Consider the following 60,948-nt stretch of genomic DNA (forward strand, 5'->3'; position numbering starts at 1 on the left):
TTCAATATATAAGAACAGCACTCAACTGATTACGTTATCTAACCTCACTGCGTATTAATCTCCATGGTTTCTGATACTCGCTTTCGGTCTGCGGACAAAGTTTTCGAAGACACTGTCACAATAAATAAACACAACCATTATAAATCTGTTGCGTTACATAAAACATGGCATATATATCTTTATGAAGGAGTGTAATAAGTTTGGAATAGCAGCAATACATGCCTTGTGCCAAATTGTGTTCATGTTTTCGACGGGGGCTGTCACCCATTGTCATGTTATATAAGTGAAATCCTCTAGAATTCAAGCTGAATACTTTAATTGTGAGCATTGGAATGAATCTATCATGTGAAGAAACCTGTGAAGAACAATCTATCATGAATAACCATTAGCCAGAGGAAAAGCATTGCGGCATAAAAGCATTCTGTTAAAACATTGTGATATTGTATTATGCCCAGCACTCGTGCAATCATCAACACTAAGGGGGTTGCTGCAGGTGTATGTAAACAGAAAATGAAAGATGCAAAATAAAAACTTTTATGAGAATACTACTCTATGTGTATGCAAACATTGTGATTTTTTTGTATTATGCCCATCACTCCTGCAATCATCAACACTAAGTGACTAAGGGGGTTGCTGCAGGTGTATGCAGGCTTTGTTTTGACGCGATGATAATTAGAAAAACATTTTCAAGACATCAAACTAACTAATCCAATTAGATATTAAGACTATACACAACACACACAAAGCTATCATCAAAATTGAAAAGTTCCGAAACGAAAAGCAAAGGGGAAAAAAAAATTACCTGAAACCTGCACATGTGGTAATCATCAGCAAAAGCAGCACGCAAAGACTGCAAAGGCCTCCTAGTGAGATTCCTGGCGAGAACAGAACACTCAAACTAAACAAAGCCTTAAACCTATCAGGCTGAATCCGACAAAACCACCAAGCTATGAAAGACCCCAATCATGACCCACTGAAAACAGCTTGCCAATCTTTAAATGATCCAACAGAGCGACCAAATCACCGACTACGTGATGCAGTGTGTAGCTGGAGGGCGAAGGCGGCGCGTAAGGAAAAGGTATGAGAATGGCGAGGATGATCGGAGGAGGAGGATGGCCAGAAATTAAAGCATTGAGGTGTTATGATTTCGAAATTTGAAAGACATAGCGACTAACCATATTTACAGCACTGCAGGAGAATAATCAAATGATCGGATTTTGCACTGATTGCGCGCGAGGAAGGCAACTCCGGAGTATCTGTCATAAATACTGAGGTCCCATATGAGCTATCAAATCCGGTTATGTTAATGTAAACGGGTCATGCCCGTGAGCTGATTAACACTGAAAATGGGTAAAATATGGGTAACTCGTGGGTAAAGAGCTAAATGGGCATTGCGCTCATTAAGAAGATATAGATTTTCCATTCCATATCTCGCCATATATACTTCAAATAATATTTAGTACTGATTTTAATCCTACAGAAATTGCCTCGAAGCATGACATCAAAAATCAAAGCCACAGATAATATAATCACGAAATATATAGCAAGTCGAATCCAAATAAGAAAACAAAATAGCATACCACCAACAGAAATTACCCTACCCCTACTCTGCGAAATTAGGTAACAAATTCAAAGAACCTAACAAAGATACACATAAAAAGTTCAAAATGCACATATCAAAACTAGGGTTTAGAAGGTCCAGAAGCATATTGAACATAATTAGTAACCGCCTTCGCCCCCTCCGCCACCGCATGCTTCCCCAGCTCCCCCGGCAGCACCAGCTTCACGGCGCCTTGAATCTCCCTCGACGACAACGTCATCTTCTTCGTGTACTTCGTAAGCCTCGCCGCCTCATCAGCCAATCTCTCGAACATATCCGTCATCAAATTGTTGACTATTGTCATAGCTTTCGAAGATATACCTATATCTGGATGCACTTGCTTCAGAACCTTGTAAACATACCTCTTATACCCTTCTACGCTCCTCTTCCGCTTCTTGGTGGCCCCTTGCGCGCTGTCCTTTTTGGTCTTTTTGGCCGTGTCTTGAGTAGGGATGGTCTTGGTGGCTTTCTTTGGTGTTGGGGTGGGAGTTGTGACATCTTGGATTTCTATGTCTTTGGGACCATTTTTGTTGTTTTCAGTTTGGGGGGTTTCTTGTTGTGGCTTGGGCTTGGTTTGGATGACTGAGACTTGAACTGTTTCTTGGATGACTTTGGTGGTGGTCTTGACGACGGCTCCCACGGCTTTTTTCTTGGGAGATTTCTTTGGAGCCATTTTTGAGTGTTGGTTTTTGAAACTAAATTTGTGGGAAATGGATGGAGGTTGGGGGGGTGTATATAAGGGAGGTGAAGAAGGGCGTTTTTACCGATGTGCAGGGTAAGTGTTGATGAGTCTCGGTGAGCAGCAGCCACGTAGAGGGGACAGGTGGCGATTTATGTGCTACGTGGGGTAAAACTGCATGGGGCAGGGGTGCTAAAGCACAAGGTACCTGTAGTTATTTCTTGATAAATTTATCCATTCGAATTTGAAGTCCATTATCAGTTTTTATTTTTGGAGGCCCAATTTCAGCATTTGGCAATCAGATATAGAGGCCTGCTTTGAACTATTTTCGGGCGTACCCTGAAAAATGTTGTTTTATAATAAAACTGATCGACGACAGATGATTAACGATTATAATAAAAAAACTAAAAAAAATGAGATAATAATATTATTTTTGTGATGTGGCATGAATTAATCCGATCAAAGAATATATTTTTTCTGAGATGTCACAAGTAAATTCGGCTCCCATCCAATAACATGTTTTTTCTGAGGTGTCACAAGTGTAAGGAAGGAACCGGTCGGTTCTTTCTTTTAACAGAAAATCTTGAGTTTGAGTTCTTTTAGAATATTCTCCCTCCGTCCGATTATAGTAGTCACATTTCTATTTTTGTTGGTCAAATTGACTTATTTTTTATCAAAGATTATAAGTCACTCTTTCATCATTTTAAAAAACTAAAAATTACATCTTAAAGTAGATTGAAAATTATTTCCGTTAATATATTTTTCTTATTTTTTCAATTGATAAAATATTAGTAAATTTCAGTCAAATTTTGATCAATTTGACCAGCACAATACCAAATGTGACAACTAAAATGGGACGGAGAGAGTACTTCAGCCAGGAAGAAGGACAGGGAGTTCTGTTAAGGGGTAGAATTTTAGACAAGTTTGTGAGAAAATCGGTCGCAACATAAACTTAACAAAAAATTTGAAGCCCCTTCCTCTCACCTGTTCTCTACCATTTTTTTTAGAGAAACTGGAAAAAGAATAAGTTGTTGTGTAGTTTTCACTTTTCAACATCACTACAAAGGTAAATAATTCGTGAAATACCTACAAAGGACCCAATAAAATGGGGGGAAAAAATATGTAGTGGGGTATTTTATTACGACAAAACAATGAAACATCCGGAACTGTTTGGCCTGACTCATCAGTGATTTGGCCGATGAACTCACTCGTGTGATCTGAAATGTGTATAAATCTTTTTAAACGGGTTGCGTATACAAGTGTTGTTACGTGTAAATATTTAATCATGTGATGGTGGGGAGTACTCTGTTCTTCATTCTTCTCCTACTGCTTGAGCATGTTACCCACCATGTTGAGCGCAATACAGGGCTGATCTACGGGTACCTGCCCACCACCACACACACATATGTCAGCTTACATTATACAAATTCTTCATGCATCTATTTATTGCACACGTTTCTTTTCCCACACGCCAATTTTTCTGTTCAACTCCTCACATTTTTTACCACACACTCTTCTGTTCAATTCCCCTCCCATATTCTCGGGCATCAAATTCATCAAGTCATCACTCATCACCAATGTCATATTTTTACGCTGGTCCGAGGCGAAAACTGATTTTGACTAAGATCATGTATATCTTTTGAGTTGAGAAACACGCTTCCGCATTCTTAATTGAGTAAAAAAAAAACATTTTGGCCTGACTTTAAAATTTTACGCATGTTAAAAAATTCGGATAATGGTTCTTTATATTTTCTAAGTGGTCAAATAGTATAGGACAGAGAGTTCGGTGTATATTTTAAGACTCTTATAAAATATAGTTTTAAATTTATTTTTTCTGATTTAGAAACAAATTTTTTATAAAAATAATTTATAGGCTACGTTTTATAAAAGTCTTAGAATACGTGTCAGGTTATGTAAAAAAACGATATACAAGGGGGAAAATATACATTTAATAATTCAGAATAATTGTTTATGGTAAACATATAAACATATGGAGTTTTGGAGTTTGACTTACAAAGTGGCCAGCCTTGAGAATCCAGTAGAAGTGTAAATTTTTGTAAGACTTGGTGAATCCCTTGGTAATTTGCTCATTGTCACAGTACATTGGAGTTCTTTTCATGCTCAAGAAAGTTTTTATGCCTTCCCACCTGCAAGTCCAGGGCAATCAAGGATAAATGATTTTGTGTGTATGCATGACTTCACTTGTGTCTTTGTTAGATATGTTGTGGTGCAGAATGTGAATATTAGAGAGATGGGTGCATCTTACTTTAGCTTTTCAACCCATGCTTCAGTTCCTTTTGTTGAACAAATTACATCAACCTACAATATCCAACCAAACTATATCATTACCACAAGTCCACAACTTGTGGGCAAAGACAAAGACCTCACTTTTTACATAACTCTCTAGTCAACTCTATTTTCATTTTGCACCACATGCTCTTCACAATTGAGGACAAAATTTAAACTTCTTTTTCAAAGGTAGGGAATGGTAGGAGAAATGGAGAATGGTATTCTTACTTGTCCATTGTAAACTGTCACATTCACTCCTTTGGCCAAAAGCTCATCAACCTGTATGCAATTTTTAGAAAAACTGATTGCCTTTCTGGGATGTTTTCTTGATGAATAGGAAAAACTCAGGGAGTTAGAATTTTTGACATCTGGGTACCTCATTGATCCTTGGTCTCATAAAGTCCCCTGCAAGAGCATCGAAAACGGAATTTGACTGCCCTCCCCATCTGCAAAACAGAGGGGGTGATTTCTTTTGGTAAGCAGGAATCCCTTTGTATACTTGCAGAAAGAATATATACAGTTTTGCAGTAGGAGAAAAAACTTACTGCACATCTTTCGGAATTATCTTGAGTTTTTTCCTAAGAACAACATTCATTAAAGTGTTTAGATCACCATCACCCCCTGGCACAGCTCTTAAAGGACCGAGATATCTTGAGTATCGCTTCAACGTGATTTTCTGAGCTAGCTCAGAGGCTGTTGCAGACACGGGATCCATTCCAGAATCCAAGAGGAAATTATAGAAATCCTAGATATGCAACCAAGTCAATGAATTCCATAGAACAGCTAATGTATAGTGTACTAGACGAGCTTAGTATTATGAATTGAAGAGGAAATTAGTTGTACCACAGAATTACTGTAAGTTTCAATAACAGTCTCAAGTTCACTCCATGTATTAGTTGCAGCTTCAAATTGTCCTTTCTCGATCTGCTGTTTGATTTTCTGAGTAAGACTGTTTCATCACATAACACATAGTTTACTCTGTTATCATGGACACAAATGCACATACTAAGCCGAAATCAATTAAGTTCAACAAGGTAATGATTTTCACCTGTTTGACTTAACTACACCTTCACTGTCAAGCCTTGAAACATCTTTAAGAAGAGGAGCCCATGAAAACTGCATTATAAATCGACAGTGAGATATCAATGGAATAAAATTAACCACCGACAATTCAAGAAAATGCACTAACCACAAAGTCTTCTGGTGATATCCAACTATCTCCCAAAGCAACTCCTACAAATTAAATCTGAATTACGCACATATTTTTTAACACAAAATGTTGTAAATATCCTTACATTTGGATTCAAATTACCTCCAAGTTTGGCTTTCAGCTTTCCGGCTTCAATAGCCTTCAGAGCTGATAATCCAAGGGTAACTGCATATTTTCCTCCATAAGACTCCGCTACTATATACAAAGGGCTCTTCTGAAGCACTTTGTCTTGATTGAAAACTGAAATCAACAATGTAGTCAAATCCGTGGCAGCCTCTACATCGGTTTTCACAAACAAACCATCATCCTCCACAAAACTGTATCCAGTCCCAACTGGATTATCCTACATTTTTTCAAATTGAATAAAACAAAATTTAAGCATATGACTCACACCAATATCATGAAACTCATGTAAAATCAATAGCATCACACACCACAAACAAGAGGTCAGCCTTTTGCAACCATGTCGAATTTCTCGGCTTGAGAAAAGTATCCAACGGCCCAACCTCCTCAAAATTCCCAATCCCAACTCCTGAGGCTCCCTATTCACACACACACATGCACAAAAACTTCAAATTTGCATATAAAACAATTGCAAACATGATTCTACACAAGAAATCAATTTCACTATCAAAAAACCTTAATACTCTAAAACATGATCAAAATCCAAACAGAATTCATCATCAGAGAAAACTCGAAAAATTCGAAAACATAGTCTCTTGACATGAACATTCTTGGGTCTAACCAAATTATGAAAGATAATTACTTACAGGTCCACCCTGCAACCACAGAATCACTGGCCATGGGTTGTTTGGATCTTGAGTCCTCAGTGGACTTTTGTAATACCACCAGAACATGTGAGCTTCTGTTTTTCACACATTGATCATCACAGTATCAATACACAAAAACCAACAATTGCATCAAAATTCTCAAAACCACATTAATGAAAAATAATAAATCACATAAATACACATAAAAAAAAAAAAATTGTGTGCATGTGCATTCTTACTAGGTCTGACTTCAACATATCCCCACTGTTCTGATCCATCTGGGGTTTTTCTGGCAGCCAAGGCTCCATTATTGATAAATGAAACAAGAAACAGAGCAGAATAAAACAGAACAATATGGGATTTTCCCATTTTCCACTGTCAAAATTAAATTTTCAGACAAAAATATAGTTACAAACGTATGTATAGAAGTTATGGGACTTGCTTAGTCCATACTTTAACCTTTTTCTGTTCGAGTGTTTAACAGAATAACAGATGTATGGCGGTGCACACAAAGGAGTGTGTATATAAATATTTGATTTGTTGATGATTTTTCGTTTAATATCTCGATTTGCACGTCATTAGAAAGTTGTAACTCATCGAAAGAACACTAATTTTGGAAACTTGCATATTCGATTCTGATGGGAACAGATCACCCACATAAAGGCCAGCCCATTATATAATGGCTTGATTTTTGGAAGAATCCGCAATAATGCGGCAAGATAGCAAAAGATCCAAAATGGGTAGAAAATGTGATGTGTAAATAATTATCTTACAATATTATTGCCAACTATGCTAATATTGTCATGTAATCATTTTTTTTTTTTTTTGCCAACAGAGGAATGAACATTCATTAAATCAAATCATTTTTGAGTACAAGAATAATTTCTGGGTAGGCTTCATTTGCCTTCCAGACGCGGTCAGCCACAGAATAACTACAGCTAGCTAGAGCGTGAGCTAAGTTATTCGCAGATCGCTTAACAAACCTAAGGATTACACCTTTGTCTTTCGCATACCTCAACAACTCTCTGCATTCCTGAACTAAAGAACCAAAGTATGAGATCATTGCGGCTTCACTTCGAATTGCTTGGACTGCAACTAAACAGTCTGTTTCAACCACTACATTTTCCATCTCTTTAGCTTTGATCCAACTCAAAGCTTCTCGGATGCCCATAATCTCAGCACAATCTGGAGAGATAGTACCCTCATTACACTTCGACCGAGCTTCCAATAACTCCCCCTTATAATTTCTTGCAGCAAACGCATAGCTATAACGATTAAAAGAAACAAACACTGCAGCATCAGTATTTACCTTAGTCTGATTTTCTGTTGGCAAGGTCCATCGCTCATCCCCATCGTTCTGGTTTAACATGCTCCAAGAACGATCGAAAAATTTATCTTGAGCTTCCATCCATTGACTAAGGGCCACTCTAGCTGAATTTGCAGCTTCTTGCGCTTTTAAACATTTCTGATTCCATATTAAGTCGTTCCTGCATTTCCAAATGATCCAGCAAAGCATAGCTCCTCTTTGTCTTTTATCTGCATCCCACCCATTGAATACATTTAAGACCCATTCCTGAAACGAGGTATAAACAGCCTCGTCGAGGCCAACTCCTGCTACCTGCCAGCATGATTTAGCAAAAGAGCACTCCAGGAAAATGTGGCTTGTAGTCTCTATTTCGCTGTTGCACAACGAGCAGATCACGTTAATGCTGACCTTCTTTAAATGGAGCATGTCTTTAGTTGGTAGGCATCCCGTAATAGCTCGCCACATAAAGTTCTTGACTTTTGGCGGAATATGCAAATTCCACGTACGTTTCCAGAAGCAAGGATTGTTATAATGATTCAGAACAGGTTTAGCTTCTTGAATTAGATTATAAGCGGTCTTTATTGAGAAAATTCCGTTGTTCTCTTTTCTCCAGTACCAGATGTCGCTATTAGCTTCTGACAACGGCGTAGCCAGAATAATATTAGCATCTCTCGGGACAAAAATATCCCGCACCAAGTCTTCATCCCATCTTCTTACATCTGGGAGCATTAACGATGACACCTTTTGATTCTGAATGGCCTCACTCTCAGTCACAACATATGGGCTATCACTGCTTGGTAACCAAGGATCATTCACTATGCTTATAGACTTGCCATCTCCCACCCTACATCCCATCCCTTGACTTAGAATGTTCTGAGCTGCCAAGATGCTACGCCAAACGAAACTCGGGTTTGCGCCCAATTTAGCACTGAGAAAACTGTCATTTGGATAATATTTTGCTTTAAACATCCTAGCAACAAGAGAAGTTGGGTTTGTTACAAGCCGCCAACCCTGCTTTCCTAAGAGAGCAACATTGAACTCATGAAGATTTCTGAATCCAAGACCCCCATACATTTTCGAAACACTCATCCTCTCCCAGCTCATCCAGTGAATACTTTTCTCTTTTTTTCCAGATTTCCACCAGTACTTACACATTAGCTTCTCCATATCTTTACACATTTCATTAGGAAGAAGGAATACTGACATTGCGTAAGTAGGATTCGCTTGAGTTACCGTCTTAATAAGCACTTCTTTTCCACTCTTGTTCAGTAAATTCCCATCCCAACTCTGAATTCTGCTACTAACTCTATCCTTCAGGTACCCCAGAACCGCTGTTTTACTTCGACCAATACAACTCGGAAGTCCTAGATACTGAGTATTTGAGTCTGCCTCATGAAAACCCAATACTTGCAAAATTTCATCCTTAACATCTTGCTGAACATTCCGACTGAAGAAAACACTAGATTTGCCTGTGTTTATTTTTTGTCCCGATGCTTTTTCGAAAATTGATAGGATTTCCATGACTTGCACTGCTTCGTCTCTAGTGGCATGACAGTATATATAACTGTCATCCGCAAAAAACATATGAGATACCGAGGGAGCTCCTCTAGCAACCTTGATTCCTTTTATCAAACCACGATTTTCATAAGACTTTATAATGGATGATAAACCCTCCATACATACCAGAAAGAGATATGACGACATGGGATCTCCTTGACGAAGACCCCTTTGAGGAATTATGTCTCCAAACTCCCTACCAGAATGAGTGATCTTGTATCGAGCTGTAGTAACACATTGCATAAAGAGATTAATAACTGAGCTATTGAACCCCAATTTACCAAGCATAGCTCGAATATAACTCCACTCCACTCTGTCATATGCTTTGCTCATGTCAAGCTTCAATGCCATCCAGCCTTCTTTACCTTGAGTTTTACGTTTCATGTAATGAATAATCTCAAACGATATCATGATATTGTCTGAAATTATACGGCCTGGAATGAAAGCACTTTGTTCTTCCGAGATAATTTCATCTATCACCTTTTTCAGACGATTTGCTAGCACTTTAGAAGCTATTTTGTATCGTACATTGCACAGAGATATTGGTCTAAGGTCGACCATATGTTGGGGGTTCTTCTTTTTAGGAACAAGGACGATATTAGTGTCAGTGTATTGATCATCAAACATGCCATTATCAAAGAAAGATTTTACCATTTGAACAATATCGCTGCCGATTATGCTCCAGTATTTGTGGTAAAATCCCGGACTGATGCCATCAGGGCCCGGTGATTTATCTGAGTGCATATGAAAGATGGCTTGTTTTACTTCTTGACAATTCACAGGCTGCAGAATTATGTCGTTCTGAGAATTTGAGACCTTATTCTCGACACAACTAACAACATTATGCCAGTCGACTTCTGTTGCTGCAAACAAGCCTGTAAAATACTCTATCATTAATTCTTGCAGACCCCCTTCCCACTCTACTTGTTGTCCTTCCTCATTCAACAGAAATTTAATCTGGTTATTCTTTCTTCGAGCTCGAGCTGTAGCATGAAAAAATTTACTATTCTTGTCCCCTTCTTTAAGCCACAATTGTTTCGATCTTTGCTTCCAGAATATTTCCTGTTGTGTGAAAATCTCTGTCAACTCCTTATTTGCATTTTGATTCTTTTGAACTGCATCCCTATCCCTGCGACCCTTTGTGCTTCTTATGATCTGCTTACACTTATCAATTCTTTTCTTGAAGTTTCCTGTAAATTCCTTCCCCCAAACAGAAACTTCTTCTAAACACTTTCTCAACTTTGTATGCAGATTGTCATTCTGGTTCTTGTGCCACGAATCCTCTACTATAAGCTTACAAACAGGTTCTCTAAGCCAGGCATTTTCAAAGTTTAACTTACGATTTCTGGAGGGGATTGAGGCTACATTCACTGGCTCAAGTAAGATGGGGCTATGATCCGACGTTGACACCTCCAGATTAAACAACTTTGCGTCTCTGAATAGATTTAACCAGGAACCAGAGGCCAAAGCTCTATCTAACCTGATCTCTACCCATTTATCTGTACCATGCCCTCTCTCCCAAGTGAACGGATAACCATTAAGCTCCATATCGTGCAAATCACACTCCTCTAAAACCTCCTGAAAACCATTGATCAGCCATGACGGGTATAACGGCCCTCCTCTCTTATCAGCTTGACCAAGAACATTGTTCATGTCTCCAATTACAACCCATGGATACTGATTTTGCAAATGCAGTTGCCTAATAAGGTTCCAAGTGGATCTTCGTTTTGTCCTGTTAGGTTCACCATAAAGGCCCGTTAGTCTAAACGGATGCCAACCCTGAATAGTAACTAGCACGTCAATATGATTAGTGCTGTATGATTGAACTGTGACCTCTTCTTTATTTCTCCAAAACATAACAAGGCCTCCTCCTTGTCCTTGACAGTCAACACCAAGAGCACCTTCAAAGCCTATTTTTTTTCTTACGTTTTCTGCCTTTTCTTTGTTACATAAAGTTTCACTTATGAAAATAATACTGGGCTTCTTTTGGATTGTTAGATCCTTTAGGAATTGTAAGGCCCACGGGGTGCCAAGCCCGTGGCAATTCCAACTAAAGGTTGTCATAATTCTTGGCGGGCCCGAGAATCGGAACCCGCCGCAAATCCGTTTTTTGGCCCAGTATTAAATCCATCCTGATCCATGCTGTCATTCTCCATATCTTGCTCTATCTCTGTATTTGGCATCATGCTTTCTTTTCCATCACGATTTGTTCTCCTTTTTTTATTCTCTAAGATTACGCTTTTGACACCTGTATTAGTTTTCCCGCTCCCAGCTATTTCCTCAGAATTCAAGTTCCCTGATTTTCCTCCCAGCGTATCTTTCTGTTGCACCCCATCTCCTGATTTTTGGCTATCCTTATCTTTCATCGAAATTTCCGGAGCTGATAGCTCTGTTGGAACAACTTTTTCCGGTACCGGAATTCGCCCTCCACCTGAACCACTTGCTACTGATTCTGAATTAGGTTCTTCTCCATTCCTCAACCACTTTGATCCTATCAGATTATTTTGTCTTCTCAGCTGTGCTCTCATCCCTGCACCATATGGTCTGGTTATCTCATTCTCTGGAGTGTCAAATAGTTTACTACAAAATTTATCCGCATGTCCAATGATTCCACATATAAAACAGAAGGTTGGGACGTGTTCATATTTGAACGTGATCCAGCTCCATTCGCTACCAGATGTACGAACTTTCATCCTCCTTCTCAAAGGTTTGGTAATGTCTATGGTAACCCTTATTCTCATGTATTCCCTCCAAACGCCTTTGTAGTTACTTGGGCATGAACTGATGTATCGACCTACTTGATTTCCAACCTCCTTCATAACTCTTTCGGACATAAAACCTGGCTTAACATCATGCACTTGGACCCATAAATCCAATGTATCCAGTGGAATACATCTCGGGTTCATGCTATCATTCATACGGCTAATTAACAAAACTTTACGATTGAAAGACCATGGACTTCCTTCGATCACCCTGTTCAAATCAATAGCGTGATAAAATTGAAAGATGAACAAGTTGGCCTCTACGGTTTTAATATAAACTCCCTTTCCTGGTTTCCACAATGATGCCAGAGTGTGTTGCATTGCCGTAAAATCAAGAGGGCCTTCTGTTAAGAATTTCCCCACCAGACAAAGTTTTGGATCCCCTGCTAGTTGTTGTATGTTCAACCGCATTTCCTCCTCCAGCGTCTTCTAAGGCTATGCCTCCTTCATCATCCTCATCCAAACTTATTTCAAACATTGATTGAGTAATGTTCTCCATTGACAAGGATTGTAGATATGGTGACTAATAAAAGAAAGGACTCTTTAAAAACAATAAACTGAGATAACAGAGCGACTTACATATACGACCGAACCATGGCAGAGGCCAAGACTAGTTATATTGTCATGTAATCATAACACATGCAATACTCACTTATTTTATATTCCTTCCATTTTAAATTAGTTGTTGTATTTATTTATTTATTTATTTATTTTTTTTTGACAAAAGTTGTTGTATTTGTGTTTAAGTGATCAAATTAAATAATTGAATTAAAAACTAAAATCTCTCTATTTTATAATTTTAAAAAGCTAAATGTTTTTTTTTTTTGCTAAATGTTACATATTGAAAGGGTTAGATATAATTAATATATTTTTTTCATATAACATATCTAAAATTTCAGTTGAATTTTGATTAATTTGACAAAACTTAGTTATTATTTAAGGGCGGAGCTTAAGTTTCTTTTCTCCGGAGCTTACAACATCTTTTAACGGCTCGGCTAAAATCGGTTGGCTTAATTGTACTTGTAGGATATTACGTAAAATTTGTTGAACCTCCAGGATATTTTGCTTCGTTGACATTGACTATATTCTAAAAATAGTCCGATTATTAATATTTTAGTTTGTTATATATAGAATATATCACTTTAATATAGTAATAATTTACATTAAATGTTCTTATTTCTTACACGTAAGTTTGACAAATATATCCAACATGAGAATGTTGATTATATTTTTAGAAAATAGAAATGTGCCTTTGGAGTCAGATTTTCCGCACAATCTCTATGCCTTTTATTCATAATAAATATAAATGATTTTTAACTAAGAGTTCTACATAATTAGAGATGTTATTAAAAAAAATTATTGTATTTACATTTATCCAAAAAAATCCGGTTAATATTAATGAAGAAGAGAAAATGAAGATGCCCTTCTATTATTGAACGGATGATTCTTACGTTTTTGTCATATGTAGTTATAATTTGAGTAAATGATAAAGTGTGGCTGAAGTTTGTCAAATTTTACACAATGATGGCGGGACTTCGAAAACTACGGAATGGTGGCTGGAGTTCACTTCCGCCATTTAAAAAGGTGGCGGTTAAATTACTCTGTTAACTTCAAAAATTAAAAAAAGAAAAAGGGTAAATGAACTTTGTTAAATTACTCTGTTAACTTCAAAAATTAAAAAAAGAAGAAGGGTAAATACGGGTGTCGGTTTAAAAACTCTCAACTGATTATCCCACAAATCAAAAACTCTCAACTTTCTCTTGTTTCGTCTTAGAAAGTCTTATGTGCTTGCATACATATATGTGCATCTGTATTTGTATCTTGTGAAGTTGATTGTGGTGTGCATCTGTATTTGTATCTTGTGAAGTTGATTGTGGTGTGTTGATTGGGTCGTGATGGCGAGTTAGTTTCGCCGAAGTAGTTGGAGTGGTGTGTGGCGATGGTCGGAGTTCGAAAGCGAAAATTTGAGAAGGATTACAGGCTGGTGGTGGTTGGGGTTTGCATCGGAGGCGGCGTATGCCGCGTTCGGTGGGGATGGCTGCCGATTTAGGGTTGCTGTCGGATTCGGAGGTAATGATTGGATGTCGACGGAAGAATAAGGAGGCAAGACTACTGTTTCATCATATGAAAGAAAAGGAAGGAGTCCGATGTTAGTGATTTTTTTTTTTGAGTTAATTACATTTTATAACTCCTGGATTTGCTCCAAACGCAATTTAGTACCTGAACTTTAAAACGTGACCATATGCACCCTACACTTAATATTCCCGTGCAAGTTGTAACTCATAGTCACTATTCCGTCCAAATATGCCGTTAACTTTAACCGTTTGAGAGATAACAGTGTGTATATTAGTTTCTAGCAGTTACTTTACCCCCTGTGACCCTTCAAAGTTTATGTATTATATTTTGAAATTATTTATGAACACACACAACGATGTAAAAAAATTTAAAATAATTTTTACAATATGTATTTATTTTAAAATTTTAAATAAGTTACATCGTTTATGTAAAAATAAATAAATTTTCAGATTCTAAATCTAGATACATATTTTAAAAATTATATTAATTTTTTTTACATCGTTGTGTGTGTTGAGAAATATTTTCAAAATATAATACATAATTTTTGAGGGGTCACTGGGGGTAAGGTAGCTGTTAAAAACTAATATACACACCGTTACCTCTCAAACAGTTAAAGTTAACGGCATATTTGGACGGAATAGTGTCTAGGGGTTACAACTTGCACGGGAATGTTAAGTTTAGGTTGCATATTACCACGTTTTAAAGTTCAGGTACTAAACTGTGTTTAGAGCAAATTTAGGGGTTACAAATTGTAATTAACTCTTTTTTTTGTCATAGTGATTTTTTTAAGAGAGAGAAAATGTAATATGAGGGAGATGGAGAGAGATGGAGGTGGTTTTGGGGTGATTTTCCTTTTCTACCTTTTTTTAAAATTTTATTTTTTTTGAGTTAACGGAGAAAATTAACGGAGTTTCACGGCCGCTTTTTTAAAAGGCGGAAGTGAACTACAACCACCATTCCATAGTTTTCGAAGTCCAGTCATCGTTCTGTAAAATTTGACAAATTTTAGCCACCACTTTGTCATTTATTCTTAATTTCTTATAATTTTCTATTCATGTAATATAATTCTTGTGACAAAATTTTAAAGGGCAATGCTAGAGACCCCAAAAAAAATTCCCAAAAATCTTTATCAAATGATGTGGCAAACAAGTGGCTAGTTATGATTGGGTGATTGATGAATCTGCAGGGGGTCTCATTATTATGAGAGTGAATTCAGCCAATCAAATTTGGACACATCATTTGGGAAAATTATTTGGGACAATTTTTTGGGGTCTCTAGCATTTTCCAAATTTAAATGATTAAGATATTCAATTAAGCGGCAAGAGTAAAAGTCATTAATTGATAGATCTGGCTTTATGTATCTATACAGGGTAATATGTACAGAGAAACAGCTGTGATTGAAGTAGTAATATCAAATTTATATAGCATTGTTTTGTTTACAAAGAAGACATGTCAAATATCGAATCCCGTAAATGTTGTCACGCAATCTACTCTTGCTAGAGGAATTCACGCTCTCTATATTAAGTTATTCCACGTACAATGCATGATAACCCTCGTTTCCCATTAAAAATATTTTGTTTTTACTATGTATTTTTTGATTCAGATTTTCAATGTAAGTTTAAAATTTCACGTGTTAAGTTACTTGTATACAAGATGATTATTTCTGATTCAGGTAAAAATATTTAAATTTATAGTCGTTTGAAACAAATATTGATAATTAATTCGATTTTAATAGCATAGCTTTCTGAGCAAACATTTGTTACTAGTTCACACCTCTTGTGATTTACAGGTAATTATTATTTTTAGTTATATTAATAATATTAGAGCTTCTCCAATGCTGTTAGTTATAATCGTTGGCTAAATTTGACCTGTAAGACATTATGTAAAATTTATTGAATCTGTAAGACATTTTGCTTCAATGGTATTGGCTATACTGTTGACTATAATTTAAAAATAGTATGTTATTAATATTTTAGATTGTTAAAATAGAATATATCATTTTAATATAGTAATAAATGATGTGTCACCTTCTTATAGATTTCTTACAGATCTGTAGAGGTTCGACAAATATAGTCATCCATAAGAGATTGGCTAAATTATAGACAACAGATTAGTGTGGTTGGAGTGCTATTTTTTCAAGACGTTGGCTATATTTTTTATTTTTGGATTGACAACTCATTTTTTAGCCAAGGGTTTTGTATGGTTGCAGTCTTGCAGATGCTCTTGTACTATTTTCGTTAGATATGTGTCAAGATTAGAATTGTATATTTATTATAATTTAATATAATATAAATTTAGAATTGATATTATCAACGGAATTCAAAACTTAATTCTATAATAGTGAGTTAGATATTAAATATATTAATTTATTATTTATATAAAAATTGAAAGATCAAAACTAACAATAATAACAAGCTGAATTTAATAATATGAATTTTATTTCGATGGACTTGAATTTCACTTCAATTATAAAAAAAATAGAGAATAAGCAATAATATTCAAAGAATCAAGAATAACTCTGATCAGATTAAGCATTTGATATGCAAAAAAGAAATAAAAACCTATTCAGTGCATAATCGTGATAACCTCAAGAATCAGGGATAAATGTAGTGACCAAACATATAGTAACATTCTGTTCTTTGTACCTCCCAAGCTCAGCCACATTTTAAGGCCACTTGAATGACGCTCAAGCAAGATAATTTAGCAGAGTGAGCAAGGGGTCATACATAATAATAGATATATCAAATTTATCTGATAAAAAAAATATCAAACTCATGAATTTTGTCATTCATATAAAAATAACACAACAATTTTTATTCACCATCCACATTATTCCAATCATTCAAATTTCAATCATCCAGAAAAAATGGTCCAAGTTTAACAAATAACCCTAAGAAATCAGTATTTGGCAAGATGGAATCAAGAAAAGAGAACAAAAAAAAAAATGATCAAACCCCAACAACAATCCTTTTAACATCCGGGGAGCGCAAAAATCACACTAAGAGTTTGCAAATGTATGTCTCAAGTTTCAATACATTAGAAAAGAACACCGGTCCTGACTCCGCAAAAGTTTACAAATCTTGTATAAAATGTTTAAACTTATACAAATCACGTTCAAAACAGTTAACTGCCGCTGCTCGGACTTGGTTGAAAACAAGGTATTCTTTATCCAACAGGTGGCTCGTACCGTTCCTCCAAAATTCCTCTGCAAAATCTTCGTCATTTATTGCCTGTCGCCAATTCAAGCCAAGAGTTCTACATCTATCAACGAGTTGGGAACAATAGAAAAGAGTTACAGAATTCATCATAAGGTATCTTCGCGCTGAAGAATATCCTGATGGGTGAAGATGAACAGCTCTCAGCTCCCTGTAGGTGTCCATAAATAATTCTTTCTTCTTGACTAGTTTTTCGACTGCTCTGACATGATGAGCTTGTGAGACAAGTACTTGGATGTAGCCGAATACACAGCTATATTCTCCAACTTTGGTGAAGTACCTAATATAACTTTTTAGGAATATATCCATTTTAATGAAGTCATGATGGCTTCCCTTAGACAAAAACAATTTCACCAGCTGGTAATGAACCAATCTTGTCTGTGAAAATCTACCAGCAGATAAATTTTCCGGCAAAAAGTAGGTCAAGAAAGAACCAACTTTACGGTCAGAACCGGGAACATCTGTGGCAAGAATAGATTTTATGTCGCAGAGTTTTACATCATCACAAGGATGGTTATCCCGTTCGACTTTTAGCCATTCACTAACACTCAGCTGCGAAGAGCTGACCAGTATTACCTGTGTAGAAGTAACACGAATCAGGCTCCTTAGTATACATTTTGTTTTTAAGTGTCAGTGTGAAGAAAGATCAAATACAATGTGGTTTAGAAAGCAGGATTATTGTTGATAAATTAACTCCACTCAGAGGACAAAAACAAGATTAAACAATCAAGTTACCTTTCCGAGCAAAAAGCGAGCAGCTTCATTTCCAGCTCCAGAACATTTTATTAGCAGACTGTTAAGGTGCTGATACCGATAAAAGTTCTTAAATTTCATCCTAAGGTCGAAGTTGACAAGCTTAAGGATGTGCTTGTCTTCTGCAAACAAAAGAAACATTTTGCAACTGCAACAAAAAATGTACAAAGATAATTTAGGGACCTTGTGTATGTATATGTACACAATGGCTCATTATATCTATAAGATTTGCAACTTCTCAGAAATGCCTGCATTTGATTAATAACATATTCACTAGAATGGCTAAACAAAACATCACAAAATTGTATTTAAGGTACAACTAAGAAGGTGGAGCAGGCTCAATATGCTACAATTGTGCCTCGTGCATGCTCAAAACAAGATTACAGAAATGCAAACCCAACCAACACTTTTTTACCAAGAGGGCAGGAGAAGCTACATGCGTGGCTTGCTCAGCTATGCTACCTAAGTGAGCATTGTCTGAATTGTAATTGACCTATCAGGCTATCACCCTTACAAACATGATACATCTCAAAAAAAGTGGTAGACCACCAGAGGATACCGACTGGGAAGAGAGCCCACTCAGATAACAAAAAGGGTGATCAGTGAAAGCCTGAGGAGTCTACTTGCTCAACAGTAAAGGGTGGTCCAACCCCAAATATGTATAAATTCTTTTATACATATAACATTAATGAATAGAGTAAACCCTATAATTCTTTGTTACAAGCTTTTCACAAAAATTTGCTCAATGCCTCTGTGAGCCCCAGAAAAATCGAACAAACACAACTAGCTCTAAGTAATACACAATTTTTTTTTTGAAGAACTCTATTTGACCAACACAGAACTAATCTAGTGTTAGAATGTAGAGAACATGTATGCGAAACTTATGTAACCTCCATTAAAGCTCTCAAAGTGTGTTTACACTTTACAGAGAAGAAATAAGCTATCTAACTGAATATATCAGATGCGTCTCCTATATATATATACAGGTTGTTACTATTTCTTAATTAACTCCCACTTGCAGTATGTGCTTCTGCCAGCTGTGATGTAGCTGATGTGGCACCACTAGACGCTTCTGCAGTATTGTTAAGTGTTAACATCTTGTAATGAATAAGTAATTATTAAGGATTATAATACCGTTCCATAAAACTACTAACTTACTCCAATTTGGTATTGTTATGAAATTAGGCAACCAATCAGAAAGGTAGGAAAAAGCATAACAAACAAATGGCATGATAAATGAATAAAGACAGTGGTAAATGGAGCTTTATAACAGATTTACATAATATACAAATACTTTAGACTTGGAAGGCTTAGAACGTAATGCCTTACACAGATATTATCCTTGCAAATGCAACTGCTCCGCCTGGTGACTGCACCAACAAAAGTATAATATGATACAGTAGCTCATAGGGTAGCTGTTCCATTGTTGCCATTTCCTATGCAGTTCAAGCTGGAAGTAAAAATGATTCATAAGACTACACATCATCACATTAACAGATAAAGAGCACTTGCCATTAGAAACTAATACAAATCTTATGGCACTTCATCGAATATCATTCATAAAATCATCACATGATTAAAATCAAAAGCACAGGATATGGATCATGTATTAAGGTGTACATTTTCTAATAAAAGAAATGCCGCTAAATATTTTAGACATATAAAAAAGAATAGGTTTCATAACTACATCATTTTTACTGGCGTCTTTCTTAAAAGCCAAGCATTACAACAATCACATAGCAGAAAAAAAAGCATATTTTTTTTTAGTATACATGATAAATGGAAATTTAGTAACCTACTAAGTGATGAAAGAGTACCAAGACAAATACTTAGTGCCACTTAAAAGTTCTTTACATGATAGCCCAAACACTCTATATTATATCAAATTAACACAACCGGTCTATGTGAAATCATGATTCTTTGAAGTCATATATTTAGATCAACATAGAACTAGAACATTCTTTTAGCAAATTTCCATTAGTCAAAAATTTGCATCAATGCAGATTTACCAACACCATGAAAGAGGCATTAAGGCATTAAGACCTGATTATACTCTTCTTCTAAAAAATGATATAGACAAGGACATTGAATATGGAAAATTTTATTTGCAAAGGCTACTTAATTTTGCAAGTACTAGATAACATTTAAATATGGTGGAGATTCCAATGCTTACATACAACATTTAAAAGTTCTACAAAACTTATCCATCTCTTCATCAACACAAAATCAATATAAAACAAGATCTGTCAAATCCAAACAAATTGTGATATCAGAATAATGAATCAAATAATTAATAACTCAATCACATATCCACATTGTATACTCGACAATAACCCAATTATTACAATCTTCAAGGTAATACAAGATTCATCAATCACAAAATACGACAAATGATAACAACTACTTGAACAATGTAAAATTGTTAAAATATTGCAAATATATAGATGGTTTTTTTTTGGTGGGGGAGGTTTCTCAATCTTGATATTAAGAAAAAAAAATTAATATAACAAAAAGATTACACCTATTGGAGGAAATCTCTAAAACTTTTTTTAAAAAAGTAAATTGTTAATAAGAGGAAGCCAGGAAATAAGAAAGCATATCCTTTTGTTCTTTCACTACTGTTAGAAATTATGGCTATTCCTCAAATTGCTAAGATGAAATGATACTTCACGTGTAACGTTAGTTAATTTACTTGGTCAGAGGAAGGCCAGGTAAAAAATATTATCTATGCCAATTAATATGTATTTTGTAATAGTAACTTTTGATCAAGGGCAACTTTACAAACTCTAGTAAAAATAACAATAAGTTTCCCATAAAACTATTGTCTAGACTTAAAATAAGATGCAACTTATATAAGTGCATTATCATTTATTCAACAAAGTCGATAACAAAATGTTTAATGGAAAGTGTGAGGTTTCTATTAAATGACATATTCAGTGAAAAAGTTTACAAGAAGCACCACATAAGGTTTTCCAAGATCAAATGTTTTATGTAACAATAAACATGGCGCGAAGAAGAATAAGACAGAATGTTTGCTCTGACAAAACCTATAGAGAATTTGACAAAAGGTTCGCGGAAATTTTTATAGAAACATATTTCAAGATTTTAAATTAATGTCATGGCCAAAAAAAGAATAAAAGATGTTACAATTACATGAAGGTTTATGCCAATATTACACAATATGCTTCGAAGACACCTTGACATAATGTTTGGAGGCATACTGTTCAAAATTCTTCATGATAGTAAACGTGGTTTGGAATGTTTTAGTATCAAGAAGTTATAAAATTGAGAAAATGTTATTTTTTGGGTCGGCATTGACAAAATGTTATAGCCAACTAGATTTTGTGTTTCAAAAATTGGTCGAAAAAAAAGATAAGGTTTTGTCATACTTTACAAACAAGCAAGACTACAATGGGACCTTGGAGAGTAAGAGGCAATGTTTACTAATTCTTAGAAGCTTGAAAGTTCAACAACCAACTAGTGAAAAGAATTGAAGTAAACTATGAAAGGATTGTTTTTAAAATAATTAGATTTTAGTTATCTTTTTGTCTATTATTAATTTGGATAACTTGTACAGGTCACATATGAGTACGAAAGGTGTCACCAGAGAATATTAACTTCTCACATCCCACACAAGTTAAGATTTAAGAAATTCATTCTTGCAATGCTCTGTAACAAATTATAACAGTAATTAAATCACTTAGTTGTCTCGTTATTTGTCCACAAATATTTGAAACTTGAAATGTGTCATCACCCATATCTTTCTTCATTTTTAATATAACTACTGATTGAGATGAAATGTTTGCTAAAATAGTTAACCTAGCATTCCACGCTACAAATGTTTGTTTGATATTCATATACATGATAAATGAAGATAATCAAAACATTCTTTTGGATTTCAACGAGCATTGCTACCAATAGTCTGAAAGAAATCTTAAAGATGAACCATATACCCTATCCTTTCATCTGTGGGCAACTTAAATCGTAAGAATATTTATTTCTTTTGTGAATGTGGGAAATTTAGATCAGGACTACATAAAGCCTCGGTCACAATTCAGCTATCATTTACATTGTCTTCCAATCCAACCACAAACATAAAGCACATGTTAAAATCACAACCTTTAACAATATATTGTGCATACTTATTTTTTTGATAAGTGTATAGCATGCTCCCTTGAACACCATATTGAGGCATATCAGTGTATTCAAGATCCAAAAATAACCATAAAAAAAACTAATGAACCAATCAAGTAAAGTGAACATAATCAAAGACAACTCTCCGATTAAGATTATACAATTTAAGACATAACAAACAATAAGAGGAAATAAATGAGTGGATTAATTATAATTAAAGTGAAAAAGGAAACATACATTGCAACAAAAATTGAGGATTCTTATACACAAATAAAAAGATACGATCGCCATCATATACATATATGGCAAAACAGAGATGGTGAGACCACATATAAGCACATCAAAGACTATCTATGCTATATGAATTTATAAGAGACATCACATTCAATATAAACTAATTAAAAAGAAGATATTAAAGTTTTAGTGTGTTACCGAGATTAGCCAAGGAAATATAGAGGTCGGAGCTGTCACAATTGAAATGGACTCGAGAAAAGGGGAACGATTGAAATATACGAAGCTTGGTAACAAGTAAAGAAAAGGGCAATGCAACCAACAAATCTAGACTGTTGATAAATCAACGGATAAGATTTGTCATACCCACAATGAAACATTGCTGGCAAGTTAAATTATTATATTAGCCTTATTTAAATATTTAATATTAATAATTTCAATTTTAATTATTATTAATTAATAATTCAAATTAATTTTTTGAAATTAAATCTTAGGAATATCATTTACTAAAATAAGGATACAAAATACGATTGGATGAATATGTGTGCTTTTTTTTTTTCCCATGTATTTTAATTTTTAAAATAAATATAAGGAGAGTATTATTCTTATGTTTAGCCAACCACTAGTCAACAATTTGACGGAAACGAACAAAATAATGATAACCAATATGATTCATTAAAATTGATCGTTGAGAGATGAATAAAAATTCAGTGAAGTTGGATTTTGAAAAAAGTTTATCGATTGACGGGAAAAATCAAATTAAAAAGAGCAAGGATTAGTGGGGTTGTGTGTGTGAGGGTATATTGTATTTCCGTGTGCTGCCCCTGGCGGGGCCGTTAGATTAGATTGAATATATGGCTAAGATTAGTCCTCATATCTCACATAGGTATGTGGTTTCCATTTGAGCACCTGCCTATATATATGCATATATTCATTCACAAATATGTTGTAACTAATATAATTTTATTTAAAATTTTATCATAATTGAATTTTGACGGAACCCTTGTTCAAGAAATAAGATAGACACTAATTCATCTTTTGAATAATACCCATTCAAATCATGATTATTTAAATTCATTTTTTCATCTTTAACTATGTCTTTAAAAAATGTCAATATAAACTTCATTGTCAAAATTTGCTAGAAAGACGGGAATGGTAGGAAAAAAGAATTCAATAGTATTATTTTTTTTTCCAAAATATATCTGTTCTTATATTGGTAAAACATATTTAACACACCAATTCTTATTTTTACATAAAACTTTAAACAATAAGATGCTCTCAGACTCCACCCAATTATTTTCGAAATTCACAATTGCCACACTATTATTGTTTATCATTAATGGTGCATAATATTATCCAACATGTTGAGCCAAGCACATGGCTGATCCAATGGTGCCTGTCAACCTCCACAAACAAATATTATCTATCAATTAATATAATTATCAATTTGTTTGGGGCATATATTAAACACTAATATATTGTTTGGCATTGTTGTTACATGCTATTTGTTGTCCTGTCACTGATTCTTGTTAAACATAATACCCGCTTACTTAATATGATTATCACATTTGAATTTAATTACTTTTAGCTTAGTAGTAAAAAATAATTTTGGTGTTGGTTCACCTTGTTGATCATGATAATTTTGTTAAAATTAATTTTTAGTTTGATTAAAATAATTCAAAATTCTGTATACCAGAACATGATTGTGTGTCTGTGAATTGGTGTTTGACTTACATAGTGGCCAGCATTAAGGATTCAGTAGAAGTGTAAATTCCTCAAGGACTTGATGAACCCCTTTGTACCTTTCTCACCCCCACAGTACAATGGACTTCTGTTCATGCTTAAAAAAGTCTGTAGGCCTTCCCGCCTGAGAGTCCAGAGTAGTGAAGGAACAAATCATTTGGTGCATGCAAATGACTAATTGAGTGCATGCTAAGAGAGATGACTTGCACATGTAGGTACTGTCTATCAAAAACTAGTGTCCCTTACTTTAGCTACCCATGCTTCAGTTCCTTTGGTTGAACAGATGAGATCAAGCTACAACATCCAACCAAACCATATCATAAGCCGCGGACAAAATTATGGGCATGGTGCCACAATTACGGACAAATTTTAAGCTAATTTGAGGCGGGGACTGGGAATTCTTGGAGAAAAATCCTTACTTGTCCGCTGTAATTTGTCACATTGACTCCTTTTGCTAAAAGCTCATCGACCTGTATGCAACTTAAACGAATAAACTGAGTGATGGTTGAATAGGTAATTGCCTTTATGTAGGATTGGCAAACTTAAAATGTCAGAAAATATGAAAATTCAGTTCAAGAACATATGTGCACGTTTAGTACTATGTTCCGAGTTCTAACTGAATCCTGATAAAACTATAGAATCTTTGAAGATATTGGCATACCTCATTGATCCTTGGCTTCATAAAATTCTTATGCAAGAGCAATGAAAACAGATCCTGCTTGCCCTCCCCATCTGCGAAAAAGGAGGGGAAACCCCTTTGCTTACTTGCAGCAAAAAAAAAAGTGATTTGCTAGTTCCATATAAAGGGGAGAAAAAGAACTCACTGCACATCTTCTCGGATTATCTTATGTTTTCTCTAAGAACGCCATTCATTCAAGTGTTTAGATCAGCTTCACCGCCTGGCACAGACCTCAAAGAAGCCAAATATGTTGAGTTTCTTTTCGACTTGACTTTTTGAGATAGTTCAACAGCTCTTGTGGAGAGAGGATCAAGTGCAGAATCCAAGAGGAAATTGTATAAATCCTAAATATCCAGCATAAAGCGGTGAAGTTTATAGAAGTAATATATTAGACCACTACAGAAGCATAAGAATACGCAATGCAGAGGAAAATAAAGTACCACAGAATTACTGTAACCTACTCAAGTTCAATCCATGAATTAGTTGCAGCTTCATACTCTCCCTGATCAATGTGCTGCTTGATTTTCTGAGTAAGACTGGTGTCCAAAATATTTCAGTGCAGAACATAAAACTAACTCTATATATATTGCAGAAAACATTAACAGACTAAACAGAAATTAATGAAGTTCAAGTAGACATTTATTCTCACTTGTTAGCTTTCTCTATGCCTTTATTGTCAAGCCTCAAAACAACTCTAAGAAGAGGAGCCCATGAAAACTGCAAGTACCAAATTGACTGAGTAAGAGTTCAATGCAATAACAAGAACAGATCAGTCATTTATTCAAAAAAAAAAAGGACAGATCATTCAAGAAAATGCAAAAATAGAGAATAAGCAATAATATTCAAAGAATCAACACTAACTCTGATCAGATTAGGCATTTGATATGCAAAAAAGAAAAAGAAAACTATTAATTGATGTTTGCGCATTAATGCATAATCGTGAGAACCACAAGAATCAGGGATAATGTAGTGACCAAACGTACATTATCCCTCAAGCAAGATAATTAGCAGAGTGAATAAGAAAACAGTGCTATTTGGCAAGACGGAATCAAGAAAAGATAACAAAAGAATGATCAGCCCTAACACCAATCCTTTTAACATCCGGGGAGCACATATGTCTCAAGTTTCAATACATTGAGAAAAGAACACCAGTCCTGATTCCCCAAAAGTTTACAAATCTTGTATAACATGTTTAAACTTATACAAATCATGTTCAAAACAATGAATTGTCCCTGCTCGGACTTGGTTGAAAACAAGATATTCTTTATCCAACAGGTTGTTCGTACCATTCCTCCAAAATTCCTCTACAAAATCGTCGTCATATATTGCCTGTCGCCAATCCACGCCAACAGTTCTACATCTTCTATCAAGTTCGTCTAAAAAGAAAAGAGCTACAGAAGTCATACTAAGGTATCTTCGCACTGAAGAATATCTTGATGGGTCTTCCCAAGTATCTCTGAGCTCCCTGTAGGTGTCCTTAAACAATTCTTTATTCTTGACCAGTTTTTCCACTGCTTTGATATGATGAGCACGTGAGACAAGATATTTGATGAAGCCGAATACGAGGCTAGATTCTCCACATTTGGTAAAGTACCTAATATAACTTTTTAGGAATATATCCATCTTAATGAAGTCATGATGGCTTCCCTTGGACAAAAACAATTTCACGAGCTGGTAATGAACCAATCTTGTCTGCGAAAATCTACCAGCAGATAAATTTTCCGGCAAAAAGTAGGTCAAGAAAGAACAAGCTTTATGGTCAGAACCGGGAACATCTGTGGCAAGAATAGATTTAATGTCACTAAGTTTTAAATCATCACAAGGATGGCCATCCCATTCGACTTTTAGCCATTCACTAACTCTCAGCTGCGAAGAGCTCACCAGTATTACCTGTGTAGAAGTAACACGAATCAGGCTCCTTAGTAGGCTAGTATACATCTTCGTTTTTAAGTTTAAGTGTGAAGAAAGATCAAATACAATGTGGTTTAGAAGGCAGGTTTACTGTTGATGAATAAACTTCACTCAGAGAACAAAAACAAGATTAAACAATTAAATTACCTTTCCGAGCAAAAAGCGAGCAGCTTCATTTCCAGCTCCCGAACATTTAATTAGTAGACTGTTAAGGTTCTGATATCGATAAAAGTTCTTAAATTCCATCTCAAGGTCAAAGTTGACGAGCTTAAGGATGTGCTCGTCTTCTGCAAACAAAAGAAACTGCCTGCAACTGCAACAAAAAATGTACAAAGATAATTTAGGGACCTTGTGTATGTAAATATGTACACGAAGGCTAAATCAATCTAAAAAATTTGCAACTTCTCAGAAATGCCTGCATTTGATTAATAACATATTCACTAGAACGACGGTGAACAAAACATCACAGAATTGTATTCAAAGTACAACTAAGAAGGTGGAGCAGCCTCAATATGCTACAATTGTGTCTCGTGCATATTGCTCAAAACGAGATTAAAGAAATGTAAGCCCAACCAACATTTTTTTACCAAGAAGGCAGAAGAAGCCACATGTGTGGCTTGCTCAGCTATGCTACCTACGTGAGCATTGTCTGAATTGTAATTGACCTATCAGGCCATCACCCTTACAAAAATGATACATCTCAAAAAATGTGGTAGCCAACCAGAGGATATCGACTGGGAAGAGAGCCCACCCTATTTGCTCAGCAGTAAAGGGTGGTCCAACCCCAAATATGTATAAATTCTTTTATACTTATAAAATTTATGAATAGAGGAAACCCTTTAATTCTTTGTCACAAGCTTTTCAAAAATATTGCTCAATGCCTCCGTGACCCACAGAAAAATTGAACAAACACAACTAGCACTAAGTAATAAGCAAAAAATTCTTAACGAACTCTATTTGACTAACACAGAACTAATCTAGTAATGAATAAGTAATTATTAAGGATTATAATACCGAACTTTGTGTACCAGAATTTCATAAAAGTACTACCTTATTCTAATTCGTCATTGTTATGAAATTAGGCAACCAATCAGAAATGTAGGAAAAAACATTGAAAAATGGCATGATAAGTGAATAACGGCAATGGTAAGTGGAGCTTTATAACAGATTCACATAATATACAAATATTTTAGACTTGGAAGGCTTAGAATGTAATTGTCCTACAAGGATATGATCCTTGCAAATGCATTCACATAATATACAAATACTTTAGACTTGGAAGGCTTAGAACGTAATTGTCTTACACAGATATGATCCTTGCAAATGCAACCGCTCCGCCTGGTGACTGCACCAACAAAAGTATAATATAATACAGTAGCTCATACGGCAGCTGTTCCATTGTTGCCATTTCCTATGCAGTTCAAGCTGGAAGTAAAAATGATTCATAAGACCTCACATCACCACATTAACAGATGAAGAGCACTTGCATTCAGAAACTAATACAAATATTATGGCAATTTATCGAATATCAATCATAAAATCATCACATGATTAGAATCAAAAGCACAAGATATGGATCATGTATTAAGGTATAGCATGCTCCCTTAAACACCATATTGAGGCACATCAGTGTATTCAAAATCCACAAATAACCATAAAAAAAAAACTAATGAAGTATAGTGAACATATTCAAAGACAGCTCTACGATTAAGATTCTACAGTTTACAACATAACAAACAATAAGAGGAAATAAATGAGTGGATTAATTATAATTAAGTGAAAAAGGAAACATACGTTGCAACAAAAATTGAGGATTTTTATAAACAAATAAAAAGATACGATCCCCATTATATACATATATGGCAAAACAGAGACGGTGAGACCACATATAAGCACATCAAAGACGTTCTATACTATATGAATTTATAAGAGACATCACATTCACTATAAACTAATTAAAAAGAAGATGTTAAAGTTTTAGTGTGGTACCGAGATTAGCCAAGGAAATATAGAATTCGGAGCTTTCACAATTGAAAATGGACTCGAGAAAAGGGGAACAATAGAAATACACGAAGCTTGGTAACAAGTCAAGAAATGGGCAATCCAACCAACAAATCTAGACTGTTGATAAATCAACGGATAAGATTTGTCATACCCACAACGAAACATTGCTGGCAAGTGAAATTATTATATTAGCCTTATTTAAATATTTAATATTAATAATTTCAATTTTAATTATTTTTAATTAATAATTCAAATTATTTTTTTGAAATTAAATCTTAGGAATATCATTTACTAAAATAAGGATACGAAATACGATTGGATGAATATGTGTGCTTTTTTTTTCCCCATGTATTTTAATTTTTAAAATAAATAAAAGGAAAGTATTATTCTTATGTTTAGCCAACCACTAGTCAACAATTTGACGGAAATGAACAAAATAATGATAAGCAAAATGAATCATTAAAATTGATCGTTGAGAGATGAATAAAAATTCAGTGAAGTTGGATTTTGAAAAAAGTTTATCGATTGACGGGAAAAATCAAATTAAAAAGAGCAAGGATTAGCTGGGGTTGTGTGTGTGAGGGTATATTGTATTTCCGTGTGCTGCCCCTGGCGGGGCCGTTAGATTATATTGAATATATGGCTAAGATTAGTTCTCATATCTCACATAGGTATGTGGTTTCCAATTGAGCACCTGCATATATATATATGCATATATTCATACACAAATATGTTGTAACTAATATAATTTTATTTAAAATTTTATCATAATTGAATTTTGACGGAACCCTTGTTCAAGAAATAAGATAGACACTAATTCATCTTTTGAATAATACCCATTCAAATCATGATTATTTAAATTCATTTTTTCATCTTTAACTATGTCTTTAAAAAATGTCAATATAAACTTCATTGTCGAAATTTGCTAGAAAGATGGGAATGGTAGGAAAAAAGAATTCAATAGTATTATTTTTTTTCCAAAATATATCTGTTCTTATATTGGTAAAACATATTTAACACACCAATTCTTATTTTTACATAAAACTTTAAATAATAAGATGCTCTCAGACTCCACCTAATTATTTTCGAAATTCACAATTGCCACTATTATTGTTTATCATTAATGGTGCATAATATTATCCAACAGGTTGAGCCAAGCACATGGCTGATCCAATGGTGCCTGTCAACCTCCACAAACAAATATTATTTATCAATTAATATAATTATCGATTTGTTTGGGGCATATATTAAACACTAATATATTGTTTGGGATTGTTGTTACATGCACTAACAACAGCTTTTTGCCCTGGAAGTAGTTGAAAAACTGTTTGACAAACGTAAAAATAGTTTTGCTAAACAACTTTTTATAACTCAAAGCCGAAAGCTATCATAGATTTCACTGTCAAAACTCTTCAAAAATATTATTTTTTATATTATAACTCAAAATATGCAAATATCAAAAAAAAAATTGTCAAACCGCGATCTCATTTCTACAACTACACTTATTCTGACAGCACAACAACTTTTAACAGCACTCCCAAACAACCCTTAAATTCTATACATTTAGCTTATTTTGACTGATTTAGTGTTTGTACATGTAGGGATCCACCATTATTAAGAAGTGACAACCAATCAAAATAAGTTAAACTTATAAAATGCAGTGGACACACACTGAAAAAAACGTATAATAATTATCATAATAAACATTCGTGCTCTTATCACACATTGCTATTTGTTGTCCAGTCACTGATTCTTGTTAAACATAATACCCGCTTACTTAATATGATTATCACATTTGAATTTAATTACTTTTAGCTTAGTAGTAAAAAATAATTTTGGTGTTGGTTCACCTTGTTGATCATGATAATTTTGTTAAAATTAATTTTTAGTTTGATTAAAATAATTCAAAATTCTGTATACCAGAACATGATTGTGTGTCTGTGAATTGGTGTTTGACTTACATAGTGGCCAGCATTAAGGATTCAGTAGAAGTGTAAATTCCTCAAGGACTTGATGAACCCCTTTGTACCTTTCTCACCCCCACAGTACAATGGACTTCTGTTCATGCTTAAAAAAGTCTGTAGGCCTTCCCGCCTGAGAGTCCAGAGTAGTGAAGGAACAAATCATTTGGTGCATGCAAATGACTAAATGAGTGCATGCTAAGAGAGATGACTTGCACATGTAGGTACTGTCTATCAAAAACTAGTGTCCCTTACTTTAGCTACCCATGCTTCAGTTCCTTTGGTTGAACAGATGAGATCAAGCTACAACATCCAACCAAACCATATCATAAGCCGCGGACAAAATTAAGGGCATGGTGCCACAATTACGGACAAATTTTAAGCTAATTTGAGGCGGGGACTGGGAATTCTTGGAGAAAAATCCTTACTTGTCCGATGTAATTTGTCACATTGACTCCTTTTGCTAAAAGCTCATCGACCTGTATGCAACTTAAACGAATAAACTGAGTGATGGTTGAATAGGTAATTGCCTTGATGTAGGATTGGCAAACTTAAAATGTCAGAAAATATGAAAATTCAGTTCAAGAACATATGTGCACGTTTAGTACTATTTTCCGAGTTCTAACTGAATCCTGATAAAACTATAGAATCTTTGAAGATATTGGCATACCTCATTGATCCTTGGCTTCATAAAATTCTTATGCAAGAGCAATGAAAACAGATCCTGCTTGCCCTCCCCATCTGCGAAAAAGGAGGGGAAACCCCTTTGCTTACTTGCAGCAAAAAAAAAAGTGATTCGCTAGTTCCATATAAAGGGGAGAAAAGAACTCACCGCACATCTTCTCGGATTATCTTATGTTTTCTCTAAGAACGCCATTCATTGAAGTGTTTAGATCAGCTTCACCGCCTGGCACAGACCTCAAAGAAGCCAAATATCTTGAGTTTCCTTTCGACTTGACTTTTTGAGATAGTTCAACAGCTCTTGTCGAGAGAGGATCAAGTGCAGAATCCAAGAGGAAATTGCAGAAATCCTAAATATCCAGCATAAAGCGGTGAAGTTTATAGAAGTAATATATTAGACCACTACAGAAGCATAAGAATACGCAATGCAGAGGAAAATAAAGTACCACAGAATTACTGTAACCTCCTCAAGTTCAATCCATGAATTAGTTGCAGCTTCATACTCTCCCTGATCGATGTGCTGCTTGGATTTCTGAGTACGACTGGTGTCCAAAATATTTCAGTGCAGAACATATAACTAACTCTATATATATTGCAGAAAACATTAACAGACTAAACAGAAATTAATGAAGTTCAAGTAGACATTTATTCTCACTTGTTAGCTTTCTCTATGCCTTTATTGTCAAGCCTCAAAACAACTCTAAGAAGAGGAGCCCATGAAAACTGCAAGTACCAAATTGACTGAGTAAGAGTTCAATGCAATAATAAGAACAGATCAGTCAATTATTCAAAAAAAAAAAAAGGACAGATCATTCAAGAAAATGCAAAAATAGAGAATAAGCAATAATATTCAAAGAATCAACACTAACTCTGATCAGATTAATCATTTGATATGCAAAAAAGAAAAAGAAAACTATTAATTGATGTTTGCGCATTAATGCATAATCGTGATAACCACAAGAATCAGGGATAATGTAGTGACCAAACGTACAATATCCCTCAAGCAAGATAATTAGCAGAGTGAATAAGAAAACAGTGCTATTTGGCAAGACGGAATCAAGAAAAGATAACAAAAGAATGATCAGCCTTCCAATCCTTTTAACATTCGGGGAGCACATATGTCTCAAGTTTCAATACACTGAGAAAAGAACACCAGTCCTGATTCCCCAAAAGTTTACAAATCTTGTATAACATGTTTAAACTTATACAAATCATGTTCAAAACAATGAATTGTCCCTGCTCGGACTTGGTTGAAAACAAGATATTCTTTATCCAACAGGTTGTTCGTACCATTCCTCCAAAATTCCTCTACAAAATCGTCGTCATATATTGCCTGTTGCCAATCCACGCCAACAGTTCTACATCTTCTATCAAGTTGGTCTAAAAAGAAAAGAGCTACAGAAGTCATCCTAAGGTATCTTCGCACTGAAGAATATCCTGATGGGTCTTCCCAAGTATCTCTGAGCTCCCTGTAGGTGTCCATAAACAATTCTTTATTCTTGACCAGTTTTTCCACTGCTTTGATATGATGAGCACGTGAGACAAGATATTCGATGAACCCGAATACGAGGCTAGATTCTCCACATTTGGTAAAGTACCTAATATAACTTTTTAGGAATATATCCATCTTAATGAAGTCATGATGGCTTCCCTTGGACAAAAACAATTTCACGAGCTGGTAATGAACCAATCTTGTCTGCGGAAATCTACCAGCAGATAAATTTTCCGGCAAAAAGTAGGTCAAGAAAGAACAAGCTTTATGGTCAGAACCGGGAACATCTGTGGCAAGAACAGATTTAATGTCACTAAGTTTTAAATCATCACAAGGATGGCCATCCCATTCGACTTTTAGCCATTCACTAACTCTCAGCTGGGAAGAGCTCACCAGTATTACCTGTGTAGAAGTAACACGAATCAGGCTCCTTAGTAGGCTAGTATACATCTTTGTTTTTAAGTGTCAGTGTGAAGAAAGATCAAATACAATGTGGCAGGATTACTGTTGATTAATAAACTTCACTCAGAGAACAAAAACAAGATTAAACAATTAAATTACCTTTCCGAGCAAAAAGCGAGCAGCTTCATTTCCAGCCACCGAACATTTAATTAGTAGACTGTTAAGGTGCTGATATCGATAAAAGTTCTTAAATTCCATCTCAAGGTCAAAGTTGACGAGCTTAAGGATGTGCTCGTCTTCTGCAAACAAAAGAAACTGCCTGCAACTGCAACAAAAAATGTACAAAGATAATTTAGGGACCTTGTGTATGTAAATATGTACACGAAGGCTAAATCAATCTAAAAAATTTGCAACTTCTCAGAAATGCCTGCATTTGATTAATAACATATTCACTAGAACGACGGTGAACAAATCATCACAGAATTGTATTCAAAGTACAACTAAGAAGCTGGAGCAGTCTCAATATGCTACAATTGTGTCTCGTGCATATTGCTCAAAACGAGATTAAAGAAATGTAAGCCCAACCAACATTTTTTTACCAAGAAGGCAGAAGAAGCCACATGTGTGGCTTGCTCAGCTATGCTACCTACGTGAGCATTGTCTGAATAGTAATTGACCTATCAGGCCATCACCCTTACAAACATGATACATCTCAAAAAATGTGGTAGCCAACCAGAGGATATCGACTGGGAAGAGAGCCCACTCAGATAAGCGATCAGTAAAAGGAGTCTATTTGCTCAGCAGTAAAGGGTGGTCCAACCCCAAATATGTATAAATTCTTTTATACTTCTAAAATTTATGAATAGAGTAAACCCTTTGATTCTTTGTCACAAGCTTTTCAAAAAAATTTGCTTAATGCCTCCGTGACCCACAGAAAAATCGAACAAACACAACTAGCACTAAGTAATAAGCAAAAAATTCTTAAAGAACTCTATTTGACCAACACAGAACTAATCTAGTAATGAATAAGTAATTATTAAGGATTATAATACCGAACTTTGTGTACCAGAATTTCATAAAAGTACTAACTTATTCTAATTCGTCATTGTTATGAAATTAGGCAACCAATCAGAAATGTAGGAAAAAACATTAAAAAATGGCATGATAAGTGAATAACGGCAATGGTAAGTGGAACTTTATAACAGATTCACATAATATACAAATATTTTAGACTTGGAAGGCTTAGAACGTAATTGTCTTACAAGGATATGATCCTTGCAAATGCATTCACATAATATACGAATACTTTAGACTTGGAAGGCTTAGAACGTAATTGTCTTACACAGATATGATCCTTGCAAATGCAACCGCTCCACCTGGTGACTGCACCAACAAAAGTATAATATAATACAGTAGCTCGTACGGCAGCTGTTCCATTGTTGCCATTTCCTATGCAGTTCAAGCTGGAAGTAAAAATGATTCATAAGACCTCACATCACCACATTAACAGATGAGGTGCACTTGCATTCAGAAACTAATACAAATATTATGGCACTTCATCGAATATCAATCATAAAATCATCACATGATTAGAATCAAAAGCACAAGATATGGATCATGTATTAAGGTATAGCATGCTCCCTTAAACACCATATTGAGGCACATCAGTGTATTCAAAATCCACAAATAACCATAAAAAAAAACTAATGAAGTATAGTGAACATATTCAAAGACAGCTCTACGATTAAGATTCTACAGTTTACAACATAACAAACAATAAGAGGAAAGAAAGAGTGGATTAATTATAATTAAGTGAAAAAGGAAACATATGTTGCAACAAAAATTGAGGATTTTTATAAACAAATAAAAAGATACGATCCCCATTATATACATATATGGCAAAACAGAGACGGTGAGACCACATATAAGCACATCAAAGACGTTCTATACTATATGAATTTATAAGAGACATCACATTCACTATAAACTAATTAAAAAGAAGATGTTAAAGTTTTAGTGTGTTACCGAGATTAGCCAAGGAAATATAGAATTCGGAGTTTTCACAATTGAAAATGGACTCGAGAAAAGGGGAACGATAGAAATACACGAAGCTTGGTAACAAGTCAAGAAATGTGCAATCCAACCAACAGATCTAGACTGTTGATAAATCAACAGATAAGATTTGTCATACCCACAATGAAACATTGTTGGCAAGTGAAATTACTATATTAGCCTTATTTAAATATTTAATATTAATAATTTCAATTTCACTTATTTTTAATTAATAATTCAAATTAATTTTTTGAAATTAAATCTTAGGAATATCATTTACTAAAATAAGGATATGATTGGATGAATATGTGTGCTTTTTTTTTTCCATGTATTTAAAATTTTACAATAAATAAAAGGAAAGTATGATTCTTATCTTTAGCCAACCACTAGCCAACAATTGACGGAAATGAACAAAATAATGACACCCGCACTGATTCATTGTAGAGATAAGAGTGTTAAATGACCAACTCTCCCAAAACCTTAAGGTATTAGGAGGAGAGCTTGCTAGGATCGTATTATATTATAACATTTTTCCTCACTTGAAAGCCCCTTTTTGGGTCAAGAATGGAACATGGGCGCCCACCTTTGGTGCATTACTTTGCCTTCATGTCCATAATAAACTATGAGAATATTGGGGATCGTAGAGAGTCGAATCCGAGTCTCCCGCGAGCCTAGACTCTGATACCATCTTAAATGACGAACTCTCCCAAAATCTCAAGGTGTTAGGAGGAGGGCTTACTAAAATCGTATTATATTCTAACAAAAAGTACCCTCAATATTTCATTGTAGGTAGGAATATCACCTACTTTGAAACAATGTGAGGTTGATTATATTAATTATGCATAGGCTTGAGTACAAACGAACCAAAACCGAATTATTTTGGTTTTCTAAAATACTATATTTTTTCTAATAAAAATTAATTCGGTTTTTTAATAACCTGAACCGAATTATTTTGGTTCAGTTTCGGTTTCGTTCGAAAGCTAATTCATTTCGGGGTTTTTAATTATTTAATACTTTGTGAATAATACCTACAATTAAATAATAAAGCAATAAATAATAGTCCTATTAGCGTTTTAGATTGGAAATATTGATAAGTACTCCCTCCGTTTCTTTTTTCTTTTCTTGTTTGTGATGTCGGTACTGTTCATAACATGAGACAAATTACTAATTTACATCTAATCTATAAAACTAAATATAGTCATGAGTGATCTTGTTAGATTCGTATTCACGAGTACTTTAATACAGTGAAGTTTTTATATTTAATGCTGCTACGAAATGAAAGATATTAACGATTAAAAGTGTGTGTTGGCAAACGTGAAAAGTACAAACAGGAAAAGTATTTAGAGACGGAGGGAGTAGCACCTTACCTTCAAGTTCATTAAGGCTAATGTATCTTGGTGATGATCTCTCTGCCAAAAGTAACAAGAAGTATTAGTGATAATAAAGTAGATAACTTACAAATATATATCTACAAGAGCATTTTGTAAAGGAGCATGAAATGTACACAAGAACATGTGTTTAATATAGGAGCATGATCTCCTTATGTCAACCCTACAGGTCAAAGACTTAACATTTTCTAGTGCTATAGACTACACAACTTTACACCAACTGGCAACTGATATAGTTAAAAAGAATATGGGGGCATAGCCAAGTCAATGAACCAAATTTTACAAAGTCATTTTAACAATTACTGCTGGAAATAAAAATGAATGCCAATCACTACGTACCTTGCAAATATTTACATAAATTGCAAGAATATAATGCTAGAATAGTCTTATGTGTTCATTACAAGACACTAGTAGGCATATAGGAACAAATCAAATTGAACATTTTACATGAAATGGGAAACAAAATATTTCTAGGTCTCTCTGTGACAAAATAACGAAGAACTTCATCACTCTTCCCACTTAGATGCTCTAAATGGTGGAGATTTCGGAGTGAAATTCCCTATAGTGCCTATCATATGAAGCTCTATCCCCATCATTTGAGGAAGTGGCAGAAGTGGAGACGATGGAAAAAGATGAAAGGGAAGTGGTGGAGTTCTTCTTAACCCTAAAACCGAGCAAAAGACGATCCAAGCAAGAGTAACCACATTAACAAATAATGCCTAACAAAATAATAAACCAATGCATATGTCATAACCAGATGAATTTACCTTCATTTTCATTAAGAGCATCTCCAATAACCTCTTAAATAAGCTCTTAAGACCAGAAACAAGGAGCATGAAAAAAAATAGAGCCTTGATAGACTTTGGTGGCTTCTAAAAACACTACGAGCCTCTTCTATCTCCTCTCTTTCAAGAGCCGCTACATGACTCTTGGCTTTTATAATATAATATTCACTCTCACCCCATTTGAGTTTGAATTTTTCTCACCCATTTGAATTTGAATTTTTCTCGTAGTGAAGTTCAAATAATAGTAGGAGTGAGTATAAAGACATGGGTGCCGGTCTCTCGCAGTCGACTGCCAGGGCCGGTTTAACGGGCATATCATCTGAGTCGTTGGATGAATATCCAGCGACCAGGATTATAACAAAAGTTTAATACATCTCGCGCTTTTTTAACCGCCGGAAACGGTTAAAAAGCCCTAGACGAGGCCTGTCTAGCATTTTTTAAGCACTGGTCATATAAAAAACCTATGTTATAATCTGGGCATATTCATCAAACGGCACAGAAAAGTGACGCTGGTTAAACGTCCATGGCAGTCGAGTGCCACGGTAATATACTAACTTGCTAGTTGCTAGGAGCTTAATATTTACCGGGAGACTATTGGAGATGCCCAAACGAAATACATTAGAAAAGGGTTAATAGGCAAAAAAATCACCGAACTCATGATCAAGTTGCAATTGGGTCACTGAACTCAAAAAGTTTGCAAACGGATCACAGAACTGGATTTAACTTGCAGTCAACTCACTGAACTAATAAAAATTTGCATTTAGGTCACTGTGCCGTTAAGTATCAGTTGACTTTAACGGAATCCGTTAATAAAAATTGAAAAAATATAAAAATTCGCTTTTTTAAAAACTCGATTTTGAAAATTTAAAACTTCGAAAAAATCTGGAAATTTGGAAAAAGTCTGAATTTTTTTTAACTTCAGAAATTTAGGTATATTTTTTGAATTTCCAGATTTTTTTGAATTTTTTTCAAAATTTTTAGATTTTTTTCGAAGTTTTTACATTTTTCTTATTTTTTAAAAACATTCTATATTTTTTAAAGTTTCTTCAAAATTTTCAGATTTTTTTTAAGTTTTCAGAATTTTTTGAGAAAATTGAATTTTTATATTTTTTTCAAATTTTTTATATTTTTTATTATTATCTTTAACGGATTCCGTTAAAGTCAACTCATTCTTAACGGCACAGTGACCTAAATGCAAGTTTTTATTAGTTCAGTGAGTTGACTGCAACTTAAATTTAGTTCTGTGATCCGTTTGCAAACTTTTTGAGTTCAATGACCCAACTGCAAGTTGGCCATGAGTTCAGTGATGTTTTTGCCTATTAACCCCATTAGAAAAGCTCAGTTCTGCTAGTTTAAACACGGGGATGTGCGCTTGAAGCATTTGTAAGTTGAAAGGAAAGAGCTGAAGAAAAATAAAACATGCAATGTAGATGATCAAGACGAAGAATTACAACAGAATATGTTACCTCGTAAATTCGTAATTGAATTGAATACATAAGTAGACGAAGGATCTACATTAGGGTTTATAGACCATGAATTAGAGAACTTGTCGATATCTTTTTTATTTTTTTTGACGGAATATCTTTTTTATTTTTGTTAAAGTTATAAACGGGAACTATAAAGTTGTCGTACAAAAAAATCATCAATCATCAATCAATCATCGATACAAATGAGAAGCGGCGTATAGGTGGCGCCTCTCAGAAAGCTGAGTTCTATATTTATAATTTTCTGGAATTTTTGGAAGGAGGAGCGTGTGGCGTATAATGGCGCCTCTCAGAGAGCTCTGTTCTATTTTACTAATTTTCTGGAATTTTTGGATGAAAAAATTTAAAAAAAAAATTACTTTTTTTAGTTTCAGATATATTGGAAGAAAGTTTCAGAACTTAGTTTTGAAACTATCATCATATTTTTGGAAAAAGTGTTTATCAAAAACCAAAAGAATTTTTGATAAGCCGTTTTTGAACATATTTGTCTTTTTTATCTAATACAATAATGAGTTACACTAGATGTTTTGAATAACGATAGAGATGATTGGCTAACAAGAGTAAGAGTTTGTTGGATGTGGGAGTCGACAAATCGAAACACTAAAGAACAATAAAGTCTATATATGATATTGATGGATGAAAAGGTCAATAAATTAGCTGTTATTGATACATGTTTATTAGTTATATTTTTATAATATTTGTTTTCTTTATCGAACATGTTTGTTGTTATTAATTTTTATATGGTTCATTTTGTATACATGAAAATATCATTCATGCAACACATGATTAGTGTTCAGATCATGATTAGTGTTCTGAATTAATCACAGATATTAATTTTATATTATCAATATAATTTTTATAATCCGCCTCAACGCGCGGTTTCTTAACTAGTTGAATAAATAAGAAAATCTTATTATGATTGGCTGGCCTCCTAGTACATAATTCAAAATAGATTTTCAAATTTACATATAGATTGATTATATTTTTGTTAGATGTTCTGTAACAATATTTTCAAAATTTAAAAATCGATTGATTGTATTTTTATTAAAAATTATTTTTTACAATATTTTCAAATCGTAAATAGATATTTACAATAATATATATTTGTATTATCAATCAAAAACTTTTTTATTTAAAAAATTTATCATACTTGAACTTTGACGGGATCCTTGTATAAGAAATAAGAAAAACACTAATTTCTTTTGGGAACGATATCCATTAAATCAGAATTATCTAAATTCATAATTTTGTTATCTCTGACTATGTATTTAAGAAAAATGTCAATATTGCTCTCAAAAAAAAATGTCAATATAAACTTCTTTATTGAAATTTGATAGAAAGATGACAATGGCAAGAAAAAGAAATTCAATAATTTCCGAAAATATATGTTCTTAGGTTGAAAAGTAATATATTTGAAATATTGATTCTTATTTTATTTAAAATTTAAATAATAAGATGCTCTCGGCTTCTCAGCTTACATCCAATTATTTTAGAAACTCACAATCACCATATTATTATTGTTTCTCATCAAAAGTGCATAATGTTATCCAACATGTCTAGCGAAACACATGGTTGATCCAATGGTACCTGTCAGCTAGAAACAAATGCTCTATCAACTAATATAAAAATATAATTATTATGATAATACGAATTCACTAATTTTCATTAAAACAGTACCCGCTTACTTAATATCATATTGTCTAGCGAAACACATGGTTGATCCAATGGTACCTGTCAGCTAGAAACAAATGCTCTATCAACTAATATAAAAATATAATTATTATCATAATACGAATTCACTAATTTTCATTAAAACAGTACCCGCTTACTTAATATCATATCATATTTGAATAAATTATCTATAATTTGGTAGTAAAAAAATAATTTTGGTGCTAGTTCACCTTGTTGATCATGATAATATTGTTTAAATCAGTTTTTGTCATGCAAATTTCGTTCAGTTTTACTAACATAATTAGTGTTTTCTTTATCAGAACATGACTGTGTCTGTGAATTGGTGTTTGACTTACATAGTGGCCAGCATTAAGGATCCAGTAGAAGTGTAAATTCCTCAAGGATTTGGTGAATCCCTTTGTACCTTTCTCACCCCCACAGTACAATGGACTTCTGTTCAAGCTTAAAAAAGTCTGTATGCCTTCCCACCTGAGAGTCCAGAGTAGTAAAGGAACAAATGACAAAATGAGTGCATCCTAATAGAGATGACTTGTACATGTAGGTACTGTTTATCAGAAATCAGTGCCTCTTACTTTAGCTTTGCAACCCATGCTTCGGTTCCTTTGGTTGAACAGATGAGATCAGCCTACAATATCCAACCAAACCATATTGTAATCATAAGCCACGGACAAAATTAAGGATAGGGTGTCCACAATTACGGACAAATTTTAAGCTAATTTGAGGGGGGACTGGGAATGTTTGCAGAAAAAACCTTACTTGTCCGCTGTAAATAGTCACATTGACTCCTTTTGCCAAAAGCTCATCGACCTGTATGCAACTTAAACGAATAAACTGAGTGATGGTTGAATAGGTAATTGCCTTGTGTAGGATTAGGAAACTTAAAATGTCAGAATATATGAAAATTCAGTTCAAGAACATATGTGCGCGTATAGTATTATTTTAGAGTTCTAATTGTGGAAAATCCTAATAAAAACTCTAGAATCTTTGAAGATATTAGCATACCTCATTGATCCTTGGCTTCATGAATTCTTCTGCATGAGCCATGAAAACAGACCCTGCCTGCCCTCCCCATCTGCGAAAAAGGAGGGAAAACCCCTTTCTTTGTTTGCAGCAAAAAGAAAGTGTTTCACTATTTACATATAAAGGGGAGAAAAAAAACTCACTGCACATCTTCTGGGATTATCTTAAGTTTTTCTTTAAGAACGCCATTCATTAAAGTGTTTAGATCCGCTTCACCGCCTGGCACAGACCTCAAAGAAGCCAAATATCTTGAGTTTCTTTTCGACTTGACTTTTTGAGATAGTTCAACAGTTGTTGTGGAGAGAGGATCAAGTGCAGAATCCAAGAGGAAATTGTAGAAATCCTATATATCCAGCATAATCAGTGAAGTTTATAGAAGTAATGTATTAGACCGCTACAGAAGCATAAGAATAAGCACTGCAGAGGATAATAACGTACCAGAGAATTACTGTACGCATCAATAACTTCCTCAAGTTCAAAATATGAATTAGTTGCAGCTTCATACTCTCCTTGATCGATTTGCTGCTTGATATTCTGAGTAAGACTGGTGTCCAAAATATTTCAGTGCAGAACATATAACTCACTCTATAAGATATTGCAGAAAACATTAACAGAATAAACAGAAATAATGAAGTTCAAGTAGACATTTATTCTCACTTTTTAGCTTTCTCTACGCCTTTATTGTCAAGCCTCGAAACATCTTTAAGAAGGGGAGCCCATGAAAACTGCAAGTACCAAATTGACTGAGTAAGAGTTCAATGCAATAATAAGAACAGATAATTCAAGAAGATGTACCAACCACGAAATCTTCTGGAGAGAGCCAAGTATCACCCAATACAATTCCTACAGATCAAAACTAAATCATGAATACATTCCACCTATAAAATCTAGGATCACATTTGATTTTCTTCGAAATTACCTTTAAGATTGAGCTTCAATGTTTCAGCTTCAATAGCCTTTAATGCTGATAATCCAAGCAGGACTGCCCATTTCCCTCCATAAGACTCAGCTACTACATACAAAGGGCTCTTTTGGAGGACTTCATCGCTGTTGAAAAGTGAAATCAACAATGTGACCAAATCTGCTGGAGCCTCTTCATCAGTCTTCGCGAATAAGCTATCATCCTCAACAAAACTGTATCCAGTCCCTACTGGATTATCCTACATTTTCTCAGATTGGAAGATATAGATATAAAGAAAAGAACTTAGACCAAAAATATATTGAAGTACCGAATATCACAAAATTTATGCAGTTTAATATCATCACATACCACAAACAAGAGATCAGCCTTTTGCAACCATGTTGAGTTTCTTGGCTTGAGAAAAGTATCCAATGGCCCAACCTCCTGAAAATTTCCAATTTCCAACTCCTGACGCCCTCTATTCATAGGTACAAAGCATAAAGACTTAACTTTTGTATATATCACTACTTATCATTTAATTTGAAATGAACTAGAACATTTTTGTGTCTAAACAAATTATGAAAGATGATTACTTACAGGTCCACCCTGCAACCACAGAATTATGGGCCATGGGTTGTTTGGATCTTGAGTCCTCTGTGGACTTTTGTAATACCACCAGAACATGTGAGCTTCTGTTTTTCACACATTGCCAAACACAACAATCCATGATCAGAACAAATATTAATCTGAATTCTGCGTTATGGATCTAGTGTAGTCTTTTGGGTTACTTACTGGGCCTGACTTCCACATATCCCCACTGTTCTGATCCATCTACAGTCCCAGCAGCCATGGCTCCATTGCTGATAAGTGGTATGAGAAACATGAAAAGTAAAAACAGAGCAAAGTGGTACCTTCCCATTTTCCAGTATGCAAAGATACCAAGAACCAGCTCAGGGATGATTTTTAAGTACACCCATACACATATTTAAGTAGACTTGCTCCCATACTGTAACTTTTGATATGGGAGTTTATTCAACAGAAATTATCATCATATATAATGGTGAAAAAAGAATGTTCACGTGACAAAATTCATCGAAACAGACATTTGATACAAAGTCTGTCTTCTCTGCAAACGAAACAGAATATTTATGGCAAAAACTTATCAATCCAGCCTCTAAATTTATTTCAAACACAATAACACATATTGCTAAAATGCAAATAGTGAGAAATATCTTTAACAAACATTATTTTTCATGTTTTATTTATTGGTAAGAGATGTATAAGAAGCCAGTCATGTCCTTGACAATAGTAAGCATATTTTATTTGGAAATCTTATCTTTTGAGAATTCAAGATTTCATGAAAATGGTGACCAGTCTGGGGACAAACCTTACTCGTATTGCATTGATAATCTTGTGAAAAGAAAGCGAGAAAGTGAGAAACATGTGCAAGGTGCAGTGATTGTTACATAGGGGGCCTTGTTTGAAAGATACATGTGTGGTGGAAAAGGAATCGTAAATATGATAATAAATGTTCTCCTTTCTTCAATAAGAAAAATATGAACTACTTCATGTCTTCAGCTGGAAAATGAACTAGATATTCACTAGGCCTTACTGGATTTATGAATCCAGTAATTGTTGATATGCTTCAACAAAGGCACCAGAAGTAGATATTCTTATGGACATTGGTTCCTGGAAGGTATCAAGCCTATTTAAACAGGACGAAAAAAATTGAAGATCAGTACTAATTTCAAAGTTAAGTTGCAAAAGAAGGCTAGAAATGTGTCAAGACTAGAATTGTATATTTATTATAATTATAATATAATATAAATTTAGAATTGATATTATTAACGGAATTCAAAACTTAATTCTATAATAGTAAGTTAGATATTAAATATATTAATTTATTATTTATATAAAAATTGAAAGATCAAAACTAACAATAATAACAAGCTAAATTTAATAATATGAATTTTATTTCGATGGACTTGAATTTCACTTCAATTATAAAAAAAAATAGAGAATAAGCAATAATATTCAAAGAATCAACCATAACTCTGATCAGATTAAGCATTTGATATGCAAAAAAGAAAAAAACTATTCAGTACATAATCGTGATAACCTCAAGAAATAAATGTAGTGACCAAACGTATACTAACATTCTGTTGTTTGTACCTCCCAAGCTCAGCCACATTGCTCAAGCAAGTATCTGATAAAAAAAATATCACATTCATGAATTTTGTCATTTATATAAAAATAACAAACAATTTTTATTCATCCTCCAGATTATTCTATTCATTCAGATTTCAATCATCCAGAAAAAATGGTCCAAATTTAACAAATAACCCTAAGAAATCAGTCTTATTTGGCAAGATGGAATCAAGAAAAGAGAACAAAGAAAAAAATGATCAAACCCCAACAACAATCCTTTTAACATCCGGGGAGCGCAAAAGTCACACTAAGAGTTTGCAAATGTATATGTCTCAAGTTTCAATACATTAGAAAAGAACACCAGTCCTGACTCTGCAAAAGTTTACAAATCTTGAATAAAATGTTTAAACTTATACAAATCACGTTCAAAACAGTTAACTGCCGCTGCTCGGACTTGGTTGAAAACAAGGTATTCTTTATCCAACAGGTGGCTCGCACCGTTCCTCCAAAATTCCTCTGCAAAATCTTCGTCATTTATTGCCTCTCGCCAATTCAAGTCAAGAGTTCTACATCTATCAACGAGTTGGGAACAATAGAAAAGAGTTACAGAATTCATCATAAGGTATCTTCGCGCTGAAGAATATCCTGATGGGTGAAGATGAACAGCTCTCAGCTCCCTGTAGGTGTCCATAAATAATTCTTTCTTCTTGACCAGTTTTTCGACTGCTCTGACATGATGAGCTTGTGAGACAAGTACTTTGATGTAGCCGAATACGCAGCTATATTCTCCAACTTTGGTAAAGTACCTTATATAACTTCTTAGGAATATATCCATTTTAATGAAGTCATGATGGCTTCCCTTAGACAAAAACAATTTCACAAGCTGGTAATGAACCAATCTTGTCTGTGAAAATCTACCAGCAGATAAATTTTCCGGCAAAAAGTAGGTCAAGAAAGAACCAACTTTACGGTCAGAACCGGGAACATCTGTGGCAAGAATAAATTTTATGTCGCAGAGTTTTACATCATCACAAGGATGGGTATCCCGTTCGACTTTTAGCCATTTACTAACACTCAGCTGCGAAGAGCTGACCAGTATTACCTGTGTAGAAGTAACACGAATCAGGCTCCTTAGTAGGCTAGTATACATCTTTGTTTTTAAGTGTCAGTGTGAAGAAAGATCAAATACAATGTGGTTTAGAAAGCAGGATTATTGTTGATAAATTAACTCCACTCAGAGGACAAAAACAAGATTAAACAATCAAGTTACCTTTCCGAGCAAAAAGCGAGCAGCTTCATTTCCAGCTCCAGAACATTTTATTAGCAGACTGTTAAGGTGCTGATACCGATAAAAGTTCTTAAATTTCATCCTAAGGTCGAAGTTGACAAGCTTAAGGATGTGCTTGTCTTCTGCAAACAAAAGAAACATTTTGCAACTGCAACAAAAAATGGACAAAGATAATTTAGGGACCTTGTGTATGTATATGTACACAATGGCTCATTATATCTATAAAATTTGCAACTTCTCAGAAATGCCTGCATTTGATTAATAACATATTCACTAGAATGGCTAAACAAAACATTACAAAATTGTATTTAAGGTACAACTAAGAAGGTGGAGCAGGCTCAATATGCTACAATTGTGCCTCGTGCATGCTCAAAACAAGATTAAAGAAATGCAAACCCAACCAACACTTTTTTACCAAGAGGGCAGGAGAAGCTACATGCGTGGCTTTCTCAGCTATGCTACCTAAGTGAGCATTGTCTGAATTGTAATTGACCTATCAGGCCATCACCCTTACAAACATGATACATCTCAAAAAATGTGGTAGACCACCAGAGGATACCGACTGGGAAGAGAACCCACTCAGATAACAAAAAGGGTGATCAGTGAAAGCCTAAGGAGTCTACTTGCTCAACAGTAAAGGGTGGTCCAACCCCAAATATGTATAAATTCTTTCATACATATAACATTAATGAATAGAGTAAACCCTTTAATTCTTTGTTAAAAGCTTTTCACAAAAATTTGCTCAATGCCTCTGTGAGCCCCAGAAAAATCGAACAAACACAACTAGCTCTAAGTAATACACAATTTTTTTTTTGAAGAACTCTATTTGACCAACACAGAACTAATCTAGTGTTAGAATGTAGAGAACATGTATGCGAAACTTATGTAACCTCCATTAAAGCTCTCAAAGTGTGTTTACACTTTACAGAGAAGAAGTATAAAGGAACATTACTTAAGAAATAAGCTATCTAACTGAATATATCAGATGCGTCTCCTATATATATATACAGGTTGTTACTATTTCTTAACTAACTCCCACTTGCAGTATGTGATTCTGCCAGCTGTGATGTAGCTGATGTGGCACCACTAGACGCTTCTGCAGTATTGTTAACATCTTGTAATGAATAAGTAATTATCAAGGATTATAATACCGTTCCATAAAACTACTAACTTACTCCAATTTGGTATTGTTATGAAATTAGGCAACCAATCAGAAAGGTAGGAAAAAGCATAACAAAAAAATGGCATGATAAATGAATAAAGACAGTGGTAAATGGAGCTTTATAACAGATTTACATAATATACAAATACTTTAGACTTGGAAGGCTTAGAACGTAATGCCTTACACAGATATTATCCTTGCAAATGCAACTGCTCCGCCTGGTGACTGCACCAACAAAAGTATAATATGATACAGTAGCTCATAGGGTAGCTGTTCCATTGTTGCCATTTCCTATGCAGTTCAAGCTGGAAGTAAAAATGATTCATAAGACTACACATCATCACATTAACAGATAAAGAGCACTTGCATTCAGAAACTAATACAAATATTATGGCACTTCATCGAATATCATTCATAAAATCATCACATGATTAAAATCAAAAGCGCAGGATATGGATCATGTATTAAGGTCTACATTTTCTAATAAAAGAAATGCCGCTAAATATTTTAGACATATCAAAAAGAATAGGTTTCATAACTGCATCATTTTTACTGGCCTCTTTCTTAAAAGCCAAGCATTACAACAATCACATAGCAGAAAAAAAAAGCATATCTATTTTTACTATACATGATAAATGGAAATTTAGTAACCTACTAAGTGATGAAAGAGTACCAAGACAAATACTTATTGCCACTTAAAAGTTCTTTACATGATAGCCCAAACACTCTATATTATATCAAATTAACACAACCGGTCTATGTGAAATCATGATTCTTTGAAGTCATATATTTAGATCAACATAGAACTAGAACATTCTTTTAGCAAATTTCCATTAGTCAAAAATTTGCATCAATGCAGATTTACCAACACCATGAAAGAGGCATTAAGGCATTAAGACCTGATTATACTCTTCTTCTAAAAAATGATATAGACAAGGACATTGAATATGGAAAATTTTATTTGAAAAGGCTACTTAATTTTGCAAGTACTAGATAACATTTAAATATGGTGGAGATTCCAATGCTTACATACAACATTTAAAAGTTCGACAAAACTTATCCATCTCTTCATCAACACAAAATCAATATAAAACAACATCTGTCAAATCCAAATAAATTGTGATATCAGAATAATGAATCAAATAATTAATAACTGAATCACATTGTATACTCGACAATAACCCAATTATTACAATCTTCAAGGTAATACAAGATTCATCAATCACAAAATACGACAAATGATAACAACTACTTGAACAATGTAAAATTGTTAACATATTGCCAATATATAGATAGTTTTTTTTTTGGTGGGGGAGGTTTCTCAATCTTGATATTAAGAAAAAAAAATTAATATAACAAAAAGATTACACCTATTGGAGGAAATCTCTAAAACTTTTTTTAAAAAAGTAAATTGTTAATAAGAGGAAGCCAGGAAATAAGAAAGCATATCCTTTTGTTCTTTCACTACTGTTAGAAATTATGGCTATTCCTCAAATTGCTAAGATGAAATGATACTTGACGTGTAACGTTAGTTAATTTACTTGGTCAGAGGAAGGCCGGGTAAAAAATATTATCTATGCCAATTAATATGTATTTTGTAATAGTAACTTTTGATCAAGGGCAACTTTACAAACTCTAGTAAAAATAACAATAAGTTTCCCATAAAACTATTGTCTAGACTTAAAATAAGATGCAACTTATATAAGTGCATTATCATTTATTCAACAAAGTCGATAACAAAATGTTTAATGGACAGTGTGAGGTTCCTATTAAATGACATATTCAGTGAAAAAGTTTACAAGAAGCACCACATAAGGTTTTCCAAGATCAAATGTTTTATGTAACAATAAACATGGCGCGAAGAAGAATAAGACAGAATGTTTGCTCTGACAAAACCTATAGAGAACTTGACAAAAGGTTCGCGGAAATTTTGATAGAAACATATTTCAAGATTTAAAATTAATGTCATGGCCAAAAAAAGAATAAAAGATGTTACAATTACATGAAGGTTTATGCCAATATTACACAATATGCTTCGAAGACACCTTGACATAATGTTTGGAGGCATACTGTTCAAAATTCTTCATGATAGTAAACGTGGTTTGGAATGTTTTAGTATCAAGAAGTTATAAAATTGAGAAAATGTTATTTTTTGGGTCGGCATTGACAAAATGTTATAGCCAACTAGATTTTGTGTTTCAAAAATTGGTCGAAAAAAGAGATAAGGTTTTGTCATACTTTACAAACAAGCAAGACTACAATGGGACCTTGGAGAGTAAGAGGCAATGTTTACTAATTCTTAGAAGCTTGAAAGTTCAACAACCAACTAGTGAAAAGAATTGAAGTAAACTATGAAAGGATTGTTTTTATAATAATTAGATTTTAGTTATCTTTTTGTCTATTATTAATTTGGAAAACTTGTACAGGTCACATATGAGTAAGAAAGGTGTCACCAGAGAATATTAACTTCTCACATCCCACACAAGTTAAGATTTAAGAAATTCATTCTTGCAATGCTCTGTAACAAATTATAATAGTAATTAAATCACTTAGTTGTCTCGTTATTTGTCCACAAATATTTGAAACTTGAAATGTGTCATCACCCATATCTTTCTTCATTTTTAATATAACTACTGATTGAGATGAAATGTTTGCTAAAATAGTTAACCTAGCATTCCACGCTACAAATGTTTGTTTGATATTCATATACATGATAAATGAAGATAATCAAAACATTCTTTTGGATTTCAACGAGCATTGCTACCAATAGTCTGAAAGAAATCTTAAAGGTGAACCATATATCCTATCCTTTCATCTGTGGGCAACTTAAATCGTAAGAATATTTATTTCTTTTGTGAATGTGGGAAATTTAGATCAGGAGTACATAAAGCCCCGGTCACAATTCAGCTATCATTGACATTGTCTTCCAATCCAACCACAAACGTAAAGCACATGTTAAAATCACAACCTTTAACAATATATTGTGCATACATATTTTTTTGACAAGTGTATAGCATGCTCCCTTGAACACCATATTGAGGCATATCAGTGTATTCAAGATCCAAAAATAACCATAAGAAAAAACTAATGAACCAATCAAGTAAAGTGAACATAATCAAAGACAACTCTCCGATTAAGATTATACAATTTAAGACATAACAAACAACAAGAGGAAATAAATGAGTGGATTAATTATAATTAAAGTGAAAAAGGAAACATACGTTGCAACAACAATTGAGGATTTTTATATACAAATAAAAAGATACGATCGCCATCATATACATATTTGGCAAAACAGAGATGGTGAGACCACATATAAGCACATCAAAGACTATCTATGCTATATGAATTTATAAGAGACATCACATTCAATATAAACTAATTAAAAAGAAGATATTAAAGTTTTAGTGTGTTACCGAGATTAGCCAAGGAAATAGAGAGGTCGGAGCTGTCACAATTGAAATGGACTCGAGAAAAGGGGAACGATTGAAATATACGAAGCTTGGTAACAAGTAAAGAAAAGGGCAATTCAACCAACAAATCTAGACTGTTGATAAATCAACGGATAAGATTTGTCATTACCCACAACGAAACATTGCTGGCAAGTGAAATTATTATATTAGCCTTATTTAAATATTTAATATTAATAATTTCAATTTTAATTATTTTTAATTAATAATTCAAATTAATTTTTTGAAATTAAATCTTAGGAATATCATTTACTAAAATAAGGATACGAAATACGATTGGATGAATATGTGTGCTTTTTTTTTCCCATGTATTTTAATTTTTAAAATAAATAAAAGGAAAGTATTATTCTTATGTTTAGCCAACCACTAGTCAACAATTTGACGGAAATGAACAAAATAATGATAAGCAAAATGAATCATTAAAATTGATCGTTGAGAGATGAATAAAAATTCAGTGAAGTTGGATTTTGAAAAAAGTTTATCGATTGACGGGAAAAATCAAATTAAAAAGAGCAAGGATTAGCTGGGGTTGTGTGTGTGAGGGTATATTGTATTTCCGTGTGCTGCCCCTGGCGGGGCCGTTAGATTAGATTGAATATATGGCTAAGATTAGTTCTCATATCTCACATAGGTATGTGGTTTCCATTTGAGCACCTGCCTATATATATATGCATATTTTCATACACAAATATGTTGTAACTAATATAATTTTATTTGAAATTTTATCATAATTGAATTTTGACGGAACCCTTGTTCAAGAAATAAGATAGACACTAATTCATCTTTTGAATAATACCCATTCAAATCATGATTATTTAAATTCATTTTTTCATCTTTAACTATGTGTTTAAAAAATGTTAATATAAACTTCATTGTCGAAATTTGCTAGAAAGACGGGAATGGTAGGAAAAAAGAATTCAATAGTATTATTTTTTTTCCCAAAATATATCTGTTCTTATATTGGTAAAACATATTTAACACACACCAATTCTTATTTTTACATAAAACTTTAAATAAAAAGATGCTCTCAGACTCCACCCAATTATTTTCGAAATTCACAATTGCCACTATTATTGTTTATCATTAATGGTGCATAATATTATCCAACATGTTGAGCCAAGCACATGGCTGATCCAATGGTGCCTGTCAACCTCCACAAACAAATATTATCTATCAATTAATATAATTATCGATTTGTTTGGGGCATATATTAAACACTAATATATTGTTTGGCATTGTTGTTACATGCACTAACAACAGCTTTTTGCCCTGGAAGTAGTTGAAAAATTGTTTGACAAACGTAAAAATAGTTTTGCTAAACAACTTTTTATAACTCAAAGCCGAAAGCTATCATAGATTTCACTGTCAAAACTCATCAAAAATATTATTTTTTATATTATAACTCAAAATATGCAAATATCAAAAAAAAAAATTGTCAAACCGCGATCTCATTTCTACAACTACACTTATTCTGACAGCACAACAACTTTTAACAGCACTCCCAAACAACCCTTAAATTCTATACATTTAGCTTATTTTGATTAATTTAGTTTTTGTACATGTAGGGATCCACCATTATTAAGAAGTGACAACCAATCAAAATAAGTTAAACTTATAAAATGCAGTGGACACACACTACTAAAAACGTATAATAATTATCATAATAAACATTCGTGCTCTTATAATAAACATTCGTGCTCTTATCACACATTGCTATTTATTGTCCAGTCACTGATTCTTGTTAAACATAATATCCGCTTACTTAATATGATTATCACATTTGAATTTAATTACTTTTAGCTTAGTAGTAAAAAATAATTTTGGTGTTGGTTCACCTTGTTGATCATGATAATTTTGTTAAAATTAATTTTTAGTATGATTAAAAAAATTCAAAATTCTGTATACCAGAACATGATTCTGTGTCTGTGAATTGGTGTTTGACTTACATAGTGGCCAGCATTAAGGATTCAGTAGAAGTGTAAATTCCTCAAGGACTTGATGAACCCCTTTGTACCTTTCTCATCCCCACAGTACAATGGACTTCTGTTCATGCTTAAAAAAGTCTGTAGGCCTTCCCGCCTGAGAGTCCAGAGTAGTGAAGGAACAAATCATTTGGTGCATGCAAATGACTAAATGAGTGCATGCTAAGAGAGATGACTTGCACATGTAGGTACTGTCTATCAAAAACTAGTGTCCCTTACTTTAGCTACCCATGCTTCAGTTCCTTTGGTTGAACAGATGAGATCAAGCTACAACATCCAACCAAACCATATCATAAGCCGCGGACAAAAGTAAGGGCATGGTGCCACAATTACGGACAAATTTTAAGCTAATTTGAGGCGGGGACTGGGAATTCTTGGAGAAAAATCCTTACTTGTCCGCTCTAATTTGTCACATTGACTCCTTTTGCTAAAAGCTCATCGACCTGTATGCAACTTAAACGAATAAACTGAGTGATGGTTGAATAGGTAATTGCCTTGATGTAGGATTGGCAAACTTAAAATGTCAGAAAATATGAAAATTCAGTTCAAGAACATATGTGCACGTTTAGTACTATTTTCCGAGTTCTAACTGAATCCTGATAAAACTATAGAATCTTTGAAGATATTGGCATACCTCATTGATCCTTGGCTTCATAAAATTCTTATGCAAGAGCAATGAAAACAGATCCTGCTTGCCCTCCCCATCTGCGAAAAAGGAGGGGAAACCCCTTTGCTTACTTGCAGCAAAAAAAAAAAGTGATTCGCTAGTTCCATATAAAGGGGAGAAAAAGAACTCACTGCACATCTTCTCGGATTATCTTATGTTTTCTCTAAGAACGCCATTCATTAAAGTGTTTAGATCAGCTTCACCGCCTGGCACAGACCTCAAAGAAGCCAAATATGTTGAGTTTCTTTTCGACTTGACTTTTTGAGATAGTTCAACAGCTCTTGTGGAGAGAGGATCAAGTGCAGAATCCAAGGGGAAATTGTATAAATCCTAAATATCCAGCATAAAGCGGTGAAGTTTATAGAAGTAATATATTAGACCACTACAGAAGCATAAGAATACGCAATGCAGAGGAAAATAAAGTACCACAGAATTACTGTAACCTCCTCAAGTTCAATCCATGAATTAGTTGCAGCTTCATACTCTCCCTGATCGATGTGCTGCTTGATTTTCTGAGTAAGACTGGTGTCCAAAATATTTCAGTGCAGAACATATAACTAACTCTATATATATTGCAGAAAACATTAACAGACTAAACAGAAATTAATGAAGTTCAAGTAGACATTTATTCTCACTTGTTAGCTTTCTCTATGCCTTTATTGTCAAGCCTCAAAACAACTCTAAGAAGAGGAGCCCATGAAAACTGCAAGTACCAAATTGACTGAGTAAGAGTTCAATGCAATAATAAGAACAGATCAGTCATTTATTCAAAAAAAAAGAAAAAGGACAGATCATTCAAGAAAATGCAAAAATAGAGAATAAGCAATAATATTCAAAGAATCAACACTAACTCTGATCAGATTAGGCATTTGATATGCAAAAAAGAAAAAGAAAACTATTAATTGATGTTTGCGCATTAATGCATAATCGTGAGAACCACGAGAATCAGGGATAATGTAGTGACAAAACGTACATTATCCCTCAAGCAAGATAATTAGCAGAGTGAATAAGAAAACAGTGTTATTTGGCAAGACGGAATCAAGAAAAGATAACAAAAGAATGATCAGCCCTAACACCAATCCTTTTAACATCCGGGGAGCACATATGTCTCAAGTTTCAATACATTGAGAAAAGAACACCAGTCCTGATTCCCCAAAAGTTTACAAATCTTGTATAACATGTTTAAACTTATACAAATCATGTTCAAAACAATGAATTGTCCCTGCTCGGACTAGGTTGAAAACAAGATATTCTTTATCCAACAGGTTGTTCGTACCATTCCTCCAAAATTCCTCTACAAAATCGTCGTCATATATTGCCTGTCGCCAATCCACGCCAACAGTTCTACATCTTCTATCAAGTTCGTCTAAAAAGAAAAGAGCTACAGAAGTCATCCTAAGGTATCTTCGCACTGAAGAATATCTTGATGGATCTTCCCAAGTATCTCTGAGCTCCCTGTAGGTGTCCATAAACAATTCTTTATTCTTGACCAGTTTTTCCACTGCTTTGATATGATGAGCACGTGAGACAAGATATTTGATGAAGCCGAATACGAGGCTAGATTCTCCACATTTGGTAAAGTACCTAATATAACTTTTTAGGAATATATCCATCTTAATGAAGTCATGATGGCTTCCCTTGGACAAAAACAATTTCACGAGCTGGTAATGAACCAATCTTGTCTGCGGAAATCTACCAGCAGATAAATTTTCCGGCAAAAAGTAGGTCAAGAAAGAACAAGCTTTATGGTCAGAACCGGGAACATCTGTGGCAAGAATAGATTTAATGTCACTAAGTTTTAAATCATCACAAGGATGGCCATCCCATTCGACTTTTAGCCATTCACTAACTCTCAGCTGCGAAGAGCTCACCAGTATTACCTGTGTAGAAGTAACACGAATCAGGCTCCTTAGTAGGCTAGTATACATCTTCGTTTTTAAGTTTAAGTGTGAAGAAAGATCAAATACAATGTGGTTTAGAAGGCAGGATTACTGTTGATGAATAAACTTCACTCAGAGAACAAAAACAAGATTAAACAATTAAATTACCTTTCCGAGCAAAAAGCGAGCAGCTTCATTTCCAGCTCCCGAACATTTAATTAGTAGACTGTTAAGGTTCTGATATCGATAAAAGTTCTTAAATTCCATCTCAAGGTCAAAGTTGACGAGCTTAAGGATGTGCTCGTCTTCTGCAAACAAAAGAAACTGCCTGCAACTGCAACAAAAAATGTACAAAGATAATTTAGGGACCTTGTGTATGTAAATATGTACACGAAGGCTAAATCAATCTAAAAAATTTGCAACTTCTCAGAAATGCCTGCATTTGATTAATAACATATTCACTAGAACGACGGTGAGCAAAACATCACAGAATTGTATTCAAAGTACAACTAAGAAGGTGGAGCAGGCTCAATATGCTACAATTGTGTCTCGTGCATATTGCTCAAAACGAGATTAAAGAAATGTAAGCCCAACCAACATTTTTTTACCAAGAAGGCAGAAGAAGCCACATGTGTGGCTTGCTCATCTATGCTACCTACGTGAGCATTGTCTGAATTGTAATTGACCTATCAGGCCATCACCCTTACAAAAATGATACATCTCAAAAAATGTGGTAGCCAACCAGAGGATATCGACTGGGAAGAGAGCCCACCCTATTTGCTCAGCAGTAAAGGGTGGTCCAACCCCAAATATGTATAAATTCTTTTATACTTATAAAATTTACGAATAGAGTAAACCCTTTAATTCTTTGTCACAAGCTTTTCAAAAAAATTTGCTCAATGCCTCCGTGACCCACAGAAAAATCGAACAAACACAACTAGCACTAAGTAATAAGCAAAAAATTCTTAAAGAACTCTATTTGACCAACACAGAACTAATCTAGTAATGAATAAGTAATTATTAAGGATTATAATACCGAACTTTGTGTACCAGAATTTCATAAAAGTACTAACTTATTCTAATTCGTCATTGTTATGAAATTAGGCAACCAATCAGAAATGTAGGAAAAAACATTAAAAAATGGCATGTTAAGTGAATAACGGCAATGGTAAGTGGAACTTTATAACAGATTCACATAATATACAAATATTTTAGACTTGGAAGGCTTAGAACGTAATTGTCTTACAAGGATATGATCCTTGCAAATGCATTCACATAATATACAAATACTTTAGACTTGGAAGGCTTAGAACGTAATTGTCTTACACAGATATGATCCTTGCAAATGCAACCGCTCCGCCTGGTGACTGCACCAACAAAAGTATAATATAATATAGTAGCTCGTACGGCAGCTGTTCCATTGTTGCCATTTCCTATGCAGTTCAAGCTGGAAGTAAAAATGATTCATAAGACCTCACATCACCACATTAACAGATGAAGAGCACTTGCATTCAGAAACTAATACAAATATTATGGCACTTCATCGAATATCAATCATAAAATCATCACATGATTAGAATCAAAAGCACAAGATATGGATCATGTATTAAGGTATAGCATGCTCCCTTAAACACCATATTGAGGCACATCAGTGTATTCAAAATCCACAAATAACCATAAAAAAAAAAACTAATGAAGTATAGTGAACATATTCAAAGACAGCTCTACGATTAAGATTCTACAGTTTACAACATAACAAACAATAAGAGGAAATAAATGAGTGGATTAATTATAATTAAGTGAAAAAGGAAACATACGTTGCAACAAAAATTGAGGATTTTTATAAACAAATAAAAAGATACGATCCCCATTATATACATATATGGCAAAACAGAGACGGTGAGACCACATATAAGCACATCAAAGACGTTCTATACTATATGAATTTATAAGAGACATCACATTCACTATAAACTAATTAAAAAGAAGATGTTAAAGTTTTAGTGTGTTACCGAGATTAGCCAAGGAAATATAGAATTCGGAGCTTTCACGATTGAAAATGGACTCGAGAAAAGGGGAACGATAGAAATACACGAAGCTTGGTAACAAGTCAAGAAATGGGCAATCCAACCAACAGATCTAGACTGTTGATAAATCAAAAGATAAGATTTGTCATACCCACAATGAAACATTGTTGGCAAGTGAAATTACTATATTAGCCTTATTTAAATATTTAATATTAATAATTTCAATTTTACTTATTTTTGATTAATAATTGAAATTAATTTTTTTAAATTAAATCTTAGGAATATCATTTACTAAAATAAGGATATGATTGGATGAATATGTGTGCTTTTTTTTCCATGTATTTAAATTTTTACAATAAATAAAAGGAAAGTATGATTCTTATCTTTAGCCAACCACTAGCCAACAATTTGACGGAAATGAACAAAATAATGACACCCACACTGATTCATTGTAGAGATAAGAGTGTTAAATGATCAACTCTCCCAAAACCTTAAGGTATTAGGAGGAGAGCTTCCTAGGATCGTATTATATTATAACATTTTTCCTCACTTGAAAGCCCATTTTTGGGTCAAGAATGGAACATGGGCGCCCACCATTGGTGCATTACTTTGCCTTCATGTCCATAATAAACTATGAGAATATTGGGGATCGTAGAGAGTCGAATCCGAGTCTCCCGCGAGCCTAGACTCTGATACCATCTTAAATGACCAACTCTCCCAAAATCTCAAGGTGTTAGGAGAAGGGCTTACTAAGATCGTATTATATTCTAACAAAAAGTACCCTAAAATATTTCATTGTAGGTAGGAATATCACCTACTTTGAAACAATGTGAGGTTGATTATATTAATTATGCATAGGCTTGAGTACAAACGAACCAAAACCGAATTATTTTGGTTTTCTAAAATACTATATTTTTTCTAATAAAAATTAATTCGGTTTTTTAATAACCTGAACCGAATTATTTTGGTTCAGCTTCGGTTTCGTTCGAAAGCTAATTCATTTCGGGGTTTATAATTATTTAATACTTTGTGAATAATACCTACAATTAAATAATAAAGCAATAAATAATAGTCCTATTAGCGTTTTAGATTGGAAATATTGATAAGTAGCACCTTACCTTCAAGTTCATTGAGGCTAATGTATCTTGGTGATGATCTCTCTGCCAAAAGTAACAAGAAGTATTAGTGATGATCAAGTAGATAACTTACAAATATATATATCTACAAGAGCATTTTGTAAAGGAGCATGAAATGTACACAAGAACATGTGTTTAATATGGGAGCATGATCTCCTTATGTCAACCCTCCAGGTCAAAGACTTAACATTTTCTAGTGCTATGGACTACACAACTTTACACCAACTGGCAACTGATATAGTTAAAAAGAAGATGGGGGCATAGCCAAGTCAATGAACCAAATTTTACAAAGTCATTTTAAAAATTACTACTGGAAATAAAAATGAATGCCAATCACTACGTACCTTGCAAATATTTACATAAATTGCAAGAATATAATGCTAGAATAGTCTTATGTGTTCATTACAAGACTCTAGTAGGCATATAGGAACAAATCAAATTGAACATTTTACATGGAATGGGAAACAAAATATTTCTAGGTCTCTCTGTGACCAAATAACGAAGAACTTCATCACTCTTCCCACTTAGATGCTCTAAATGGTGGAGATTTCGGAGTGAAATTCCCCATAGTGCCTATCATTTGAAGCTCTATCCCCATCATTTGAGGAAGTGGCAGAAGTGGAGACGATGGAAAAAGATGAAAAGGAAGTGGTGGAGTTCTTCTTAACCCTAAAACCGAGCAAAAGACGATCCAAGCAAGAGTAACCACATTAACAAATAATGCCTAACAAAATAATAAACCAATGCATATGTCATAACCAGATGAATTTACCTTCATTTTCATTAAGAGCATCTCCAATAACCTCTTAAATAAGCTCTTAAGACCAGAAACAAGGAGCATGAAAAAAAATAGAGCCTTAATAGACTTTGGTGGCTCCCAAAAACACTACGAGCCTCTTCTATCTCCTCTCTTTCAAGAGCCGCTACATGACTCTTGGCTTTTATAATATAATATTCACTCTCACCCCATTTCCGTTTGAATTTTTCTCACCCATTTAAATTTGAATTTTTCTCGTAGTGAAGTTCAAATAATAGTAGGAGTGAGTATAAAGACATGGGTGCCGGTCTCTCGCAGTCGACTGCCAGGGCCGGTTTAAGGGGTATATCATCTGAGTCGTTGGATGAATATCCAGCGACCAGGATTATAACAAAAGTTTAATACATCTCGCGCTTTTTAACCGTCGGAAACGGTTAAAAAGCCCTAGACGAGGCTTGTCTAGCATTTTTTAAGCGCTGGTCATATAAAAAACCTATGTTATAATCTGGGCATATTCATCGAACGGCCCAGAAAAGTGACGCCGGTTAAACGTCCCCGGTAGTCGAGTGCCACGGACCGGCACCCTAAAGACATTGAGTCCTAATAATATACTAACTTGCTAGTTGCTAGGAGCTTAATATTTACCGGGAGACTATTGGAGATGCTCAAACGAAATACACTAGAAAAGCTCAGTTCTGCTAGTTTAAACACGGGCTGTGCGCTTGAAGCATTTGTAAGTTGAAAGGAAAGAGTTGAAGAAAAATAAAACATGCAATGTAGATGATCAAGACGAAGAATTACAACAGAATATGTTACCTTTTCGTAATTGAATTGAATACATAAGTAGACGAAGAATCTACATTAGGGTTTATAGACCATGAATCAGAGAACTTGTCGATATCTTTTTTTTTTGGACAGAAAATCTTTTTTATTTTTGTTAAAGTTATGAGGGCTTTTTTCATAACCGCCTAACCTCTTAAAATTTTTTACAAAAATAACTTTCATTATTTTTGAAAATACTATTTTTAATAAATTATTTACAAAAATACGACTTGCAACTTCTGCAACCTCATTTGCAACAACATTTGACACAGTTGCAACGACTTGCAACTTCGTTTGCAACAGCATTTGCAACAGTTGCAAATCAGAAATTTCATTTACAACTTATGCAACTTCATTTGCAACAGTTGCAAATGAGGTTGCAGAAGTTGCAAGTCGTATTTTTGTAAATAATTTGAAAAAAAATGTATTTTTAAAAAAAAAAATTAACTTGACAGTATTTTTGTAAATAATTTCTAAAAAGTTGGTATATTTATAAATATTTCAAGTTATAATCTAGAACTATAAAGTTGTCAAAGAAAAAAAATTGAATAAATAAGAAAATCTTATTATGATTCGCTGGCCTCCTAGTATATAATTTAAAATAGATTATTTATGATTTAATTTTTAATATTCTTATTTTATTATTGTATTTTCAAATTTTATAAATCGATTGATTATATATTTTATTAAAAATTTATTTTTTACAATATTTTCAAATCATAAATAGATATTTAAAATAATATATATTTGTATTATCGATCAAAGACCTTTTTATTCAAAAAATTTATCATAATTGAACTTTGACGGGATCCTTGTATAAGAAATAAGAAAA

The 60,948-nt window shown here is 34.0% G+C and overlaps 4 protein-coding genes, 1 long non-coding RNA gene and 1 pseudogene across 14 annotated transcripts in view; all 6 read right to left on the reverse strand.

Moving 5' to 3' along the window:
- LOC108208372 (uncharacterized) overlaps positions 1 to 108 on the reverse strand; it is a 3,571-nt gene extending 3,463 nt beyond the window's left edge. For all 8 annotated transcript variants that reach the window (XR_010288874.1, XR_010288872.1, XR_010288873.1 and 5 more), the window contains exon 1: positions 1 to 108. This exon is cut by the window's left edge. The gene's annotated coding sequence lies outside the window, so the exon portion shown is untranslated.
- Positions 109 to 1,418: 1,310 nt separating this feature from the next.
- LOC108208264 (uncharacterized) lies at positions 1,419 to 2,468 on the reverse strand. The gene has a single exon (XM_017378783.2). The coding sequence runs from the start codon at positions 2,271 to 2,273 to the stop codon at positions 1,683 to 1,685; it is 591 nt and encodes a 196-aa protein (XP_017234272.1). The 5' UTR covers positions 2,274 to 2,468; the 3' UTR covers positions 1,419 to 1,682.
- A 917-nt stretch (positions 2,469 to 3,385) lies between these two features.
- LOC108206600 (serine carboxypeptidase-like 51) lies at positions 3,386 to 7,194 on the reverse strand. Its single transcript, XM_017376953.2, has 13 exons — positions 6,788 to 7,194; positions 6,549 to 6,643; positions 6,213 to 6,320; positions 5,881 to 6,121; positions 5,758 to 5,801; positions 5,617 to 5,684; positions 5,412 to 5,517; positions 5,114 to 5,313; positions 4,945 to 5,014; positions 4,797 to 4,847; positions 4,546 to 4,598; positions 4,294 to 4,426; positions 3,386 to 3,662 (listed from the first exon to the last, which is right to left on the reverse strand). Exons 1-13 carry the CDS (start codon positions 6,915 to 6,917, stop codon positions 3,603 to 3,605), a joined length of 1,359 nt encoding a protein of 452 aa, XP_017232442.1. The 5' UTR covers positions 6,918 to 7,194; the 3' UTR covers positions 3,386 to 3,602.
- A 9,931-nt stretch (positions 7,195 to 17,125) lies between these two features.
- LOC108208683 (serine carboxypeptidase-like 51) lies at positions 17,126 to 44,516 on the reverse strand (annotated as a pseudogene).
- A 663-nt stretch (positions 44,517 to 45,179) lies between these two features.
- Positions 45,180 to 55,373, reverse strand: LOC108208684 (uncharacterized). Of its 3 annotated transcripts, none has more exons than XM_064087383.1 (11): positions 54,771 to 55,373; positions 54,130 to 54,197; positions 53,921 to 54,016; positions 53,626 to 53,824; positions 53,462 to 53,532; positions 53,220 to 53,270; positions 53,047 to 53,094; positions 52,792 to 52,924; positions 47,560 to 47,680; positions 46,196 to 46,361; positions 45,180 to 46,027 (listed from the first exon to the last, which is right to left on the reverse strand). In XM_064087383.1, the coding sequence occupies exons 9-11, from the start codon at positions 47,661 to 47,663 to the stop codon at positions 45,308 to 45,310; spliced, it is 990 nt and encodes a 329-aa protein (XP_063943453.1). In that variant the 5' UTR covers positions 47,664 to 47,680; positions 52,792 to 52,924; positions 53,047 to 53,094; positions 53,220 to 53,270; positions 53,462 to 53,532; positions 53,626 to 53,824; positions 53,921 to 54,016; positions 54,130 to 54,197; positions 54,771 to 55,373; the 3' UTR covers positions 45,180 to 45,307. The 3 variants fall into 3 exon arrangements, with proteins under 3 accessions (XP_063943453.1, XP_063943454.1, XP_063943452.1); XM_064087384.1 differs by having other exon boundaries at positions 50,792 to 52,924; XM_064087382.1 differs by having other exon boundaries at positions 48,405 to 52,924.
- A 1,352-nt stretch (positions 55,374 to 56,725) lies between these two features.
- On the reverse strand, positions 56,726 to 60,482 carry LOC108208687 (uncharacterized). Its single transcript, XR_010288880.1, has 3 exons — positions 60,111 to 60,482; positions 58,520 to 58,561; positions 56,726 to 56,821 (listed from the first exon to the last, which is right to left on the reverse strand). It is a non-coding gene; the product is annotated as an uncharacterized LOC108208687 (long non-coding RNA).
- Positions 60,483 to 60,948: the final 466 nt, after the last annotated feature.

Source organism: Daucus carota, chromosome 2, assembly GCF_001625215.2.
Source record: "Daucus carota subsp. sativus chromosome 2, DH1 v3.0, whole genome shotgun sequence".
Classification (NCBI taxonomy): Eukaryota; Viridiplantae; Streptophyta; class Magnoliopsida; order Apiales; family Apiaceae; genus Daucus; species Daucus carota.

What these genes read in the sequence shown, in the direction of transcription:
- LOC108208264 (XM_017378783.2), bottom strand. Translation starts at nt 2,273, where the DNA reads ATGGCTCCAAAGAAATCTCCCAAGAAAAAAGCCGTGGGAGCCGTCGTC.
- LOC108206600 (XM_017376953.2), bottom strand. Translation starts at nt 6,917, where the DNA reads ATGGGAAAATCCCATATTGTTCTGTTTTATTCTGCTCTGTTTCTTGTT. An exon ending in ATATGTTGAAGTCAGACCTA is followed by an intron (nt 6,644 to 6,787) that starts GTAAGAATGCAC and finishes TGTGAAAAACAG; the next exon opens with AAGCTCACATGTTCTGGTGG. An exon ending in GCATGGGTTGAAAAGCTAAA is followed by an intron (nt 4,427 to 4,545) that starts GTAAGATGCACC and finishes CTGGACTTGCAG; the next exon opens with GTGGGAAGGCATAAAAACTT.
- LOC108208684 (XM_064087383.1), bottom strand. Translation starts at nt 47,663, where the DNA reads ATGGCAACAATGGAACAGCTACCCTATGAGCTACTGTATCATATTATA. An exon ending in TTTGCAAGGATAATATCTGT is followed by an intron (nt 46,362 to 47,559) that starts GTAAGGCATTAC and finishes TTTTTGTTGCAG; the next exon opens with TTGCAAAATGTTTCTTTTGT. An exon ending in CTCGCTTTTTGCTCGGAAAG is followed by an intron (nt 46,028 to 46,195) that starts GTAACTTGATTG and finishes ACTTCTACACAG; the next exon opens with GTAATACTGGTCAGCTCTTC.